Raw genomic sequence first — 67,354 nt, 5'->3', positions numbered from 1 at the left:
TTTTGTTTTGTTTATGGATATTCCCCCATTTTACATCTCAAATTCGAAAGAGTTTCAAACTTTATGGCTATTTAATTCATTCTAAAATTGAAATGGTGTTTCAATTCTCGTCTCCATTCAAACTAAAAAGAATTTGTTTTTATTTATTAATTCTTTTATTTATCTATAATAGGGTACTGTTAAAATTACTGCAGAAACGTTACCTGTTATACAGTGTTGATAATTTAATTTCATTGGGTTGTACGTAGGTATGCATACGAGCCGAGCCGAGCCGAGTAGTAGCCGGCTCGAGCTCGGCTCGGTGAGATAAGGTGGGAGCTCGAGCTCGAGCTCGAGCTCGTCGAGCTCCAGCTTGTGAGCTCGAGCTCGGCTCGTCAATTAAACTACATGGCTCGAGCTCGACTCGGCTCGACTCGTATAGTTTCGAGCCGAGCCGAGCCGAGCCGAGTTCGAGCTCGAGCCAAGCTCGTTTGCAGCTTTTTCCCAGCAAATCAAAGCACAGCGTCTTCTTCTTCGCTTTCATTTCCCCAAAACGCCCTTCTCATCAATGTGAATTACCACTCCAATTTACACCTTCTTCTCCACAACTCTTTTTCATTCTCTCTCTCTCAAACCCACTTCAACTATTGCAATTATTTTCATTTTTGTGTAAAATGAACACATTTGCCTCTCATAACTCACAACTCATCTGGGTTTTTCTCAAAAGACATTTTACACAGCAAATCAAAATGAACAGCAAATCAATGAACAAAATCATATATTGACGGTAAGGGAATCAAAGTTTATTTGTTAGTGGAACTCGCTTATCTCATGGCAACGACGTGGTGCATACCTTGCCTGAAACTTTTTATGTGGTGGATTTTTGAACCTTTTAATTCTGGACTGATCAAATTCTTTAGTTTTCTTCATCGCATATGATTGATCTTATGAAAAAGAACACCTTGTGGAGCGTGTGGTGCATAATGCTTTATTCAAGCAAAAGCAAATGGCATTTGTTAATGCTCGTTTAGGCACCAACCAATTCTCACGTGGATAATGCATTTGATGATTAACACACGTGATAATGATGCCTCAAATGAATAATGCAAAGAAGCTTTAAAGTGGTCGGATGCTAAGGTACAAATCCTACGTCCACTGATTTGTATTGATATTAGTGTGGTCAGGTCGCGAACGGACTGACGTACAAAAAGTTATGAAAGTAAGTGTTTTTCTTTTACAAGAAAAGTTGTTTTTTGTCAATGGCCGAATCCCCCTAATGAGGGGTCTTCCTCATTTTATTCAAACTGAAGCGTGTAATCATCATTAAATCCATGGGTTGGTGTGATTGTCGGATGTAATCCGGCTTACGTCCCATTTTCCTTTTTCCAAGCGATTTCGCACGACTTGCGCAGAGGAATGGACGCGTGTGAGCTCCAGTTACTTGAAGGTCTGACGTGTGCATGTTGCCCTGACGGGAGCAGGTCCCCGTAACGTGACTTTCCCACGTCAGCCCTTATTTCCAGGGTTAACACCATTTGTATATAAACGTGTAATGAACTGCATAAACCAAAGCACCCACAAAAGTTTCAAGTGTTTCAAGTTCATAGAAATAGAGCTCTGAAACTGCTCATTTCACTAACATTTGTCATCTTTTGTAGTAGGTAAAGCTAATCAATGGCTTTCTTCTCTGTTTTCCACTTTTGGCAGATGGCTTGTGTTCATGTAATGTCTTTGATATATAAGGTCATCTACTTATATTTTATGATTATAACGATGCTGGTTTGCATCCGAAAAAGTTTCAACTGTAACATGTTCGTATTTTACACATTGCCGCAGGTTGCAGAGATTTTTTCTGTCGAAAGTAGAACAGAACTTTCAGTGCATCGTTCTTCTTTTTTTATTTTTTTTATTTTCGCATGTTAATATTTTGATGGCAAACCCGGTTTTAGATTTCTGGTTTTACATTCTCTATCTATTTTCCTTATGTCCGAGATTCAATTGTTACTGGAGAGAGAGAACCAAACAATAAACAAACACTCTGTTTTTGAGATCTCTGTTTTTATTACCTTTTTTGAAATACTTGCAGAATCAGTTTTCTTATATTTTGGATTTGATCAATAGTGTGATTTTACTTTTTAAACTAATTAACATACTAAAATTGTTAACTTTGTAAATTTCGTCTAGGACTCAAAGTCCTTCTCTAAGTATTATTCAGATTCTTTAATTTTTCTGAACGTGTTACACAATTCGATTCCAATTTCCAAGTATTATTCAGATTTTTCTGTAGTAGATGCCCTCCGAAAGCTATGATTCAAGTGGGTTCCGTAATATAATTTCTAGATATACAAAAACATATAATATATTGTATTCCAACGACTTCAGAACACTTTAAGGCTGCTATACGCCTATACCATAAACCAAATTGTCTAAAATTCTTAAAATAATAGTCATTTAAACGAGTTTAATATATTATGTATAAGTGGTAATTATAATCAAAACTCACATTATTGGGACGCATAGGGTCCCAATATATTATAAAAATTGGGAATATATATATTGTTATTGGAAAGTTACAAGAAGAAAGGAATGACTAATGTAATTATCAAGCCACTGCATTTTGAGGGCCAATGGACAAATACTAGAAAACAAAAACTGATTGCATGTGGAGAAATTGTCAGCGGCATTAATGAAGACAAATCACGAGCAGAGTGTAGAGCACCTCAAGAATGCATGCTTTACTGATATAATGAATAAAAACAGTCCAGTTGATTATAATCTTTTGCTAATACTTCCCCTTAGCAAAAAACTGGTTTACTTTTCAACTATCTCAATATGCCTCCTCAAATCAACTTCTCAAACCTGCATTAATCTGCAGCTTAAACCGTTTTCTCAAGTCAACTCATTAAACTTCAAAATTTCATTTAAAATGCAACATAACATTGCAGCAATATCAGCTCCAACAAATTTGCAGCTTTGCAACAATCAACTCATCAAACCAACCTACAATCAACTCCTTAAACCAACCTGCATTAACTGCAGTGCAAATCAACTGCAATTCAACCATTAAACCTGCAGTTCACACTAATACTTGCAGCAAATCTGCAGTTCTGCAACAATCAACTCCTCACACCAAGCTGCATTAATCTGCATGCAAATTAACTGCAACTCAGCCATTAAACCTGCAGTTCTACACTATACTTGCAGCAAATCTACAGCTCTGCAACAATCAATTCCTCAAATCAACCTGCATCAGTTAAAACTAATCAAGCAGAAACTTAGAACTGCTATGAAGAAATTGCAGCTATTGGGATGAACTCATATAATGAACAATGATTGGATCCTGTCATCACCTAGGTGGTGAATTTTAGAAAGGGGAGAGGCTACCACGACAAGAGCTCCATATATTTTATCAACACTAACCTCATGCACATACATTACTCATTTCCCAAATCTATTATGAAAGTAATAATACTGAAAACATATTAGGTGATTTGTTCTGTAACTTGACAGCAAAAACAATTTATTTTAGGCAGCAGTTGAACAAACATGTGATATTAGCAATAACTCTTCTCTTAGAGGCATTCACAAACAAATAACAACTTCTCTACAGACTTCCAAAATTAATGCAACTCATTCACCCATCTTCCAATTTCCAAATACGCAGCAAAGTCACATAACCCAGAAGAATTCGTAACTAAAGAGAGAGAAAACAAAGAAATTTGTAATCAACTTAAACAAGTAGAATAACTCACGGCAAGAGACAACTTTGGGTGTCAAAAAGTAGCAAAATGTACCTTGTGGCAGTAGGGAATGGAAGGGAAGACGAGGTGGAGTATGCTGAAGCTGGTCGCTGGTCTTAGTAGTTGAATGAAGGCTGGATGAAGGCTGGACAATGGTGGTTCAAATCTTGCGCTGTGTTTTGGAGGTGAATAGCTGAACTCTGTTTTTGGCCGAAAAATGCCTTGATTTCAGATTTTAGGGAAATATTACCAGCTCATCTCCTCTCGAATGACGTCTCCATTTCGCCGAACAGCTCGCAATAGTTCGAGTCGAGCCTGAAAAGCTCGACATTTTCACGAGCTTGACGTTGAGCTCGAACTCGAGAACTACTCGTTCTCTGCCGAGTCGGCCCGAGCTCGACACTAGTCGAATCCGAGTAGCTCACGAGCTACTCGGTTCGACGGCAGTCCTGTTGCGGTATATTTGTAATGGCCCAATTACATTGGACCCCTATTTTTTGCAAAAAGTCATTTGCCACCCTAGGTTGTCATATTGTTAAAATGAAATATGTCATATGTGTGCAATGACTTAACTAACCCTAAAGCATTTACTCTTGAAATTTTAAGAATTTCCTAGTTAACAATGACAAATTAATCAAAATCTTTATACTATCAAAATTTATCTAGATCTAACTCTTTTCCAATTTTCTAAAATAAACCAAAACTTTCAATATAATCAAACTCCAAATTCTTTTTAACATTAATCTTTCTCAGAACATAAATTCATAACAGAATTTTATTTCACCTACCCCAATTTGGGAACTTAACAAATCACTCCAGGGAATTAATTATCTTTTTAAGGGCATGTTCAATTACTCCAGCCAAAATGTTCCCCATCTTGTTATTTTTGTCATCGATACAGAATCTATGATATTCTACACGATGAATAAACAATCAGTTATAGTAATAATATGTTTAATATGTTAAACTACCCTAATCCATTGAGTGTAATATCTAGTATGGTATCTACTTATACCTTCCTTTCGGTACTATTTTGCCAATAAAAAAATACTTTCAAACTTTAAAATCACATTGTCATTTCCAGGGTATCAAGATTTTTGGGACATGTTTGACGCACGACACCTTGTGTCATTCTCAAAACACAAAGCTTGTCATCAATGTCCAAAAACTGTAGATTTAATTGGATTACTATAATTGAGATGATAATTCATGAATTCATGACACATTTGTGAATAGATTTAACCAACTCTACCTGTCAAAAAGTATGATGGGATAGACCAAGTTGCAGTGAGTTTTCTATGTCTAAGAGAAAAATTCTCATGAATGTTATTACCTTATCCGGCGGTTTGTTGCTATAACCAGTGATATTGGATGACAAAGAATTAGGCATAGGATTTTGATATTTTGCTCCAGTAAAAACATCTTCAAAGATATTTTCCGCATATAATCTGACAGAAATTTGAGATAAATATAAAATTTCAAATCTCATAGCACTTTAACTTCCAAATCTCTCACACGCACCATGAAAAAATGACCTAATGGTGTGAATGCACTATTAAACAGAAACAACAATTAATTAATTAAAGAAATGATCTAAAAACTGACAAATAAAATGACACAGGTTCACTATGGTTAGAGACTCTTCCTTGGAAAGCTCCATGTATGATAAGAGACAAAAGTAAAAAGAATATCTGCATGTTTGCTAACTATTTTTATCTATATTTTAACCGGATTTTTGAAATGTTGTTTGTTTTATTATTTACAGAATCCTACCCTGATAATGGAATCCTAAGAACTATCCTGACATGTTTTCTGACCGTTATTTTTTCACTGCATCCTCACTGTTCACACCTTTCACTTTCTCAGTATCACTGCATCCATCACAACCAGCTTCGTGCTTCAGTTCTCAATTGACATAACTTTTTTCAGTGCTTCACTTTCTCAATATCCATCACCACCATTTCAGTTTCTGATAACCATTACCAGGTTCAGTGCTTCACTTCCCAGTTTGCATTACCACCATCTCCCTTTCTAGTTTCCAGTACCAGCACCGTGAACCCCCAATGCACCTCTGTCACAACCCACATTCTAACCCAACGTGAACCCACCGTCAACCCGGAAATCCCTCACACACAATCCCACCGTGAACCCCCTCAGATCCGCAATTGTGAACCCACTGTGACCCGTTTGTCACACACAACCCCACCGTGACCTCTCTACCCCAAACCAACCCACGACCGGATCTACCCTAACCACCACCCACCCTGAGCCCCCACGCCCACCCCACGACCTGAGCTCTACCCCAAACCAGCCCACCCCGACCCCCACGCACCCCCCACGCGAATCTACCCCAAACCAGCCCACCCCGAGCCCCCACGCACCACCACGACCCGAGCTCACCCCAAACCAGCCCACCCCGAGCCCCCACGCATCACCACGACCGGATCTACCCAAACCAACCAGCCTACCCCAGCCCCCACGCACCACCACGACCCGAGCTCTACCCCAAACCAGCCCACCCGACCCCCACGCACCCACCACGACCGATCTACCCCAACCAGCCCACCCCGAGCCCCCACGCACCACCACGACCCAGCTCTACCCCAAACCAGCCCACCCCAACCCCCACCACCCACCACGACCGGATCTACCCAAACCAGCCCACCCCGAGCCCCCACCCCACCACGACCGAGCTCTACCCCAAACCACCCCCCCGAGCCCCCACGCACCCACCACGACCCGATCTACCCCAAACCAGCCCACCCCGAGCCCCCACGACCCATCTACGCCACAAGCCCCCACCCGAGCCCCCACGCCACGCTACTGTGACCCGATCTGCCGCAAACCCACACCGTGATCTGGATCAAACCCCACCCCCAATCTCCATCAAACCCACCTCATATCTGCGTAAAACCGACACCCACCGTCACCGTAGTTGCATTTCTCTTAGTGGACACCTGATTTTTTTTTCTGAAAAACAATTAGCTGTTTTTTGGGAAAATCGGTGTCCACTAATAAAACAAACCCATCTCATATCTGCGTAAAAGTGATTGGGTTTTTTCGCAATTAATTGTTTTAATTGGTTTTTTTTGTTTTAATTGATTTTTTTATTTTATTAGGCAATTGGCATAATTGTTTTAATTGGGTTTTTATTTTATCTGCAATTGGCACAGAATTGTTTTAATTGGTTTTTTTGTTTTGTTTGACAACTTTAATCTCGTGTACACACGGATCCTTTAATTGTATTTGATGTTTATCTGACTCAGAGAAGGGAAAGAGACCCACGACGTATCCAACAAGTTTGTAAGTTTCCGTTACCTTTTGTTTTCAACACCGAGCCGCATTTTTTTTCATTTTTTTTTTTTTTTGGAAAAAATTTGTATTAGTACTGTTTTTTTTCTTTTCATTATCCTTTAATTTGGACTTTATAATGCGTTTTGATTTGGTTAACTCAAATATTTTATTCCGGTTTCACTAATTGATTTATTTGTTCTGTAGATTCGACATCGTTCTTTATCGTACCCAGAAATTACGCTCATATGCATAGATGTCAGCATAATTTGTCTCGACGTCGCAGATTGATTATTACTTGCAACAGAGGCGAAAGTTTTGACGTTTTTCCAGAGTTGGAGTTCGTCATACACCCAGTTGGTCGACATTGTCTGTATCTTCCCCTGCATTGACATCTTCAAGCAGTGTCGGATCGAACGAGGTATAATTTATATGTGTTTAGTTGATTACGTTAACATGTGAGTATTATTTTGTGTTATGTGCTTGGTGATTCGTATGGTGCCCCAATGTTGGTTGTCCCTCACCGTACTGTCCTTAGATGGGTGATTCTGTGCTTGGTCTGCTGAGATGACCCACAGATTTCTGGTCTTGTATCTGAGCGGGCCAAAACTTCACATGGTATGTCAATAAACAGCTGATTACCAAGAAAGTTGGACGCATATCATCACTGCTGGCAGGAGACTCAACGTGACACAATTAGCCTCTAAGTTCTTTCGCCTGCGAAAACTTTATCAAGCATGGCGGAATGCTGCACACACAGGATTCGGGTGGATCAGGAGTCACAAAGTCCAACGTGTCCCGTTCAGTTTGCAAAAATATGTCAAGGTAAATTTTCATATTTTTTAACTATTATATTCAACGTCATTGTAAATATACGCATTTTTTTCGGACTGCTAAATATTAATTATTATTCTTTTAACTTACAGCAAAACCCACTGGCGCAACAATTTTACCACAGGGACTTCCCCACAAGGACTTTATGAAATAATATTTGAGAAGCAAACTGCCACTGGAAGATATGCGTCATCTACATCCCAACAGGTGGAGCCCTCCAGTTATTCCAATCCCGGCTCGGTTCCTATGGATGATAGCGACTTTGAACCTGATCCTGATCGTTTGAGCAGGGAAAACGGCCAAGCACATCTGGTCATGGAGGAGCGAGAAATCGGAGGCATAGAAGGGGGCCCGGACATTCAATTCGGATGCCATTTTTAGCTTACGGATGAGCTTGCGGAAAAGCGGACATGGGATCCGGCTTCCAATGCGACTGAAGATGAGAGGGAAGAAGCGAACACCAGTGCTCCATCTGATCCTTTCTCCATGCAATTGTATTGACATCATGACGCCCATGCAAGTACCGACACAGTTTTATCTGCCGGCTGTCATGTACTTATATGAAAATCCAGGTGGCGGAGATATTTGTGAAACTCTCACTGGAGGAAAGGCTAACTGGATTCACAAAACTTTTTCCAATAATTCGTAATGACACTATTTTCATAATTGTTTGGCAACAATTTTGTATCGTCAGTGGCACATTGTCATTAATTACAATTTATAACACTACTGTATGAACTTATTTATGTGATATTGTATGTGTAAACACTGTTTTAGATTACCATTACAATTAAATATTGACTGTTATATTTTTCTAAGTAGTACAACAACTGCTAATTGTTGATAATGTTTTGCAAATGTTAGGTTTAAATGGCGTCGTCTAGCCGTACAGGAAGAAGACACGTGCTACAGAAAGAGGGCCAAGAAAAATACTGACAGATATAGCCATTGCACTATGCGGTGTTGCCGCGTTAGAAGCAAGTCGACCTCAACCACGACATACTCTGTATTAACTGGTTCAAGTACATGTTGAAGTACTACACAGTCATCTGACAGGATCTATGACAAGTGCGCATGGACAGACTGTTTTACATTGTTATGTGAATTTTTGTCCAATCAAGGCAAATTGCAACCAACCAGGGGACAGTTTAGAAGAACAGTTATGATATTTCTAACAATCGTTGGAAAAAATGAGACAATCAGAACGATGATGGAGGATTTCCAACATTCGGGTGAGACATATCTAGACATGTTACCGCGTTTGCGACCCTATATGTGAGTTGAAGACAGAGTTTATCAGACCACCTGACTTCAATATTTTCCATGGGAAATATCAGCCAACAGAAAATATTACCCTTTCTTTAAGGTACTGGTTCATTATGTTTGCTATTAGTAGATAGTTTAAGTTCATTGTGTTATTAATTTGTTTTATTAGGTTAATATTAGTGAAATGACTCATTTTCATGATAGGACTGTATTGGCCATGGATGGCACACATGTTACGCTTCGGTTCCACTGAATTTGCCAATAGGTACCGAACGCAAAGGATCGATGTCACAGAATATAATGGCTGTATGCGACTTTAACATGATGTTCACTTATTGCGTTACTGGATGGGAAGGATCAGCGCATGATTCAAGAGTTTTAAATTCATTATTGATTTCCTAATTCTGGATTCCCATATCCTCCACCAGGTATAAGTATTTTCTTGACGTATTACAGCGTATTACATCCACTGTTGAGGCCCTGTATTCAAATAAAATGTCTGATATATACAGGAAATACTATTTGGTTGATGCGGGTTATGCAAATAGGGATAGTTCCTCGCCCCTCTAGGCAGTGGCTTACTATATTTCTGATCACCGCCGTAACCGAAGGGGGCCACAGATTTGTTAATTACCCATGCTTCACTCCGCAATGTTACGAGAGACCCTTTGGTGTTGAAAAAACGGTTCTGTATTCTAAATGGAATGAACAATTATCCGTTGGACAAACAAGGGAAGATTGTCATGGCATGTTGTGTACTTCTAATTTTATAAGAATGTACAATATGGACGACCGTATCTTCGAACAAACCATAAATGTACGGGTATGAGCAAGCATATTGTGATCATCAAAACGGGGCAGAATATGGCCGAAATGGAGAAGGATCGATCAACCGCAACAAGGTATATATGACAACATGATGACTGTACGATAAACATAACGAATGCACTGTGGGTAGCACAGTAGACCATGTCATAGTTGTTAATGGGTAACTGTGTAATAATGATTTAAGGTTGATAATTAGTATTTTTATCATATATGTATTAATGTGATGTTTTTAAACAGTTGGATTACTACTTGAAATTAATAGGGTTTTTGTTTTGTAATATATCGGGTAAAAAAATTCCCAAAAAATTTAGTATTATTAAAATGTGAGGTGATAAGTTATATATATAATAATACATTATTTTAACAAAATACAATAAAATTATATTAATAAATCATTTTAAACAAATATATTAATCAAATATTTAACACAAATATCAGGTCAAAATACTCTACCAAACACATATTCTGAAAATCCTATTCTCGTAATCTAACCCTATCCAACTATCCAATACTATCCTCAAAATCCTATCCAAATACTAAACCAAACGCACTCTATGATATTTGAAAAGAAGGACTAGCTGGCTACCACAAAATGAGTCCAATAACGGAAATAGTGTATAGATCAATGAACATTATAGAACTCAGATCAAATTTTACCTCACTTGTTGCAGCGGTATATATCTTCTCCTCAAACCTTCCAGCAATTTTCTGTAGTTCATCAATCCAAAAGGAAGACACCTCTTCAGTGTATCCGTACTACGTAGATAAAACAAAGTGAGTGCTGATCGTGCAAGTATTGTTCTTACCAAGAAAAACCTTATTCGGTAATCCATAATTGATTAACAATCGAACCATGAAAGAAATTTTTGAGAAAGCACCAACTTGAACTAATCTAATTTTCCATAACTTATTTAAATAAAAAACCGTATATTTCATGACATCTTAGCCTTTCATACCAAAAAGAACCAAGGAATGTTTGTACAATCATTGTTAGAGTATGAGATTTTGGATGTATGCTCACAAATATTAGTAAGAAATAGGAATATTCTTTCAGAGCAACTTGTAAGCTAATAGTCATATTGTAACTCAATGACTCAATATTTTCAGCTTCCTACTGATAATAAATTTCAGTTTCAAACTCATATGTTGCTGCCAAAAAAGAAAGTAGATATTAGCCAAGTGGAGTGATCATGATCCTCCATGAAAAGAATTTGGAGTAAACAAATATCTCTTGATGTTCAAAAGAATGGACTTAATAATGACATAAGCCATGTTTATCATCACATGAGACCACATAATTCTAGATAAATAACTCCATCACAAGCAAGATGGTGACACATCAATATCTGGTTTACGACATGCCATTTTAAAATAACTTAAATCCTTTTATTTGTAGTGAAGCATCTTCCACACTCCCTTGTTTCCATGTTAACTCAATATAAGTACACATTAATGATAAAGAACTACTAAGCAGGAAACCTCTTTTGCTATCAGTGACCTGTTATTTCTCCATAGCACAGTTACAATGGTACTCCAAACAATAATTTTTGAGACAAGGATGTATTCTCATATAGGTAGTCCAGAATGACAGAGTGCATTAAACCCTATCAGATGAATTTGGCACTCAAGCTTTATATTTGTAATCCACAGACTGGCCCCCTATCTGCTAGCTGATCCATGCTTCAATTCTCAGTGTTCACACGCCAACTTAACAAACAACTTGTCAACAGCGGATAAAGAGTCGTTCATGGTGGTCTCACTAACTAGTGACTACAAACTTCAGTAACCATACAAATCACTACAACTGCCTATAGGATCCAAGCCAAATTGCAAAACTAAAAGTGTTAATTTTTAAGCAACAGATTTATAGCAGGGAGAAAAAGAAAAGGGAACTTACATCTTTTTGACAATTCTTTGTCGTGAATCAGGCTGCAAGTGATTTCTCCAATCACCAGTGTCCATGATGGGTTCTCCGCCTTGAGAAGTAGGCCTCCAATTATTGGTATCCATCAAATTCTAACCTAAAAACAAAGTAACAAATACTACATAAAAATTAAAATCCATTACAAAATAAAACTGCAAAGAAGAAAAGGAACAAAAAAAGAAAAAAAAGAAAAGAACGTTCATTTAGGGTGACAAAAGTGAACATCAAAAGTGGTTCTTAGGATTAGAAATACATTTTAAGTTTCTCCAGTTAACAGCAAACCACTTTAAAAAGGATCCACTATTTCCTAATACATTATTTATGCATACAAAAACAAAATACACAAACAATATTACACAGCCCTTCAGTTCAAAACAGTGAGTTATGGACAACCAAACCAAGCACAGCCCAAAATCTAATTTGTGGTCCATGTCAACCCAAGTCTAACTAAAATAATAACAATAGAGACCTAACCTCTCCAATAATCATTGTTGGCAAGTTGGGTTGTGGATCAGTTTGGTTGAATATGCATCCATATTATTAAACAAGAAAAAAAATACCAAAAGAAAGGTATAGTACTATAGTACTAATATTTTGCTAATTCTTCCTAGTTAATAATTTCTTGAAGTTTTCTAATGTGCAGAAAGATAAGGTCATGGTTAAGTTTAAATCTTTCTTCTCTCTTCTTTTGTCTTCATTATGCATGATTGCATACACCAAAGTCTAGAACAATACACCCGAAACCTCATTTCATAACCGCTACATATACAACATGAAATCTAACCAATTTAGCCAAAAGAGCCACAATACCTAATCCTTACCGGAGCCAATGATATGATCATACCATAATTATGCACAATCAGCATGCTACAACCCAAGCAATAATCACAACATGTCACAGCATACACACATTTTATTCTCATTAAATGTTAGAGTTAGCTAGCCTTTATGGTAACATAGCTTCCTTGTATAGAAAAGTTTCTGAACTAGCTTTCTCATTTCGCCCAATCATCATTCAAAAGCAGTCAGTCAAAAACCCTCTGCTTCATCGAGTCTCCCAATCTAAATCCAGTGCAACACAATCCCTTTTAGTCAAACAACAACCTTCATAGTATCTAAACCTAAAAACACTAATTAATGACTAAAGACCCTATCGAAACCCTGTGTAATTGTTTCTCTAAAATCCAGTTTCTGTTTGTTTCTTAGGAAAATTAAAGTTTTTCCAAGAAAATTAGGAACTTCAAGCTTGTGAATTCCCACGAACAAAAAATATAAAATAAAGAAATCAAACATCCGCATAGAAAAGTAAACACCCAGATAAAAAATAATCTAAAGTAAACAATTTTCACCATAGAATTTGGTAAAAAAATGAAAACATAATTCGTCCGATTCTCAACACGGATATATTCATCAATTAATCAAATTTGATATAAAATTTTCACTTCAAAGTGACTAAAAAGTCATACCGAAAAATCCAAATTGCAGGTCAGGTCAAGCGTTGGACCCAAGCGAACAATATTGATTTGTGTACGGATAATTGGATATTCCCATTTATATCGAGTTATTAACATTTTCATCCTGAGGTTTATTCCAAACACATTTGGTCCACTAAAATCTGGAACGGTTGTTATAGTCCGTGTCAGACTCCGGCAAATTACGTAAAAAAAAAGGGTATAGTTGTCGTTTCGCATTTTAAGCTCTTTTTAAGTATAGATAAAATGTTGAAATTTTAAAAAATCTTTGTTATATTTTATAGATTTGACTTGATTTATTTTTGTATGCTAATGTCTTTTTCGGTAAATTAATATTAAATAGCTTTTCTACTTTTTTCTAACCAAACAACTAACAATTTTTTCATATAAGTTATATTTTCATAAACTCCAGAGTCCACTCTAATAAACTTTCTTCTATAAGCTTTATTAGAATAAGTCATACCAAACATACCATAAAATTAATTAGGGGTGAGTATGGGTAAGGGTAGAACTAGAACCGGTAGATACCCACCTATCAATTCGACTAGGAATCGGAACCGACCCTATTAGGGTCTGTTTCTAGTTCTAGAAAATTGGAATCGGGAGTTCTTGGGTTCGGTTTCTGTTCCTATAGTGATGGAACTAGGAATTGAAATCGAAATCGAGATTCGGATACCCAGATAGAAACCATGACTAAATTGTAATTTTTTTAAACTATTGGTGTGTACATAGTTTTTTAGATGTGTTTGTCATTTTTTTTTAAAATATGGAGTAATTAAAATTAACTCAGGTACCTACAACCTGAGCTAGAGCCTATATTTCAAGTTCTGGTTTTGATTCTAAATTTTTGAAACTAATCGATTCCATTTCCTTAAAAAAGTACCCCGAACCGATCACTAAGATTCTTTGTTTGCTATTGTGAGATGAATATTTTTGGATGGTGGTTGCTATTGATATGAAGAATTTTGACTTTTTAGAGATTCTATTTGTTGTTTTATGGTGATTGGGATGGTGGTTACGTGGTGGCTAGATAACCAAACACCATGGCCAAAATTTGGCACACGATGTAGCCAGACTTGGGTGGCCATCAAAGTCGCGGCGACATTGTGACCATTTGTCACATGCAACTTGGTTAAAAGAAAAAATTGTAATAAAAAATATTAATGTTATCTTTACAAAGACTCATACAAAGAGGGTTATAAAGTAACATTAACAAAAATAAAAAAATAAAGAAAAAACGGAAAAAGAGAGAGAGAGGAATCATGAAAATCAAGGGTGAGAATTGTCTTTGTATACCCCCTTTGTATGTATCTTTGTAAAACTAGTATTACTTTTTTTTTTTTTTTGGTAATTTAAAAATAACAAGGTTAATTACATGGACCTCCCTGAGGTTTCAATGATTAACACGCATATAAAAGATAACACATAACCCCACATCAGTAGCTCCCGTTATAACACTATCGATGGAAAAAGGTTATTTAAGCAAATTCAGTATTTGAAATAGTAGATTATCTTTTATCTTTAAAATTTTGAAACTAAATTTTTTTTTTTATATTCTTAAACTTTTAATATTATCATTTGAACTATTAAAAAAGCTTAGCACCACCGTTATATGGGGTTGGGTGAGGTGAGGTTGAGGAGAAGAAAGCGTGATAATAGTATGACGGTTGGTCTTGCGACGGGGAGAGAAATAAGGGGTGGGTTGTGGTGTCGTCGTGATCGCAAAGAGGTGAGAAAGTGCCACGACGGGGAGGAGAAAATAAAGCGATGGGGTTGTGTTTTATTAATTATTTTTTTAATGTTTATTTAATTTTCAATTTTAAGGGTAAAATAGTCTTTATATAGACAAAAACTCTACTCTGTTGAATTTGTCCTAACTGTTGTTAATTGTTAGGACTTCTCTGTTACCTTAATTATCTTTTCAAGCCACTTGTAAAAAGATAAACCTTAGGGGATCTATGGGAATTAACTCAAAATGCCATTCAAGCCTACCTTCTATTTATACATATATTTTTTAATAATTTTAATTTGTTAATGTATCAATCTTGAATAAATTATTATTAAGATATAGATAAAGTTTTAAAAATTTTAAATGTTGAATTGAGAAAATATAGCATCCAAGATTTGGATTAAACATTAAAATTTAATTAATACAGAATTTAAATAAATTGTTTTTAATATTAATAATTAATTATTTCAAATCAAATAAATAATAAAATCTTCAAAGCTAATTTCCCCAAGTAATCAACCTGAAATTTGAGATAAATATAAAATTTCAAATCTTATAGTACTTTAAGCTCCAAAATCTCTAACCGTGGCTTATTTAAATAGACACCATAAATCTCATGACCGCTTACCAAAACAGAACAAAAGAATTGTCCGTACAATCACAATCAAGTAACAGTTTTATTGTAACTCCAACGATTGGAAAGAAGTTTCACTTTCTATTTGTAATTACGTAGAACTTATCTGTAAAGAAGTTTCACTTTCTGTTTGTAATTACGTAAAAGTTATTTATGAATAAATTCTACATAATTATAAAAAAAATTATTTTCAACTTGAAATAGTTATAAATAAGAATAAACTCTACGTTATAATAAGTTATAAATTTTTTAATTTCTGTCTTAAGAAAAGTTATCTCCACATAGTAATAATTATGTGTATGTTACAAAAAAATATATTGTTTGTTACATTAAAAATTTAAGATGAAATAAAATATTTATTTAAAATTGTTTGGGAGAATGATTTATGCTTTAAAATTATTACCATATCTTTTTACTTGTGAGTACATTACTCGCTAGCATAGACATGTTCTTGTTGAAGACAAAATATTTATAGCTTCTCAAGCATGTTTGGAGCTTTTTGACACAAAACTTTTTATAGTTCTGTACTATCATCCTCATGATTATTTTCTTTTTTTTTTCTTGTGTAATTGTAGCAATGATTTTTTCTTCAGTTAAAATATACATGACTTGTTGCTCATTTAAATTATTGAGGAAGATATTAATATCCATTTGATTAGTACAGTGAAGTTGTCAAATCTGATCACTCAATTCTACAATGATTCTTTCATTCTTCTCATCCAATTAATTTATAACTTGCAATTCATTGACATCAGGGTCCTAATTTTGTAATGCTTAAAATAATTAACAATTGTCCATAGCTTCACATCAGTTTAACCATTTAGTAACTGTATTTATAATTCCATTAAGGACAGTTATCTTTGTTGATTCTAAAATACGATCTTCTATTCATTTAAAAAGTAGACAATTGAAACGCTGAATTGAAAACACGAATTGAAATCCTAATACTTTACTACTAAAACATGAATTATAAAATAAGAAATTTTTGTAAATATAACTCTATTAAATTATATAACCTCTTTATTATAATAAAATTAATTAGCCTTACCATTATGACTATTGAAAGGTTTTACTTTACAATTTTAGTTTCAAACTCATAAATGTTGCTACTAGAGACTAGAAAGGAGAGCAGATGGAGTGATCATGATCCTCCATTGAAAAAGAAATTGAAGTAAATAGATCTCTTGATGTTCAAAAGAATGCACTTAATGATGAGACCACATAATTCTAGAACAGTAACTCCGGTCACGATCAAGATGGTGATAAATCAACATCTGGTTTACAACATTAGTTTCCAAGAAAGTTTATTCTTGTTCTTGAGATTGTCTAGTTAATTGCTTTCTAAAAGATTCGGGGAAAACATATTGATTTCGCTGTTCAGAATTTGATTTTAGTTTGCATTTATATTGTTGTTCTCTCAACATCTCCACCTTGAGATGAGTAGGCTTTAGCAAGTTTTGCTGCTGTTGGAGGTCAGTAATTTGTGATTGCGACTCCTCCATGGAATGCTGAGGAATTTGCCCTTGCTGCAGTGAAAAAACAGGCTTCTCATCCGAACCCAGCTTTTCTTTATAATTAGGTGAGATATCGTCTTTGGTGACCTTTACATTTTCACCTTCTCAATCTGCTCCGACGTTGAATTTTGCAGAAGAGAATCATGCTGACAAGCAAAGAGAACAGTTTACATAATAAGTACCTGAATTCCTTCAAGGATAGGAACAATGTTGGTAGAAACAGGGGCGGACCCAGGCCCCTTGACGGTAGGCCTGTCCTCAACTTTAAAAAACAAATTGACAAGTTTTTTTAAAAGCTCAAAAAAAAAAAAAAAAAAAACAAAAACGTTTAAAAGTTAATAAATTAAAAAGTTAGGTTTGTCTTTTTTATATTCTAAGTTTTTCTTCCCCAATTCCCAACTTCCCATTTACATGCACATCCGGATTTTGAGTGATTGTAATCCATATTTTTGTAAATCTTTTATGTATTTTACTTTTGTTAGAGTTGTGATTGAACTCTAAATTTGTATAGAATATTTTTGGTGGATTTGTGGTTGTTGTAAATGATAATCCGATTTTTTTCCTATGATTTTGCATTGAATTACGATAGGATTTAGGATACTTCTTATACAATTTAGGCCATAATTGTTACCTAATTCTATTAATTTGTCTTTGTAGACTTAAACGATGATTTTTGAGCATAAATGACAGTTTTGAGCGTAAATTTCGTAACTTGATCTTGGAAACTCAGAATGACCTGATTTTAGAAGCTTTGGAAAGCTAAGAAGCAGAGCTACAATCTAATTCTGACTGGACAAGGGTGAAAACTTGGCTTGAAGTCATAAACAGTATGTTGGAAACTGAAGAAAAATGTCTTTAGACGTGCTTCAGTATTTCTGTCATAACTTGAGCTGTAGACCTTTGATTGTGCTGATTTTTAAACGAGTATAAAGATAATTTAAAGGGCTACAATTCATATGTTTAAGACTTTTCCATATTCAGGCTCTTTTATGCTCAAATTTGGCCCGAAAGATTCTCACTACGGCAAGGAAAGAGCTCCACTGCGGCAAAACTGTGTCAGATGTGAAAAATAAAACGATGCGTTTTGGCTTACTAGGGGTGAAAGAGGAAATTAGCACAAAAATGAAAGAAAAAGGGTCTTGGTTCGTCATTTGGAAGGCAGTTCTTGGAAGGAGAAGATTATTGAAGATTTGGACTTCAAATTAGAGAAGATTTCTCCATCTTTTGCTTGTTTTTCAATGATAAATCTTGATTAGGTTTGTTTTTGTTATTTTATTTTGTTTTTGAGTATGAACTGAGTTGTTTAGCTAGGGTTTGATGTAACCTTGATACAATGATTCAAATTTATATGAATTGATTTACTTTGAGTTTTAATTTAATGATTGAGTGTTTATCTCTTTGCTTAATGACTTTTGGATACTTGATCACTATTCAAATGTGTGTTGTTCACAATGAGACTGAGAAGTGATTTGTAATTGTGCCTCTTAGGATAAATATCGTAGATTAAGCAAACGCTAGAGATAGGTTCAACGATTTATGAAATCTAAATAGAATTTCATAAAGCTTAAAAGACTTTGAACTATTAATCTTCATTTTGTTGGGTGCAAAAGCTTAGTAGGGATAAGTAAGAAAATATAGCTGGAGAAGGTATTTTCTAAAACTTAGGGAATTCCATTTTCAATCAAGGAATTAGAACTTTGGTAATAGATTCTATGATTTGTGTTAGCGTATCTAGGTGAAATCAACACCCTAGTATTTTTTTTAGCATTTTGTTTAATTAGTTAAATTGTTGGGTTTTGCTTTAATTTCATTATCATTCATTTATATTTTCTTAAATTGTATTTAGTTCTTTAATTTTCCACCAATCCAATTTATTGTTACTTTAATTAGGACTTAAACTAGAGAAATCGGTACTGAGTAACACTATCCGAGTGGAAACGATACTCTACTTATCACTTTATTACTTTTTGAGGCTAGTACAATTTCTACATTTGTATGTTTGTCAAAAATACACATCAGTAAACTCATTTGATTATATTGAATTTAAGTCGATCGTTAGATTCTCGTGATTTTTTTTATCTCTTCACATTGAAGAGGTTTTTTCACGTAACAATTTGCTTGTGTTTCCTTGTGAATTTGATATTATTTTCTTATGTTTTCACCAGTTGATCGGCAAACAATGGCAGAGCGAGGGGCCCCCCAGAACAAATATCCTGGGTCCGCCACTGGGTAGAAAGAATATACTTTTTTTTCCTTAAGCCAGGTGAGGTGGAGGGGACTCGGTAGATATGTGCTGATAAAAAAGGGCCAGATAAATTTGATTAGAACATGACAGGTTCAGATCTATGTCATGTCCCGGAAGATGATCAGACAAAGTTTTCTACAACAAACACGATCGAAAACTAAAAGCAACCGAATACCTTTCTTCTGTCCTTCAAAAACATTTTTATCTACCATAATCCACCTTTAGATGATAGATTTAAATAGGACTTTTTGATTACCTAAAACTTCATAGTGCCGAAAGCACTTCCAAAAACCTACTTGACCGAATAAAAGTTCTGAAATCCATGCATCATATGATAATTAAAGCAAAACTTCTGCAATCCATAAAAAATTTAACAATTCAAAGCACTCTCAAATACACTTTATGATAAGTTGCAGTCTATAATCATACAACAATTCAGTTGACAATCTTAAGATTTTAAAAGTCTTAGGATCATATCCATCCACATTATTTAGTTTCAGCTTTGAAACTCAGAATCATGATATCAAAACTATTTGGGGCTACAAGTCTATATATGTAGTAAATTTATAATGCTTCTCAAGGCCTTCAACATAGTCATAATAATTCCCAGCTAAACAAAGTGTTTCCAACTCTTAATGTTGCCGAAGACCACACACTTAGGCTGGCAAAAACCAATAGAAAACTTAATGAGAGAATGTATTAGCAGATAAAAGTGAAAACATAGTGGCAGCAAAATGTTAAGTGAAAACAAATCACAGCAAGTACGTAATTCATTCGATATAAATGAAAAAAACAGTATAATGAAATAAAGTTCACCAGAAAACAACTAATACAGAAAAGATTTGAGCATCCACTTCTCCCGTAACAAATAAATGAACTAAAAGAGAGCATTTATGATCTCTTCCAACAAGAAAGAGGTCATAAAACAATTCATTGATTTTCATAATCAACTATGTATATAAAAATCCAAGACACTTAACCAGATAAATTACATGACAATTCAGTTAAGAATCTCCGGATTTTCAGAAGGCTCAGGATTTTTTAGTTTAATCTTTGAAACATAAATCATGATATTGAAACAACGTATAGCTACAAATATATAGATGTAATAAATCTATAATGCTTCTCCAGGCCCTTAAAAGAGTCTTAATAATTTTCAGATTATCAAATTGTTCTGACTATTAATGTGGTTGAAGAGCACATTCAGGCTGGAAAAAGAACCAGTAGAACACATAACAAGAGAATGTATTAATGGATACAGGTGAAAATATAATTGCAGCAAAATGTGAAGCGAAAATATCATATAATGATTACAAGTGCAGAATCAATTATGACAATTTTTGGACTATTAGCTCGATCCACTAATCCAATGCCTAGGTTCTAGAATGTTAATAGTATTTCATACCTCATGTCCATGTCAAAAACACAAAAACCTATATCAATGTCATAAATCAAACATCATATTCTTCTTCAGAATAATATAATTGAGAATTATTCATCTAAAAAAGGTGGTTTGAATGGTGTTTTAACTAGAGAAAATTTCATTCCCATTTGTTTTTCCCTTCATCAAATTCATAAGTCCTTGTCTTGGTGAATTTTTGACTTCTTAGGTGGTAATTAATATCACCGAATTGGAAGAAAAAATTGTGCTTCATGTCTCACAAATAGAAGTCAATATTGGAAGAAAAAATATGGGTGTCATTTGAAAGGGAAAAAGACAAGACATTCACCAAAGGTCTCAAGTCAATTTAGAAACCGTTTTCAGAGAGCTACATTAAGGGAGTGAGTTTTTGAGTGTGAGAGATATTGGATGTATTTGGGATCTGGGTTTGAGAGTTCTTCCACCAAAATTTGTGTACTCCACTTTGCTAGTGAAATTCTTCCTTTATCTTTGCCTTTGGATGTAGGCTAAAAAGTCGAACCACATGAATTATTGTGTTTTGTATGTTATTAATTATCCTTACTTGTTTTGCCCTTAGTGTTGGGTCTATCACAACAATTCATTCATTCGGGTAAGTGTATGAATAAAGATAAGATAGTACTTGCCAAAAAGCATAATGGGATGGGTTAAATTGCAACTGAAGATACAATAAATGCATCACATGATGTAAAATGTTCTTTCATGAATTACCTTGTGAGTTCATTGATTGTATCTGTGGGTTCATTTGATTGTCATGGGGCTGAACTTGAGTAAGTTGTGACTGTGGCTGCTGCATGGAATGCCTATGAGGTGGGGGAAGTTGCCCTGGTTGCAGTGAAGAAACAGGCTTCCTGGGCCTATTTGCATTTATAAAATTGATAATTTGCTTCTCGTAGGAACCCAGCTTTTCCCTATAATCAGGTGAGATATTACTTTTGGACACCTGTAAGAATGTTATAATACGCTCCAATATGGTCTTAAAAATTTCCAGCTTCTCAACCTGTTCCCACTTTAGTTGTTGAGGATGAGAATCATGCTGGCAGGTAGATAGTACAGTTTATATAGTAAGAACCCCAACTCTATCAACGGATAAAATAACAAGTTAACTAAATATTTAAGCAAAAATGTTGGTAAAAAGATTCTTTTTTTTTTAATGTGTGTTTCTCAAAAGAGCAAGGTGGAGGCAAGAGGTTTGGTTGACATGAGCAAAAGATCTTCTGATGAAAACAGGCCAGAAAAATTTGATTAGCGTATAACAGTTAAAATGTAAGTTAGTGCCTCCAGAGCTAAGATGAAATCCTAGTTAATAAATAAGGCGAGGCATTAAGTTTCAAGGAAATATACAAAATCAGTGACTTACTTGTTGCAGTTTAGCAGATATTTTCTGATACGTTTCGTTTAATTCCAGTAAATACATCTCTTTCATGGCTTTAATCTGCAAATAAATTTTTTTGCAAGATGTCAATCTTAAATTCTTCAACTTGTCACTATGGTATGTTCATAGTCTCGAATTGGTTATTCACTGTTGTTCCAGCAACTACAATCATTCTTAAGGGACTGTAGTTTTTTCCAAATCAAAATTTACCCCATCAAACCCATGACCGCACCTTCAAAATATATGTATTGTTTTACCAAGATTATAAGTAAATTTCATCTAAGGGGCATAACGAAATACCTTTTGATAGACCTCCTCTTTCCAATCACCCCTCTTTGAATGTCCTGTATGGGCTGTGCAATCTAGAGATGCTAACATTATTAAACTTTTGTGCATGTAATTTCACCAGGAAACTGTTAAAAAGAAAAATAACTGAGACAAACATGAGTTGGACTCAGGACACCATTGCTCTAGCAAAAAGAAATTATACATGTGTGATTCAGTTAAAATGATCAGGAAGTAATCCAAATGAAAAGAACATTTCATGCAAGAAATCTAAGTTCAAATAGCATAAGCTAAATGGGATCATATCATGCAACTTTTGACAGAGGAATTGACAGCAACACAAAAAAGAAAATCACAGGCAAACAAATAATTGATATGATATAAATGAACCAAGGAGCATAATGAAATAGGGCTACCAGAAATCAATCAGTATAATATAACAATAATAATAATAATAATAAAAAGACAACATTTGTGCACTCTTCCAACAAGATAAAGATGAAAGAAAAATTTCATTGCTTTTCACAATCAACCATGCATGTCAAAATTCCTCAGCACTTCGTAACATAAATTACATGACAATTTAGTTAATAATCTTAAGATTTTCTTAAGTCTCTGGATCATATTTGTTTACTTATCTACTTTGAGGTTTGAAATGCAAATCATGATGGTGAAACTGTTATAGATACAAGTATATATATGTGTGAAGCTATAATGCTTTGCAAGGCCCTCTAGAAATTCTAAATAGTTTCCAGCTTATCAAACTATTCTGAATCTTAATGTTAGGGAAGAGCACATTCAAGTTGGCAGGAAAAAAAAAAAAAAAAAAATAGAAATCATAACAAGAGACGGTGTTATTGGATAAAAGTGAAGCTAAAATTGCAGCTAAATGTAAAGAGAAAATATCACATAATACTTTCAAGTAAAGCTACCATAAATCAAATACAAAACGTAAAATGTTCTTTCATGTCATTACCTGGACCACGGAGTCTGTTGCTATTGCCAGTATTGCTGGATTGTAAAAAAATAGCTGCTGCATTTTGAGACCTCAACTCCATTGTAAGCCCGTTTAGAGATCTTTTCTGTAGATAATCCAAATGAAATTAGAGATCAATCTAAATTTTTATATCTCAGAGTACTCTGTGTTACCAAACTAAAAATATAAGTAAAAAAAAGAAAAAAAAAATGATTTGTTGTTCCTGCTGTTGTTTGATATGTTGACATTGCAGCAATATTCGTCTGGAGGGACCATGAGGAATGGATTCATTTGGCCTTATCTGCCTTTACCTCAAACTTTTGTTGCCAGTTGTATCTAGCCTCACCAATTAAAGAAGTAAATCATCAAATATTGACAGAATAAGTTCTTGAACTTTTGTTATCTGCCTTGACAACTTTCACCCTATGACCCTTGTTATTAAATACTTGTGAGAAACATGGTTGTTTCTCCACTTGTTATGTGCCACAAAAGGTAGGGCAGTACCTGACTTTTATACCATTTGAAAAGGCAAAAGCACTAAAGGATTAACGAAACTAACAGGCCATTTCTTGAAGAATAAACTAGACGTTTATGGATAAAATAATTAAGATACAAGACTAATGATGTCTCTTGTGCTAAAAAAGACTCCTTTTTGTACTAGACAGTAAAGCTTAAGACATAGAGGAAACAAATCTAATGAGAAAGAATGTCCAGTTATAACAGTAATCTTACTAGCATAAAGTAAATTATGAAAGAATAGTAATTAATCCTCTAACATAAAGTAAACTAGATAAAATAGGATTCTGGATCTCCCATGGAAACCCCCCTACATCAAATAGCATTACACAAAGTACATGTAATCTAAAGATTTTGGAAGCCTTTCAGCTGTGATGCTATATGATCCAAGTAGTTATCATATCACAGCTATACTCACTACCTGTCTTTCCTACAAAAATTTACAGTTAAAAGGGCATATTGATCTTTCTCAATACAAAAAATTCTCATCTAAGAGCCTGGAAGTCATTTGCATCATTTATTTATTTTCTTTTTATCAAAACTTCAATTCAATGAAATCCATCTTGATCATAACAACATTCATAGTATCTAATCTCAGAGCACTCGCAGCTAGAGGCCCTTACATAAATTATAAATCCTATATGTTGTTTCCTGCATAACTTCATCCGGTTACGGTTCTTCAGGTAATCATAGTAAAAAAGAATAACAAAAGTGAATCTGTTTGTTTCATTGGAAATGTTCTGGAGAAAAATAAGAACTTCAATCCTGTATACACAACAATATCTGAAACACCCACAAACAAAAATATCTGAAGCACCAACAAACAAGAATATCTGAAGCACCCACAAACAAGAATATCTGAAGCACCCACATAAAACAAGGAATACCCAGATAAAAAAATTCACAGGGAAAAGTTTGTAAAGGCAAATTTGCCTTTAAAAAAGAAACGAAAAGAAACGAAAAGAAGAGAAAAAATCAATCTAGACTACCTGGTCATGGTGTGCGGTAGGGGGCGTTCGTTTGATAATTTTCTTTGAATTCTCATTGAGAGAGAAAGGCTTTACAGATTTTCCCGTCATTGATTGCTTGTTTTCTCTCATGAGAAAGAGAAGCAGCGAAGAAACAAAGTTTTCAGGTTGCGTTGACTCCGATCCAATATTAATTTATTGTACGAAGGAATGATATATTAATGAAAAGGGAAATAATACAGTACCGTTAATGCACGCCAAATTTATGTATGAATGATGTACTGTAATCCTGATTATTGACTAATCAGGATTGTATTACGTAATTTGGTGCATAAATTCGATACACATTCTTCGATAACTGTAACATTGCTCTAATGAAAAATAGATTAAAGATTGGTAGATGTAAATATTATCATAGAGGCTTTTTGTAACGCCCTACTTGAAGTACGTATTTAAGATTTGCTGTATTACTTAAATGTTCATTCAGTCAGCTTCAATTGAGTTGTATGTTGAGTTGGTTGAGTGTTTGCCTTGAAATTGATTGAAATTTGAGGAATTTTGGAATGGCAGTCTTCGCCGGGGCGAAGAATAGTCTTTGCTGCGGCGACGTTGACTTTATAATTACGGTGTCGATTCTGTCAGTTTTCGTCGGGGCGACGGAATTTCTTCGCCACGGCGACGGGACGGCAGAAAAGTTTTCTTGAGGTTTCTAAATATTTCTCCATAGGGGAAAAATGACTATTCTACCCCTAATTAGCAGGAAAAGTGGGGAGTAAAATGTAAAGAAATTTAATGGAAAATAGGTTAGTGTGGGGGTGTGAATGTAATGAATCAAAGGATATAGATGAAATTTCTAAGAAAAAACAAGGGCAAAATGGGAAAGGAAGGTTATAATATGAGCTAAAAAGCGTTAAGTGACATAAACCCTTCATTTTCATTCAGTTCCACCGCCATACCAATTCTCTCAATTTTCCTTTCAATTTTCCTAAGATTTCTAAGGGGTTTAAGAGAGCTTTTGGGTAATTTTAGTAGAAATTTCATCTCAAGCATCCTAAGGTAAGGATGAGTTTTGCTTATGGTTATATTGAAGTCTTATATTGTTATTATTGTTCTTGTTGTTGTTTTAAGTTGATGAGAGAAGACAAGACAACAAGGGGAAGGAAAAGTGGTAGAGAAGTCATTTTTTCACAAGGTAAGTAAATCAAACCAAGTTGAGATTTGAATAAGCTTTTGAGTAGAGATTGAGTAGAGATGTATGCATGTATAAGTATGTAGTATGCTTGATGAGAAATTTAGTTGAGATAAGTAGCTATTTTGTGGTTGTTGGATACACTTCATGTATGAGAAGTGTTTTAGTGTGTATGGAGAAGTGGAGATTTAGATGAAGTTTTGGGAGATGTTGTGTAAACCTATTTGGAAGTGTTTTCTTTGATAGGGATTATGGTTATATGAGGGAGTTTTCTCCCATTTTGGATGGCTAGAGAATGAAGTAGAGTAGTAATTAGAGTAGAGTTTTTATATACACATGAGTTGTTTGATGAAATGCCTAAGAGAAATATGAGTATGATTAGTCAACCTTAATTCTTGTAACATGGCATCTTGGCATCTCCTAATTGCATTAATGAGCATAGACCACCCATGTGCATTTACTTGTGTTTTGGGTAATAGCTTGAGAGAGAGTAGAGATTTTTGAGTATAAGTTACACTATGAATACTAATTGGAGAAAGAGTACAGAATGTTGAGAATTAGCAACTCTAATAGTAAAGAGAACGAGAGAATCAACACTAGAGAATAAAAGAGAGAAAAGAGAATAGAATAGGTTGTGCGATGGGGAACCCGTGAGTAATGGGTAGAGTATTCCCGCATGTACGCCGCATTGAGAGAGCGACATGAGTATGAGAGAGAGAAGTGGTGTAGCCCGCGAGAGTACATGTGGATGAGGGCTATACCTGAGAGTACCTGAGAGAGAGAGAGTTTATACACTCACATGGCCAAGGGTTCCGAATCCATGTATAACCGAGTCCGATCGGCTAGAATGAGGAGAAGTCACGTAGAGCAGGAGTGAGTCTCAGCCGTGCCTCCGGTAAGATGAGGTCGTGACTACTAAAGAGAGTCAGTAGAAAAGAGTTATGTGAAAGAGAAAATAGAGAGAAGTATAAGAAAGAGAAAGTAAATGAGAATTATAAGGAAAGAATTAGAGAGAGAGAGTTACGGGGATAGATGAGTAGAGGATTTGCTTACTGAGCATTAGTTGTGCTCACCCCGTTGTTTTCCATGTTTTTGCAGGATCTAGGTGAGGACACAGTCAGATGGGCATCGGCAAGCGAAGGGAAATGGCTACACTGTCCACCTTATTTTGATCATTTGTACATGATACAACTTTTTTGTAAAAGAATATATACGTTTAATAAAAGAAAATTTTGGGCCCAACCTTTTTATGCTATTTTATATGTATTTTATTATGTACATGTTTTATGAATATTTGAGTAGAAAGCGGCTATTACATTTTTGGTATCAGAGCCGAGATTTTGGGATTTGACAGTGTACCATTCTCGTCGCTACAATGTCCGAGAGCCGACTGTGTAAGTTAATTTTTTCCTTACGTTAAGTTTTCTTTAAATTGATCAAGTATGGTTGTTTTGTAGATGAGACGTAGTAACAGGAGGAAGGGTAAGAGTGTGATGAACGAGAGAGAATCCTCTAACCCATCAGAACCAACTCCCCCTACCCTTGATGAGACGATGATTCGAACTGTTGTCCAGCAGGTATTAGCGGAGAGTCAGGGGAAAATTGTTCAGGAGAGAACCGAGACCCCCAGTAGAGTACCACCCACCAGACAAGAGCGAGAAAGGCCGGTACCTCAGACAGTATAGACTCGGGTTGATTCAATTCAAGGCCTTGCAAACCGGCACTAGCCGCCAACGTTTAGGGGTACTAGGGACCCGTTAGAGGCAGAGGAGTGGTTTAAGTCCGTAGAGCGGACGACGACACTGTTTCCTATGAATGATAAAGAGAGGATTAGATATGCTAGTTTCTTATTTAAGGGAGATGCTCGGATTTGGTGGGAATTAATAGAAGAGACTCATGATATGGCCTCGATGACCTGGAAAGAATTCAGAAGATTGTTTGAGGCTGAGTATCGAATAGAAGATTGAGTACATGAGAAAGTCCAAGAGTTTATTCATCTGAAGTAGGGGACTAGTACTGTGAAAAAATATTTAGTAAGATTCAACTCCCTTGCTCGTTTTGCACCCGGGATAGTGTATACACTGGAGTTAAGGAGAGATAAGTTTGTGCAAAGGTTGAGATCAGATATTGCCCGAGATCTTATGATAGGAGCCGAGCCCCCTTATACTTACAGTGAAGCTCTAGCAAGGGCTTTAAGGGCAGAGATCTATGTAAACAAATATCTTGCAGAAGGGTTACCTCCAGCGGTACCCAGTGAACCATCCACTACTTTATAGAGGGAGAGAATAGATGTCTCAAGGAACAAAGATGTAAGGGTCAAGAAGAAGTTTCAACCTAAGAGAAACAGGAGAGACTGGCAGAACAAGCAGCCCAGGACCGAAGGGTTTCCCCCTTGCACTAAATGCAGGAGGAACCATACAAAAGAGTGTTTGAGGGATAGAAATGTATGTTACAGGTGCCGATACCAGGGCATCTGATGAGGGATTGTAAAGTTCCCCTTCCACCGATTCCTCTTCCACCTATAGCTCAGACTTCTAGAGGTACCAATGCCAGAGTGTTTACAGTGGCATAGGGTGAAGCCGAGGCCAGTCCATCAGTTGTAACTGGTCAGTTGTTATTCCACGCTGTTTCCTTATATGCTTTAATTGATTCTGGGGCTATCCATTCTTTTATTTCTCATAGGATGATAGAGAGATTAGGTTTGAAACATATTAGAGTGAGTTAACCTATTAAGATAGAGTTACCTGATGGGGTGAGTGTTTTGATTCAAGAGATGTTATTGGGAGAATCCGTAGTGATCCATGGACGAGAGTTAGCAGTTGATTTAATAGTTTTTGATATGCCTGGACTTCCTAGGGAGATATGAAGTAGAAATTGATTGTCGGAAGAAAAAAGCGAGATTTAATCTCGATAGCGGAGATAAGTTTAGTTTTGGAGAGGGCCATCAGTTGAGTATGTTGATTAGTAGTGTAAAGGCTAAAAAGATGTTGAGAAAGGGGTGTTTCGGATATATTGCCCATGTAGTGCAGGGTGGTGATGTTCCACAGCCAGAAATTCAGAGGGTGCCGATAGTTCGAGAATTTTTAGATGTGTTTCCGGAAGACTTAACAGGTTTGCCACTGGAAAGAGAGGTTGAGTTTAGTATTGAACTAGCACCAAGAGCAACACCAATATCTAATCTGATCACTCAATTCTACAATGACTCTTTCATTCTTCTCATCCACTTAATTTATAACTTGCAATTCATCGACATCATGGTCCTAATTTTGTAATGCTTAAACAATTAACAATTGTCTATAGCTTCACATCAGTTTAACCATTTAGTAACTGTATTTACAATTTCATCAATGACACTTATCTTTGTTGATTTTAAGATACGATCTTCTATTCGTTTAAAAAGTAGACAATTGAAACGCTGAATTGAAAACATGAATTGAAATCCTAATACTTTACTACTAAAACATGAATTATAAAATAAGAAATTTTTGTAAATACAGTTCTATTAAATTATAATCTCCTCATCGTAATAAAATTAATTAGTCTTACCATTATAATCATAGAAAGGTTGTACTTTACAATTTTAGTTTCAAACTCATAAATGTTGCTGGTAGAAAGGAGCGCAGATGGAGTGATCATGATCCTCCATTGAAAAAGAATTTGAAGTAAATAGATCTCTTGATGTTCAAAAGAATGCACTTCATGATGAGACCACATAATTCCAGAACAGTAACTCCGTCACGACCAAGATGGTGATAAATCAACATCTGGTTTACAACATTAGTTTCCAAGAAAGTTTATTCTTGTTCTTGAGATTGTTATTAATTGTTTGCTTTCTAAAAGATTCGGGGAAAACATATTGATTTCACTGTTTAGAATTTGATTTAAAAGTGTTTTTGCTTACTTTAAATCGACTTTTTGATTACTTCTCATAGTGCCAAAAGCACTTCCAAAAACCTAGTTGACCGAATAAAAGTTCTGAATTCCATGCATCATATGATAATTGAAGTAAAACTTCTGCAATCCATAAAACATTTAACAATTCAAAGCACTCTCAAACACACTTTATGATAAGTTAAAACTTTTTGCAGTCTATAATCATACAACAATTCAGTTGACAATCTTAAGATTTTAAAAGTCTTAGGATCATATCCATCCACATTATTTAGTTTCAGCTTTGAAACTCAGAATCATGATATCAAAACTATTTGGGGCTACAAGTCTATATATGTAGTAAATTTATAATGCTTCTCAAGGCCTTCAACATAGTCATAATAATTCCCAGCTAAACAAAGTGTTTCCAACTCTTAATGTTGCCGAAGACCACACACTTAGGCTGGCAAAAACCAATAGAAAACTTAATGAGAGAATGTATTAGCAGATAAAAGTGAAAACATAGTGGCAGCAAAATGTTAAGTGAAAATATCACATAATACTTACAAATACAGAAAACAAATCACGGGCAAGTACATAATTCATTCAATATAAATGAAAAAAAGAGTATAATGAAATAAGGTTCACCAGAAAACAACTAATACAGAAAAGATTAGAGCATCCACTTCTCCTGTAACAAATAAATGAACAAAAAGAGAGCATTTATGATCTCTTCCAACAAGACAGAGGTGAAAAAACAATTCATTGATTTTCATAATCAACTATGTATATAAAAATCCAAGACACTTAACCAGATAAATTACATGACAATTCAGTTAAGAATCTCCGGATTTTCAGAAGGCTCAGGATTTTTTAGTTTAATCTTTGAAACATAAATCATGATATTGAAACAACGTATAGCTACAAATATATAGATGTAGTAAATCTATAATGCTTCTCCAGGCCCTTAAAAGAGTCTTAATAATTTTCAGATTATCAAATTGTTCTGACTATTAATGTGGTTGAAGAGCACATTAAGGCTGGAAAAAGAACCAATAGAACACATAACAAGAGAATGTATTAATGGATACAGGTGAAAATATAATTGCAGCAAAATGTGAAGTGAAAATATCATATAATGATTACAAGTGCAGGATCAATTATGACAATTTTTGGACTATTAGATCGATCCAATAATCCAATGCCTAGGTTTTAGAAAGTTAATAGTATTTCATACCTCATGTCCATGTCAAAAACACAAAAACCTATATCAATGTCATAAATCAAACATCATATTCTTCTTCAGAATAATATAATTGAGAATTATTCATCTAAAAAAGGTGGTTTGAATATTGTTTTAACTAGAGAAAATTTCATTCCCATTTGTTTTTCCCTTCATCAAATTCAAGAGTCCTTGTCTTGGTGAATTTTTGACTTCTTTGGTGGTAATTAATATCACCGAATTGGAAGAAAAAATTGTGCTTCATGTCTCACAAATAGAAGTCAATATTGGAAGAAAAAATATGGGTGTAATTTGCAAGGGAAAAAGACAAGCCATTCACCAAAGCTCTCAAGTCATTTTAGAAACCGTTTTCAGAGAGCTACATTAAGGGAGTGAGTTTTTGAGTGTGAGAGATATTGGGTGTATTTGGGATTTGAGTTTGAGAGTTTTTCCACCAAAATTTGTGTACTCCATTTTCTTAGTGAAATTCTTCCTTTATCTTCGCCCTTGGATGTAGGCTAAAAAGCCGAACCACGAGAATTATTGTGTTTTGTATGTTATTAATTATCCTTATTTGTTTTGCCCTAAATTATTATCCTTAGTGTTGGGTCTATCACAACAATTCATTCATTCGGGTAAGTGTATGAATAAAGATAAAATAGTACTTGCCAAAAAGCATAATGGGATGGGTTAAATTGCAACTGAAGATAAAATAAATGCATCACATGACGTAAAATGTTCTTTCATGAATTACCTTGTAAGTTCATTGATTGTATCTGTGGGTTCATTTGATTGTCATGGGGCTGAACTTGAGTAAGTTGTGACTGTGGCTGCTGCATGGAATGCATATGAGGTGGGGGAAGTTGCCCTGGCTGCAGTGAAGAAACAGACTTCCTGGGCCTATTTACATTTATAAAATTGATAATCTGCTTCTCGTAGGAACCCAGCTTTTCCCTTAAATTAGGTGAGATATTACTTTTGGACACCTGTAAGAATGTTATAATACGCTCCAACACGGTCTTAAAAATTTTCAGCTTCTCAGCCTGTTCCCACTTTAGTTGTTGAGGATGAGAATCATGCTGGCAGGTAGATAGTACAGTTTACACAGTAAGAACCCCAACTCTATTAACGGATAAAATAACAAGTTAACAAAATATTTAAGCAAAAATGTCGGTAAAAAGATTCCTTTTTTTTTCTTTTTTTTTTTAAATGTGTGTTTCTCAAGAGAGCGAGGTGGAGGTGAGAGGTTTGGTTGATATGAGCAAAAGATCTTCTGATGAAAACAGGCCAGAAAAATTTAATTAGCATATAACAGCTAAAATGTAAGCTACTGCCTCCAGAGCTAAGATGAAATCCTAGTTAATAAATAAGGCGAGGCATCAAGGAAATATACAAAACCAGTGACTTACCTGTTGCAGTTTAGCAGATATTTTCTGATACATTTCGTTTAATTCCAGTAAATACATCTCTTTCATGGCTTTAATCTGCAAATAAATTTTTTTGCAAGATGTCAATCTTAAATTCTTCAACTTGTCACTATGGTATGTTCATAGTTTCTAATTGGTTATTCCCTGTTGTTCCAGCAACTACAATCATTCTTAAGGGACTGTAGTTTTTTCCAAATCAAAATTTACCCCATCAAACCCATGACCGCACCTTCAAAATATATATATTGTTTTACCAAGATTATAAGTAAACTTCATCTAAGGGGCATAACGAAATACCTTTTGATAGACCTCCTCTTTCCAATCACCCCTCTTTGATTGTCCTATATGGGCTGTGCAATCTAGAGATGCTAACATTATTAAACTTGTGTGCATGTAATTTCGCCAGGAAATTGTTAAAAAGAAAAATAACTGAGACAAACATGAGTCAGACTCAGGACACCATTGCTCTAGCAAAAAGAAATTATACATGTGTGATTCAGTTAAAAGATCAGAAAGTAATCCAAATGAAAAGAACATTTCATGCAATAAATCTAAGTTCAAATAGCATAAGGTAAACGGGATCATACCATGCAAGTTTTGACAGAGGAATTGACAGCAACACAAAAAGAAAAATCACAGGCAAACAAGTAATTCATATGATATAAATGAACCAAGGAGCATAATGAAATAGGGCTACCAGAAAACAATCAGTAAAATATATATATATATATATAAAATAATAATAATAATAATAAAAAGACAACATTTGTGCACTCTTCCAACAGGATAAAGATGACAGAAAAATTTCATTGCTTTTCACAATCAACCATGCATGTCAAAATTCCTCAGCACTTCATAAGATAAATTACATGACAATTTAGTTAATAATCTTAAGATTTTCAAAAGTCTCTGGATCATATTTGTTTACTTATCTACTTTGAGGTTTGAAATGCAAATCATGATGGTGAAACTGTTATAGATACAAGTATACATATGTGTGAAGCTATAATGCTTTGCAAGGCCCTCTAGAAATTCTAAATAGTTTCCAGTTTATCAAACTATTCTGAATCTTAATGTTAGGGAAGAGCACATTCAAGTTGGCAGAAAAAAAAAAAAAAAAAAAAAAAAAAAATAGAAATCATAACAATAGATGGTATTATTGGATAAAAGTGAAGATACAATTGCAGCTAAACGTAAAGAGAAAATATCACATAATACTTTCAAGTAAAGCTACCATAAATCAAATACAAAACGTAAAATGTTCTCTCATGTCATTACCTGGACCAGGGAGTCTGTTGCTATTGCCAGTATTGCTGGATTGTAAAAAAATAGCTGCTGCATTTTGAGACCTCAACTCCATTGTAAGCCCGTTTAGAGATCTTTTCTGTAGATAATCCAAATGAAATTTGAGATCAATCTAAATTTTTATATCTCAGAGTACTCTGTGTTACCAAACTAAAAGTGTAAGTAAAAAAAAAAAAAAAATGATTTGTTGTTCCTGCTGTTGTTTGATATGCTGGCATTGCAGCAATATATTTGAGTTCGTCTGGAGGGACAATGAGGAATGTACTCATTTGGCCTTATCTGCCTTTACCTCAAACTTTTGTTGCCAGTTGTATCTAGCCTCACCAGCTTAAGAAGTAAATCATCAAATATTGACAGAATAAGTTCTTGAACTGTTGTTATCTGCCTTGACAACTTTCACCCTATGATCCTTGTTATTAAATACTTGTGAGAAACATTGTTGTTTCACCAATTGTTACGTGCCACAAAAGGTAGGGCAGTACCTGACTTGTATACCATTTGAAAAGGCAAAAACACTAAAGGATTAACGAAACTAACAGGCCATTTCTTGAAGAATAAACTAGACGTTTATGGATAAAATAATTAAGATACAAGACTAATGATGTCTCTGGTGCTCAGAAAGACTCCTTTTTGTACTAGACAGTAAAGCTTAAGACATAGAGGAAACAAATCTAATGAGAAAGAATGTCCAGTTATAACAGTAATCTTACTAGCATAAAGTAAATTATGAAATAATAGTAATTAATCCTCTAACATAAAGTAAACTAGATAAAATAGGATTCTGAATCTCCCATGGAAACCCCCTACATCAAATAGCATACACAAAGTACATGTAATCTAATGATTTTGGAAGCCTTTCAGCTGTGATGCTATATGATCCAAGTAGTTATCATATCACAGCTATACTTACCACCTGTCTTTCCTGCAAAAATTTACAGTTAACAGGGCATATTGATCTTTCTCAATACAAAAAAATTCTCATCGAAGAGCCTGGACGTCATTTGCATCATTTATTTATTTTCTTTTTCTCAAAACTTCAATTCAATGAAATCCATCTTGATCATAACAACATTCATAGTATCTAATCTCATAGCACTCGCAGCTAGAGGCCCTTACATAAATTATAAATCCTATATGTTGTTTCCTGCATAACTTCATCCGGTTACGGTTCTTCAGGTAATCATAGTAAAAAAGAATAACAAAAGTGCATCCGGTTGTTTCATTGGAAATGTTCTGGAGAAAAATAAGACCTTCAATCCTGTATACACCCATAAACAAGAATATCTGAAACACCCACAAACAAGAATATCTGAAGCACCCACATAAAACAACGAATACCCAGATAAAAAAATTCACAGGGACAAGTTTGCAAAGGCAAATTTGCCTTTAAAAAAGAAACGAAAAGAAGAGAAAAAATCAATCTAGACCACCTGGTCATGGTGTGCGGTAGGGGGCGTTCGTTTGGTAATTTTCTTTGAATTCTCATTGAGAGAGAAATGCTTTCCAGATTTTCCCGTCATTGATTGCTTGTTTTCTCTCATGAGAAAGTGAAGCAGCGAAGAAACAAAGTTTTCAGGTAGCGTTTATTCCAAGCCAATATTAATTTATTGTATGATGGAATGATATATTAATGAAAAATGGATTAAAGATTGGCGGACGTATTAAAATATTATCGGAGAGACTTCAATCGAAGAAAAATGTTATCCTTATAAAGATATTACAAAAAAAAGCTACAAAATAACATTAGAAAAAAAAAAAAAAAAAAAAAAAAAAAAAAAAAAAAAAAAAAAAAAAAGAGAAAGAGAGATAAATCATGAAGGTGAAGGTTAGAAATTGTCTTTATATACTTTTTTTGTTTTTGTCTTTATAAGACTAGTATTGCTCTTTATGAAATTATCTTTTTTTTTTTAATATTATTATTATTTAGAGAATTCTTTTATCATCTGCATTTCAGAATTTAGTTAAAGTACCTCAATCATTACAAAAGTATAAAATTTAATAAAATACCTCTAACCTCCCAAGACGATTATCGACCACCAACCACCACTGTCAACCGTTGTCAATAGTCGTTGGAACGACATACGACCGATTAGATGTGGTATGTTGTGTGCCGATTTGGCTGTTTCTTGCTAGATCCATGGCCGGATACGATGGCCAAATTCATGATCGTTTCTAGCTAAATTTATGGATCTGGCCGTTTATTTTTAACCAACCATGGATCTGGGCAAAAACTATCGGATCGGTGTACAGTTGGCCAGATCTAATTGGTCGTGAGCTATTTCGAAGACTATTGACGACAATCCACAGTGGTGGTCGATAGCTGACAATCGTCTTAGGTGGTTGAGGGTATTTTGGGTATTGTTCATGTAAATAGTGAGAGATATTTCTTTCCAAAAAATTAATTTATGAAGTTATAAAAGTCATTTTTGCACATTTGAGCTAATTATTATTTGATAGATATATGAGGATATTTATTAATTAAAGGCAAAATTAATATGAATAATGAATTATGCCAGTAATAAAAAAATCACTCCCTTTCGTTCGGATAAGGATTATATGTCTGCTTTTGAGACAATTACATTTATTTCATATACAAACATTTTGATCCTTTGACTAAACACGCTGTTAGTAGACTGTTAATTGAATTAAAAAGTATACTAAAATGACAAAAATATCATTCTAAAAATAATGAATAATGATTGGTGCGTAATGTATTGTGTTTGTGTAATGCATTTTTCCTTATTCTATTCAGAGTTATTTTCATCATTTTAGTATAATTCTCAAGTCAATTAACACTAATCTACGGTCAACAAAGTTCTATCAAGTCAAAGGACTAAAATGGTAGTAATTGAAATAAATAACCTAATGAATAGATCAAAACTATAAGGACGAAAATGTAGTTCTCTCCTCCCGCTTTTGGGTAAAAGAATTGGACTACATGTTAATGACCAAGATGCTTTTCATTTGCAAATTCATTATTAAATTACTAAAAATAATATATATAAAATTGTACAAATTATTAAATTTAACAATTTTATTATAACGTTCATTGTGCTTACTTCAACAAGAAGAAATTTACCAGTCTCCTTTCTCTTAATGAAAATTGAAAACGTATTTGTGTCTAAACTATTACCTTTAATTCATGCCCTCATATCACTCCTCAAAACTGCCATCGACAATTTTTATAAGACAAAACCGTGTATAATGAAGAAAGGAGTAGACTTTGAGATCGTTTTTTAGGGATTCAAATGGTTCAACATGCAAGAACCAAAATTATGATTTTTAAACTTAGCTTTGAAATTTTGAAACTTTGGTTTATGATGTTCAAAATACAATAGAGACTTAATTTTTTGCTTAAACTCTAGCAATATTCAAGCATTCATGCACTGGAACAATTGCTCGAACACATAACAAAACAAGTTATAGGTTTCAATTTTACGTTTAAGTTTTAGCACGACATACAGATGCATACCATATATTTTCTGTACTCATTAGAAAAGAATTTTAGAAAGCATAAAACAAGTTTAAAAAAATATTTACTAGTGATTATCTTGAAAGCAAATTAGCAATCCGAATACTTTCTATGGCCTAATCCCTTCTTAATCGTTGATCATGAAGAACTCCTATCAAGTCCTACATTTCCCTTTCACACAACACCTCACTCATAATAAAGAGTCCTATAAAGCATTGTCAATGTATCAGGGGAAAACACATCTAACGTCTCAATTGTCACACCCCACATGAATGCCTTGCAAAACCCCTCAAATCTCATACGCTCTCCACACCTATTGCTCTTATCACATTGTTGCCGAAATAAGGTTGTGACATTCTCTCACACACCTGTGTATGCACACCCTCATATATATCGTTATTGCAAACGCCCGATAGATAGTCATTAAAGTTTTCAACTCGTAACACAACCCAATAGCTTACGACTTACGAGACACCAGTTCCCTTTAGGCACAACTCTGTTGTCATGTCAATCCGTTATGATATCTCAGAAGATGACCAAACAAAGTTTTCTTCAATTCACATTAGTGAAAACTAAAAGCAACCAAATACCTTTGTTCTATCCTTAAAAACATACCATAATCTACCTTTAAAAGACACAAACAAAATAGTTTTGACTGTTTAAAAGTGTTTTTGGTTATTTTAAATCGACTTTTTGATCACCTAAAAGTACTTTTCATAGTGCCAAAAACCTACTTGACCGAATAAAAGTTCTGAAATCCATGCATCATATGATATTTGAAGTATAACTTCTACATGATATGATAATTAAAGTAAAACTTCTGCAATCCATACAATTCAAAGCACTCTCACATACACTTTATGATAAGTTAAAGCTTTTTGCAGTCTATAATCATACAACAATTCGGTTAACAATCTTAAGATTTTAAAAGTCTTAGGATCATACGTATTTACATTATTTAGTTTGAGCTTTGAAACTCATAATCATGATATCGAAACTATTTAGGGCTACAAGTCTATATATGTAGTAAATCTGTGATGCTGGTCGAGGCCTTCAACATAGTCTTAATAATTCCCAGCTAAACAAAGTGTTTCCAACTCCTAATGTTGCTGAAGACCACACACTCAGGCTGGCAAAGACCAATAAAAAACGTAATGAGAGAATTTTTTAGCAGATAAAAGTGAAAACATAGAGTGGCAGCAAAATGTTAAGTGAAAATATCACATAATACTTACAAATACAGGATCAATGACGCCTCTTTTTTCAAAAAGAGATCATGACGCGATTTGTGGACTATTAGATTGGTTCAATTTGAATATTTGAACACTAGTCTTCCAAAGTGCAATATTTATGTGTCAGATGTGAATTTTAACCATCAAAGTGTATTAATCCCACCTCTACTAAAGATGTACACAATATACACATATATAGGAACCAACCCTATCCTTAGTTTTAAAGTTACATTGTTTAACACCTTGTGTTGATGTCAAAAACATGAAAACTTAAATAATGTCACAAATCATGGATTATATCTCTAAAGGTAACATATTGTATTTCCAAAAAGCAGAATGGGATGGGTTAAAAATCGCAAGTGAATCTATAAATTAAACATACACATTGCCATATCCAGGCTCCCAAGATTTTTGGGACATGCTTGACGCACGACACCCAGTGTTAGGGGTGGGAAAAACCAGTTAACCGAACTGGTTTGGACATTTTCCAAACAGAACCGGAAAAACGGTTCAAGTAGAAATCCAAACCAAAAGCGAACCGAATTACTGCTTGAACCGGTTCTAAACTGAACCAAATAACTGGTTCAGTTTTCGGATTTGTTTTCCCACCCTAGCCTGTGTCCTTCTCAAAACACAAAGCTTGTAATCAATATCCAAAAGTTGTAGATTATTAATTGGATTACTATAATTGAGATGATAATTCATGACATGTTTGAATAGATTTAACCAACACTATCAGCCAAAAAGCATGATGGGATAGACCAAGTTGCAAGTGAAGTTTTCTGTGTCTGAAGAGAAGAATTCTCATGAATGTTGTTACCTTGATCCAGCGGTTTGTCGCTATTAGCAGCGGTATTGGATGGCAAAGAATTAGGCATAGGATTTTGATATTTTGACTCCATCGAAAGAATCTTCAAACATATTTTCGGCAAATAATCTGACTGAAATTTGAAATAAATATAAAATTTCAAATCTCATAGTACTTTAAATTCAAAAATCACCAAAAAAGAAAGACCCAATGTGCGAATATGCTATTAAACATAAACAAACAAATAAATAAATCAAAGAAAAGATCTAAAAAGCTAACAAATATAAGGACAGAGGCTCAATATGGTTAGAAAATCTTCCTTGGAAAGCTCCATGCTATGATGCGAGGCAAAAGATACAAAAATAACTTAATGAAATTTGAAAAGAGGGAGGATTAACATTGGCTACCATGAAAATGAAGCACAAATATATGGAAATAGGTTTTATGTACAGATTAATGAACATTATAGAACTCAGATCAAATTGTATCTGACTTGTTGCAGCAGTATACATCTTCTCCTCAAACCTTCCAGCAAAGTTCTTGAGTTCATTCAATCCCTCTTGACAAGAAAAAGGAGGATGCCTCTTCAGTTTATCCATACTATGCAGAATAAACCATAAGTGAGTTGCTGACCGTGCAAGTATTGTTCTTACCAAGAAAAACCTTATTTGGTGATCCATAATGCAATGTAACAATCGAACCATGAAAGAAATTTTTGCAAAAGCACCAACTTGAAACTAACCTTAATTTTCCATAATTTATTCAAAATAAAAACCATAAATCTCATGACTGTTGGGGCCAAAAATTGTCCTGGGCCCAAGTAGGATAACACTTCCGACAAAGAGGAAAACCTAGGCCCAGTCCCGATGCGGCTTGAGCCAGAATACCCCAGAGGAGGCCCACTCGATATGAAGTATAGCTAGTCCATACCATCCGGACCCAGGTCTTCCGACCCCAGCACACCATATGGGCCTATGACACTTCAAAGCCCACAGCCAACTACGGATCACACTCCTACCTAAACTCTGGTAAGGTAGTCCACTACTACCGCAATTCCTCCAAACATCCGTATCTGGATCTTACTCGGGCTCTCTTTCACGCCAGGATAAGGGGGCCAAAGGATACATCCTTCGAGGAAACGGATCACTATGAGAACTCCCAATCCCACAAGGATTGGGAGACCATACAGTCTCTATTTAAATAGAGACCAACCCTCTCACAAGGCAGATTACACTACACCTTCACATCCCCAGAGTTCCCGCTTGAGAACTTCACATTACAGCCATAGTCACAGTCCCCAACTAGACTTCTTGTAACCTCTCTACTCCCTAGCCCTCACTAAATCAACCTCTTTTAGCCTTGCTGACTTGAGCGTCAGAGTGCCTACGGCAAACACCACCCCAGTGTTTTTCGTCGCTTCACGTTTGTTTCTCTACGTGTGCAGGTACAACGGATTGCTAGTGGCCTCAACCTCACGAGATCAGTCCCTCCTTCCATACAAGTAGGTTTTTACGTCTACAATTTGGCACCCACCGTGGGGCCTCTAGCAATCATTCGGCTCAACGAACCCTACTACGTAAAGGAACTTTCCATGGCTGACAACTCTGACAACGCTAACCCTGGTCTCGAGGCCAAACTGGAGGCTCTGACCACCCTCATGCAACATAATTCAAATAAGGTAGTCGCATTGGAAGCTAAGAACACCACCATCCGGATCGAAAACGCCTCTATCAGGGCCGAAAACCAGTCTCTGAAAGAGAAGGTAAGTCAGTTTTATGACCTTGAGCTTCTGCCTTGCCAGGTACCACCTAATCGGTTTCGCACCTCAGTTCCATCTATGCAACCTCTCCAAACCCCAGAACACAGACCCGTGCCCTCAGACAAAAGGTCACGTCAACAATGTTCGTCGGTACTCGACGATTCAGTCTTGACTCATGAAGAAAGAGATCTGCCAACAAAACCCCACTCTGTCGAACCGCCTTAACCACAAGGTCAAGGCGTCCAAGTGACCGAAAGCCTACTCCAACAAGAACCGCCCATCCTCGCCATCCCACCTCACCTTCAGTCAACCATCCCTACACAAACTCCACTCGACACGGCTCACCCCTGCGGGTCAAACGGACAACCAAGCTAAACCATCCCGCTCAAGTCCATCCCTCTCAACGAACCAAGCGAGTACCAAACAACCCCCTTGACCATTCATGTGGGGCGAAACACCCAGTTAGTCACAATGGGAGTCACCCAACCGAAAGGAATGAACGGTGATCTAAGCTACTAAACGATACACGAAAGAATGATCCACCAGGCTACACCACGAGGAGTGATCCAACAAAATGTGCTGAGTACAAATGCAGTGGCTAACCAAGTCAGACGGGATGACCTAGTGGTACCCCCCTATCCCATGGAATAGATATTGGCCGGTAGGGCTGTGCAAAAAAATCTGATATCCGATATCCGATCCTAATCTGCTCCGAAAAAATTGGATATCCGAAAATTTGGATCGGATACGAATCGTAATTTAAAAAAATCTGAATATTCAGATCGGATACCGAATCGGGATTGTTAAAAAATCAGATATCCGTATCTAATCCGGATTTTGCTAAACTACGTCGTTTTGAGTTTTAAGAATTAAAATAACCTTAACACTAACAGTCTAACACAATTAAGTCAACTCTCTCACTCTCTGTCTCTCTCGCTCGAACACGTAGTCACGCATAGCCTCTCACAGTCTCACTCTCTCAGACCAGATCTCGTCTCAGTCTCTCACTGTCTCTCTCGCTCAAACACGCACAGCCTCTCACTCTTTCAGACCAGATCTCATCTCAATATCTCACTTTGTCTCTCTCGCTCAACTCTCTGACTCTCTTGGTCTCTCTCGCTCGAACATGCACAGACACAGACACACAGTCAGTCAGCCACTCAAACTCTCTCAGACTCAGATCTCAGTCTCTCTCACTCAACTCTGTCAGTCTCTCTCACTCAACTCTATCAGTCTCTCTCACTCGAACACGCACAGTGGCACAGACACAGACACACAGTCACTCAAAACTCTCTCAGACTCAGATCTCAGTCTCTCTCGCTCAACTCTCTTAGTGTCTCACTCTCTCTCTCGCTCGAACACTATCAGATCTCAGTCTCTCTGACAATTGAAGCCCCAAATTGATGATATGTCCAAACATGATGATTGGTCTTACTTGCACTCATCCAAGCGTTTACTTACTGTGATGGCGAATGGAGTGTAGAGGCTTGGCCTGATTACTCTTAACGTGTTTCCCTAATTTGATGTAAATGCCACAAGAGCATTTCTGCTCTTTGGGTTTCCTCTGTGCTGCTTATGTTTGAAGTTCATTGAAATTGCTTGCATCTTAGATTATTATTATTGTTCACTTTGATGTTGTTCCTATGAAATGTGACACATTCTAACTGATGACGGATTGCATATGTCCTTGCAATATGGCTTTGGAGCATTATTAGCCTTAAGGATTGAATTATTTGATTTTAATAAGAAAATCTTAAAATTCGGATCAATTTCGGATATTCGATTATCCGATCCGAATAATCGAATATCCGGATAACCGGATATCCACATAATTCGGATCGGATTCGGATCAATATATAGCCTAATCCGAAAATTCGGATCAGGAAAAGCCTTATTCGGATCGGATATCCGGATTTGAACAGCCGTACTGGCCGATGTAGAGGCGGTGATAAGGTGTATACCCGGAATGCCGATCCCCACTAAGAAGAGCAGGCCTCACTACTACACCGATTCACCCTTTGTGGATGCAATTATGCTAGCCGACATGCCCCACAAATTTACTATCCCTGGCATGAAACCCTTTGATGGCACAACCGACCTAGACGACCACATTGCCTCATACAAGCAGCGAATGTTCACTGTCTCGATACCTTGAGCGCTGAAGGAAGTCTGCATGTGTAAAAGTTTTGGTTCAAGCTTATCTAGTCTAGCTCTGCAGTGGTACACCAATCTCCCGAACGGTTCTATTGGCTCATTCGCATAGCTCACCGACACCTTCGTGGAGCAGTTTGCCATAGCAAAAAACTCGAGAAACTGTTAGCCGACCTGTACATAGTATATCAGAAGAGGGGAGAGCCACTGAGAGAATACGTCAGCAGATTCAACAAAGAGAAAATTTCCATCTCTTCCTGTAACCCCGAGACAGCTATTGACGCCTTCAGGAAGGGTCTCCTCCCAGATGGTGAATTATATAAAGAACTGACGAAGCTCGGTTGCACCACAATGGAAGATGCTTTGGCCAGAGCAGTGATTCAAATAAGAGATGAATCGGGCAAGTCATGCAAGTACGACCCAAGGCGGAATGAAAGGAGGCCAGAGTTCAGGCCGATTGAACCTCGTCACCAAGCCCCTCAACATAACCAGAACAGAGTCAGAAAATCGTATGACCGCCAACCACTCAGAACCGATAACAGACCAACAGGACCGATCTGATATAAAATCCCTGAATACAGCCTCAACGTCGAACCAGCCTAGGTGGTGGCAATCATGAAAGGAGTGGGATCCAGTGTTAAATGGCTAGGAAAGCTTAATGCCGAAGCAAGTAGAGACATAACCAAGTGGTATGAGTTCCATGGCGATCATGGACATAACACCCCAAACTGCATTTCTCTGCGATTGGAGGTCGCCGTGCTATTGAAGATGGGACATCTCCAAGATCTATTGACAGATAAAGGGAAGAGTACCATCAGCCAGAAAAGCATGAAAGAAACATCTCCACCTTTGCCGGAACCTATGCTAAAAGGATTCTGCAATATCATCTCAGGAGGGTTAGAAATCAGTGGGGTAAGTTACTCTTCAGCCAAGCGCTACATCAGAGCCAACAGCAACCATGAAATCTAGTTTGTACACCTGCCTCCACAGCTACACTCACACCAAGTAATTCAGTTTGAAGACGATGAGCCGGTGACCCTGGTCGCCCCTCATCACGATGCCCTAGTTGTCTCTCTCTAGATCGCCAACATCTTGGTCAATAGGGTATTCATAGATGGGGGATCATCAACAAACATCATTTTTCTTGAAGCGGTGAAGTCTATGGGTCTGGAAGAAGCCAACATCAACAGGTAGTCGACCTTACTGGTTGGGTTCAATTCTGAGCAGAATTACACAATTAAAGAGATTGTCCTTCCTATCTACGCCAGCAGAGTAAACAAACAGGCTGTTTTTCTAGTGATCGACTGTCAATCACCATACAACATTATCTTGGGCCGACCCTGGATCCACGACATACGAGCGATCCCATCCACTTTCCATTAAACGATCAGGTTTCCCACCAAATGAGGAGTACGAGAAATCGAGGGCGACCCTAAGGCTTCCAGAGATTGTTACAAGAATGCCTTCAAGAGCAAGGGTAACGCTTCATAGCAATTACAGTCCCATCCAACCCCTAAAGACTCCTGCCCACTCCCACATATCGACATGATGGTCGATGCGACTGCAAGCCACGAGCTTCTTAGTTTCATGGATGCCTTCTTAGGGTACAACCAGATCTTGATGCACCCGGACGACCAAGAGAAGATAACCTTCATCACAGAGAGGGGAACCTACTACTACAAAGTGATGCCATTCAGTTTTAAGAACGCCAAGGTTACCTACCAACGGCTAGTCAACAGAATGTTTGCTGAGCACCTCAAAGACACCATGGAAGTTTACATCGACGACATGCTCGTCAAGTCCCTGATGGCCGAACAACACCTTGATCATCTCAGCTAGGCGTTTACGGTCCTCAGAAAGTATAACATGAATTTGAATCCAGCCAAATGCTCATTTGGCGTCTCATCAGGTAAATTCTTGGGCTATATGGTAACTCAACGAGGGATAGAAGCCAACCCCAACCAGATCAGAGCAATCCTCGATATACCATCCCCAGCTTGAATCAAAGACGTCCAGCGCCTGACAGGACGAGTTGCCGCCTTGAACCGCTTCATCTCCAGATTCGTTGACAAGTGCCACCTCTTCTTCTATGCCCTTAAGAAGTTCAAGAAGTTCGAGTGGACCCCCTCCTGCGAGAAAGCCCTATAGCAACTAAAAAAGTACCTGACCTCCCCTCCGTTCCTTTCCAAGCTTGTGGATGGGGAGAAGCTTTACACCTATCTGGTTGTGTTAGAGATGACAATTTCAGTGGTGTTGGTCTGGGAAGAGGATGCGAAGCAGTTATCGGTCTAGTATGTAAGCAAGTCACTCCTTGACGCAGAAACACGGTATAGTCAGCTATAGAAACTAGCCCTTGCCCTCATCCATGCATCTAGGAAGCTCAAGCCGTATTTTAAGTGCCACTCCATAGTCGTACTCACCTCATTCCCACTCAAGAAGATATTGCACAAACCAGAGCTATCAGGCTGACTCACGTAATGGACAGTAGAGCTTAGTGAGTTCGACATATCATACTAGCCTCGTACTGTCGTCAAGTCCTAAGCATTGGCAGACTTCATTGCTGATTTCACCCTAAGCACAACTGTCCAAGCAGAACGAGAGTTATTATGCATGAACAGTGGGCCACCCTCCAAGTGAACTCTCTCAGTGGATAGCTCAAGCAATGGGAATGAAAGCGGGCTCGGGCTTGTACTGACTACACCAGAGGGAGACGTCATCCAGCAAGCAATACGATATGGGTTCAAGTGCACGAACAATGAAGCCAAGTATGAGGCTCTCATCGCTGGACACTCCCTAGCCAAAGAAATCTGAGTAAGGAAGTTAGAGGTGAAGTCCGACTCCCAGCTCGTGGTCAACCAGCTACAAGGCACATACCAAACATGTGACTCGAAGATGATAGCCTACTTGAACCTGGGAAAGAGCTGCGGACTCAATTCAAAGAATTCTCCATCGCCCAAGTCCCAAGAGCGGAGAACTGTCATGCTGACGCCCTTGCTAACCCCGGCTTGGCCCTTCAATGCTCTTCCCAGTCATCTAACCCCTTGTTATTTTTGCAATGGCCAACCAACTGGAAGGAGCAGCCAGCAAACAAGTCGCCTGAAGAAGCAATGAACATCGAACTGGTTGACTGCTGGATGACCCCCATAGTGAAGTACTTGGAACACAACGAGCTCCTAGCTGACAAAAACAAAGCACGCCGCCTATGAGCGAGAGTCACCATGTTCACCATATATGAAGGCCAACTCCTCAGGAAGTCATTCTCCGATCCCTACCTCAAGCACATAGACCCGGAGGAGGCCAAATGTGTTTTGGCCGAGCTCCATGAAGGCGAGTGTGGCAAACATGCAAGAGGGCGCAGCCTAGCACACCAGGTGATCACTGCTGGATACTATTGGCGAACCATATGCACTGGCTTATGTAAAGAAGTGTGACAGTTGTCAGCGGTTTGCCCATGTCTCACACCTCCCACTCGAGCGACTCCACTCCATACTAACACTTTCGCCTTTCATGAAGTGGAGAATGGATATAGTGGGAAAGCTACCAACCGTACCCAAGCAACGAGTCTTCTTATTAGCTGTGATAGATTACTTCACTAAGTGGATCGAAGCTGAAGCTTTCGCACAAGTCAGAGACTGAGAGGTTAAAGCTTTTATCTGGAAACATATCATATGCAGGTTCGAGATACCGAAGGAGATCATCACTGATAACGGATCCCAATTCATCAGTTCAAGATTCAAGGATTTCTGCGACTTGTGGGGGATCAAGCTAAGCTTTTCTACCCCTTGCAACCCCCAGTCTAACGGCCAGGCTGAGTCATCAAATAAAACCATCATGTAGACATTGAAGAAACGACTGTAGAAAGCAAATGGTGCATTAGCAGATGAGTTACCCGAAGTCCTCTGGTCCTACCGAACTACAACTCGCTCATCCACGGGCAAGACTCCCTTCTCCCTGAGATACGGATCCGAAGCAGTTATCCTGAACGAAGTATCAGTTCCTTCCACCAGACTACAGTGGGCAGACGAGGAAACAAACAACTAGAACCTGTTCCAAAACTTAGACACCACCAATGAACTACACGAACAGGTGAGTATCCGTAACGCTGTCTACCAACAGCAGGCCACCCAGCACTACAACCGCAATGTCAGGATCAAAACTTTCAAAACTAGCGACTGGGTCCTCCGCAAGGTCTTCCAATACACTAAGGAGATCAACTCTGGCAAACTCGGCCCCACCTGGGAAGGCCCCTATAAGATCACCAAAGAAGCAAGGAAGGGCGTCTATCGACTCCAGACTCCTGAAGGCAAAGACATCAGTAATAGTTGGAATACAGCCCACCTTAAGCGTTACTACTTTTAGGTGAATTCATCTATATGTTCGTTTTTTCTTTTTCTTTTTATTTAAAAGGGATGAGTGGGCCTATCCACCTCCCCATAGACAGTCGGCCTTATGGCCCGAATTAATGAAGTATTATTCAGAAATTTACATCTTCGAATCGACCTCGCTTGATCAAAAGATATTTTACACCTTCGGATCGACCCAACTCGATCCATGGATATTTTACACCTTCGGATCGACCTTGCTCGATCCATGGATATTTTACACCTTCGGATCGACCTTGCTCGATCCACGGATATTTTACACCTTCGAACTGACCTTGCTCGGTTCACAGATATTTTACACCTTCGGATTGACCCTGCTCGATCCATGGATATTTTACACCTTTGGATCAACCCTACTCCATCCACGGATATTTTACACCTTCGGACTGACCCTGCTCGGTTCACAGATATTTTACACCTTCGAATCGACCTTGCTCGATCCACAAATATTTTACACCTTCGGATTGACCCTACTCGGTTCACAGATATTTTACACGTTCGAATTGACCCTGCTCGATCCACGGATATTTTGCACCTTCGGATCGACCCTGCTCGATCCACAGATATTTTACACCTTCGGACCGGCCCTACTTGGTTCATGGATATTTTACACCTTTGGATCGACCCTACTCGATCCACGAATATTTTATACCTTTGGACCGACCCTGCTCGGTTCACGGATATTTTACACCTTCGGATTAACCCTGCTCGATCCACAGATATTTTACACCTTTGGATCAACCGTGCTCGATCCACGAATATTTTACACCTTTGGACCAACCCTGCTCGGTTCATGGATATTTACACCTTCAGATCGGCCCTGCCCGATTCATGAAGCTACATAATCAGTCAGCCAGACCGAGTGAAGGGTTCTCACACCCTAAAATCGACAAGTCATCAACCCAACCCAACAAATAGTCTACATGACTCAGCAACTGGGTCGCACCATGATCACAACACAGGCATGAGAGTTCAACCCCTAAGGCATCTACGAGCAAAGAAACAATCAACAACTCACTCACCCATCAAGAAAGCATCAAAAACAGAACAACAAACATAACATATAAACAGCCTCAAACGGCTCAATTTAGAGTACAATGAAGGCACACACGCCAAGAAAGGGAATTGCAGGCCCTAAAATACATCAGCAGAATAGAAACAAAGCTAGGTTTCATCAGTACTAGTCGTCTCCCCCATATCCGACTCAGTCGCCCTAACTCCAGTGCCAGCATCCATCCCTGCAGCCTGGTCGCTCACATCCTCAATGGTCGATGGCCTCGGCTAGCTACCAAGGTCAAGCACCTGCTCATCAACCCACTCCTCCATATGCCCAGCTCCCTCATCTAGCATCTCCTGCATGAGCTGGATGTCCTCATCCGGATTCTAGTTAGAGGTGTTCCCAGCTTTGTACTCAAGCATGAGCTCTCCCCTAGCCCTAATAATAGCATCATCGGCAATGCTAAGGCACTAATCCTTGAGCGACTCGATCTCTGCATTCTTCTCGGTTAGCTCTGCCCTCAGCTGCTCCAACTCATCCTCGGCCTGCTTCAGATGCTGCCGACTCTCTTGCTCAACCTTCTGGGCTGTCGCCTCCCTTTGGCGCAAACTGGTGTTTGCCTTGGATACATCTTGTATCCTTTTCTCCTGCACCACGACGGACTTCCTTAGATGGAGACTGCTCGTGAATGCCTACATAATAGAACGATTCATCAGTATATAACCACGATGAACACAATAAAACAAACACTCCTGCCCTACTTGGAAAGCACGGGATACCCCCTAGTCAGCGGCCATGACTGCGCCCAGACGGGTCTCGTCCGTCGGGAACAGGAAGGAGTATGCCAATTTGCTCATCGAAGCAGTGTCAGAATAGGTTGACGTGGAAGCTAAAATCCTGAAGGTGATCATCTCAGTCTCTTCATCTAGGGACACTGTCTGAGATGACCCAGCTCCAATTGTCGGCTGACAGCTAGGTGGTGTCGCCACCACATCTTCCACTCTCCTATCCTCTCTGGTCGAGGATTCCCTCTTTCTCTTTTCTCGACACTGGGCAATAGACTCGCTCGCATTGGGGACGGCCAGCTTCTTTATCAATCCCTCTACAAGCGCAAACTCTCCAACGGTTACTGGGTTCAACCTGGACTTACCATAAATGGTATGATTACAGTAACGAGTAAGAAGCGCATCCCAAGTCTGCTTCAATGAAGGGAAGGGAAGGGAATACCTCGCTGAACTGCTTCGACTCCTGCCCACAGATGGCTGGTCCTGAGGTTGGACTCACTCAATACTACTCATCAATCCCTCTGCACCTTGGGAAGGGCCAACACCTTCTAAATTTGCACGTCCAAGCCGTCTCCGCTCTGCCTAGCCCAATTGAACTCAAGATCTGCAAAAAAGAAACACAATGAGGTTTAGTAATCTAAGTACAAAAGAAGACAAGGTTTCTCACCAATGGCCCGCCAAGTGCTCAGAATATCGCCTTGGCCTCTCTCCCCAAAGACCGTCTCGCCCTTCACAAAGAAGTATCGATCCTTCCAGTTCTTGTCACTTGACCGGAGGTCGTCACTAGGTGAGACCAATCATGCCTGAGGTTAATCAGATATCGACCATTCTCCTTGTCATTCTCCTTCAGAAAATACGAGTACAGTAGTTCATGCAACCCAAACATCACTTGGTTCCGCACACAGAGGTCCTCTAGTGCCATAAGCAGCCTCCAACTGTTCGGCATGATCTGTGACAGGGCAATCATGAAGTAGTTCAGCACCTCCCAGACAACAAGGTGAGGAATGAGAAACCTCAGCCCGTCGTGAAACCACTTCTCGTAAACACTTACCCAGCCTTTTGCCTCCCAATCAACCCATTCATACGACCATGGCATCCTGATGTCGATCGAATTCGGAATGTGATATATTGTCCGGAGCTGCCACACGTCGTTATCTTTAAGAACGGGCAGATAATCTCTACTCAAAATCCCGCTACCCTATTGGCTCGGTTCGTCCTCAAAGTCGCTACTGGACGAGGATGGACTACCAACTCCTTCGAAGTCTTCCCCACTCCCCCCTTGCCTGCCTGAGCCACTCGGATTAGCAGTGCTCATACCTGGGGCAGTGACATTCACGCTGGTCGATATACCCGTCAGAATGCCCCTTCAGGCATCATCACCATGGTCAGGGAGCGTTCGTACTCATTCCCAACACTTGCCCGAGTCTCACTTGAACCACCCGACTCCGAATCTAACATGCCTACCAAGTCGCCTTACCCGACCGATTGATTTGATCACACAATCCAAATCCCCCAAATCCTAAGTAACCAACAGCCACTTGCTTTGCACTACGAACTGAGCAACACTGTAAGAGCCCTTTTTAACCTACCACACATCCTTTGGCACTGACCGACCTATCCCGTTAAAGCACCTCGCCTCAACTTTCACAACCCAAGCTAGAGTCCTGATCGATCCTCACAACCGATTGACCTGGTCCCAGATTTAACTCTAACTGGCACACACTCGCGCTAACCGACCGACTTCAATTCGAAGCCCTATCTTTCAGTTTTACTCGCCTTGAACTACTGGCTGCTCTGGGACAATTTGACAGCCGTGTATTCACTCACTCGTCCTGGTCGACCGAGCACCTATTGAGTCTTGCTGTCCCTACAACTGCCTAACCACTCAGTCGGTACGACCGGGTGACCTGTCTCTTCTAACTTCCAACTATTTGAAGTCTAAGCCTAACTTACCCATTCGACTCAGTCGGGCAAACTGAGACGAGCCGAGCCGGGACCCCCCAATACTTGTTTTCGTCTTCCTTTGTTTTCCAAAACCCCAAAAACTCCAAAGTTGCAGAAATCAATTACACTTGCCCAAATCACTCCCCAATCTTTTATAAAAATCTAATCAAACCACAACCTTGCCCTATTGGAAACTCAAAATCTGGCCAAAACCTAGTCGAACCATTTCAAAACAAAGAAAAAACCTTTCTATTTGTCCATTTCAATTCCTCTCCACACACCAAAAGACTCCCAAAATCAACACCGACAAGGCAAAACAATAATGATTCGAAAAATCGAAAAAAAAAAGATCCAGAAGAGACGTTTATCGTGAAAAAGCAACCGGAAAAATCCTGCAAATGCGAAAAACCCTTCCCTGCGAAAACGCTATGAAAATGAGAGAAAAAGAAAAGAAAAATGGCTAATGAAACAAATAGTCACTAGCCAGACATTTTATCAGCAAAAGCTATCAGGTGACATGTGTCACCACACGATAGACATAGAAAGTCGCGAGTTTTTGATTTTCTTGCCCAAGTTTAGAGGGCATCCTAGTCGTACACGTGTCAAAAGATATTCAAGCCAGCTGCACTCAATCCCTGAGATGTAACTATTCGTTCGGGTTACCCTACCGAGTGGGATCGACATCAGCGTACCTAGCCACCTAGCCTTGATTACCCAAGATCACACCAAACACCTCAGCTAAACATAAGCTTCACCACTCGGTCACCTCAACCGAATGAGTGACTACGTTGAACGGCTGGCTCGTACTCAACCAATCCCAAAAGTGTCGTAATTGAGTAGGGACCAATGTAACCCACTCGGCTGGCAGCATTGGCTGATCATACCTTTAGAGAAACTCATTCAATCACCCATTCGGCTAGGCGGACCAAGCGAATGGACCTTCAGCAGACTATTCGTCATTTCTGTACGTGGTCAGACACCCCGAGCTAGTACGTGTGTGCTGGGCTATTTGTCTATTCAGCCCCAAGCACTGATATACAGAATCCCATTGGATCGATCAAATGCTTCGACTCGGATAAGGGCACCGAGCATGATCACGAGTTGCCCCCATTCGACCGAAGGATCGTACCGAAGAACTGACCCAATTGCGGGCACTGCCACGTGGCTAATTGGTCGACTACGAAGGCCGACCGAATACTCCTCAAGCAACGCCTACTCTCTAAGTTAAGCGCTCCTTAACTTAGAGAGTGGGGGCAAACTGTTGGGGCCAAAAATTATCCTGGACCCAAGTAGGATAACACTTTCGACAAAGAGGAAAACTTAGGCCCAATCCCGATGTGGCCTGAGCCAGAATACCCCAGAGGAGGCCCACTCGGTATGAAGTATAGCCAGTCCATACCATCCGGAGCCAAGCCTTCCAATCGCAGCACACCATATGGGCCTATGACACTTCGAAGCCCATAGCCAATTACGGATCACACTCCTACCTGAACTCTGGTAGGGCATTCCACTACTACCACAATTCCTCCAAACATCCGTATCTGGATCATACTCGGACTCCCTTTCACGCTAGGATATGGGGGCCAAAGGATACATCCTCCTAGGAAATGGATTACTATGAGAACTCCTAATCCCACCAGGATTGGGAGACCAGACAATCTCTATTTAAACAGAGGCCAACCCTCTCACAAGGCAGATTACACTACACCTTCATAGCCCAAAGTTCCCGCCTAAGAACTTCACATTACAGCCGTAGTCATAGTCCCCGATTAGACTTCTGGTAACCTCTCTACTCCCTAGCCCTCACTAAATCAACCTCTTTCAGCCTTGCTAACTTAAGCGTCGAAGTGCCTATGACAAACACCACCCCGGTGTTTTCCGTCGCTTCACATTTGTTTCTCTACGTGTGCAGGTATAGCGGATAGCTAGTGGCCTTAACCTCACGGGATCAGTCCCTCCTTCCGTATAGGTAGATTTTTATGTCTACAATGACTTTGTCACTTTGAATTTCACACTGAAGTTTGCATTTTAATCCATTGATTGGCCCTATCAGCTAGTGGGTCCATTTTTCATTCTCACACCACAAATGTCCAAAAGAGTAAAAGAGGTAGCACAATAACTTGTGAATAGAAGATAACTAGCTTTGTTGATAGTCCAGCTCACATATACACCTAAATAATAATAGTTTCTGATCTTTCTTTTGTTAGTTTGTTGGAAAAAGTTAGTTAGCCATATACATCCCTGCCACTAATAGTAATAAGAGCTATAACTTTCAAAGACAAACTGTAAAACTATAGTGGTTTTAAAGCAATGCATTATAGTGGAAGGTAAAAGAAACAGATACATGCATCTTGTTGACAATTCTGTGACGCGAACCAGGTAGCAGATGAGTTCCCCATTCACCTGCATCCATAATGGTTCTCCTGGCAGGGCGAGCAGCCATCAAAAACTAACTCCCCCAAGGACAAATTGGTAAATAAATTAAGAAGAAAACAGATATCTTTTTAATGGTTTTGAATTTAACAGAAAACCGCTTTCCAACAAAAAAATTATTGATATTTTTTTGATAGGACAATGACACAATTATTAACTTATAAATACAAAATATACTCCTTTCAGCACAAAACATTACATTGTGGGAAATTAAACCAAACATAGCCCAAGATGTACTTTGTTCAATTTCAAGGCAATGCCGAACCAAAATAGTTAACTAATAAATCCAAACTTCCCAACAATCAATATGGCTAAACTAGGCCACTGATAAGCTTGGTCAAATTTGCATCCATCATATCATACTTAACCATAATATGGCAACTTGCAGCGGTAGGGTACATTGATATCGAGGAGGGAAAACTGAGAGAGAAGAAAGGAAAGAACAAAAGTTTTGTAGCAACTTTTGGTTGATTCTTACCTATTAATCTATCTTGAAATTGTGGCCATAATTTTGGTGAGCAATCAATGTTATGGTTAAGTTCATTATTTCAATGCTGGAATAAAGCTTTCCAAGTAAACGCCAGGCCCGGCTTAACCCCTAGGCAGGTAAGGCACCTGCTTAGGGCCTCCAAAAAAGGGTGTTAAAAAGGGGCCCCAAAATTATATTTTAAAGTATCTTTTAATATATTTAAAATTTTTTCAATTTTTTCAATTGTCATCAATCCCAACATTTACTCGCCTATGCCTACCTCTACCAAAAATGATTTTTTTAAGAGTTTTTTAATATCATTATAATTTCTCAATTCCCATTAATTCTCCCATCCGTCCAATCAGCCATGCCTGATGCCTATCTCTTAAACTTAAAACACAATTGGCGGCTCACTTTTCCGTTACAAATTGAAACATTTTCACGCAACTTTTCAACTCTCAAATGTCAAATCACATCTCCTCTCTTCTCCAAATCAGAATCACCATCTCTTATATAAACCTTATTTCATTTAAGGTTTTCTCATCTTTTACTCTTATTATTCTACCTCAATTTCTCTCGTCTCTTCTTTCTCATCTATTTTACTCTCTTGTCTCTCCTTTCTCATCTATTGTCTCTCATTTCTCATCTTTATTAGGTGAATTTATGAAGTCAATGTGATTTATATTATTATTTTTATACAAAGTAATATTAAGAGCTTTAAATTATTTTACTCTTAGCATTGTTAACTGATTTTACTTTATATTTGATCAAGTGATTTACATTAATATTTTTATGTAGGATAATAATATAAGGTTTTTGAGTATTAGCACTGCAAAAAGCAAAATCAGAGCATAAATCAGGTGCTAAAATTCCTTCTTAATTTTTATAATTATTTTTATTTTAGCAAAATAATATTAAGAGCTCTAAATTATTTATTCTTTGAATATAGATGTCTACTAGGAAGTAGGGGTGTTCGGTTCCGAGTACCCTACACTTTTTGAAGGAACCGGAACCGAAACCGGAACCAGAACCGGAACCGACGGTTCCTTGAAATTTGGAACCAGAACCGGAACCGACGGTTCCGGTTCCTAGATACCCAGAACCAGAACCTGTAACAACAGTTCCGGTTCCGGTTCTGTGTACCCTGTAAAATTCATGACCCCCCAAAAGTTTTTAAAATGGCAAAAAAACCCTTAAAAACTTACAAATACCCCCCCATCTGGCACTTATTAACAAAAATAAAATTACAAATTATAAATTCAAAATTAAAAACTCCATTATTTTGTAAAGGTAGATTCTTAAAAGTCAAACCAACTTACTTTAAATGTTATGAAATATAAATATAAATGTATTCACATTACTTTTTCTACAAAAGTTTTTATTAACCCCCCTAATCTTTAATTTTATTTTATATTAGTCTCGGTTCCTGGTTCCTGGTTCCGGTTCTTGTTCCTAACTATATGAATCTGAACCGGAACCGCACAGTAACGGTTCCAAAAATTTGGAACCAGAACCTACCCATTGATGACTGGTTCTGGGTAGGAACCGGAACCAAACCCAGGGTACCCGCCGGTTCTGGTTCCAACCGGTTCTTTTGAACACCCCTACTAGGAAGTGTGAATCTGGATTTGAAAAACGTAAGAAAAAAAAAAGAATAGAAGAACTAATTCAATCCCAAAAAGGTGCACTTGATAAATTTGTTTTTAATACAAAACAACAAATGCTAGAAAAACCAAATGAAGATTTAAATGAAAAATCAATTGAAAATTGTGAAGAAATTTTTAAAGATAACAATTCAAATTCATCAAATACTAGTGAATAGTCTCATGAAAATTTAGAAGAAGAAATTCCATTCGACAAAAATGAAAATATTAATGATGAAGATGAAACAACTATTAAAAATATTTATGACCCAGTACATTGGAATAATTTAGACACAAATTTATGTGATTTATTAGTTGAAAAAGGTCCAATTAGACAAGTTTTAGATTTTCCAAGAGATGAAAATTCCAGACGCTTTTCTACAATTCATTACATTCGAAAATTACCAAATGGAGAAAAACATGATAGAAAATGGCTAGTATATTCAAAAGAATTAAATAAAGTATTTTGTTTTTGTTGTAAATTATTTAGTTTAAAAGCAAATACAATTCAATTAGCAAATGAAGGGTGTGGAGATTGAAAAAATCTTAGTGCCAAGCTTAAAAGTCACGAAATAAGCAATGAACACACTATAAATATGAACATTTGGGTTGATGTTGAGATGAGATTGCTTAAAAACAAAACAATTGATAAATATATACAAGAGAAAATAAATAAAGAGAAAGAGCATTGGAAGAATGCACTATTAAGAATTATAGCGGTCGTAAAAAATCTTTCAAAAAATAATTTGGCATTTCGTGGTACAAATGACAAGATTTATCAAGAAAATAATGGAATTTTTTTGAGTTTAATTGAAATGATTGCTGAGTTTGATCCAATAATGCAAGAACACCTTAGACGTATTCAAAATGGAGAAATTCATACTCATTATCTTGGTCATAATATACAAATTGAGTTGATAAATATATTAGTATTAGAAATAAGAAATACTATTATTAAAAAAATCAAAATATTTTCCAGTTATACTTGATTGTACCCCAGATACAAGTCATCAAGAACAAATGTCACTTATATTAAGATGTGTAGATATTTCAATAAGTCCAATAAAAATAGAAGAGTACTTTATAGATTTTATGAAAGTGGATGATACTTCTAGTCAAGGCCTTTTTAATGTTCTTACAAGTATATTAAAAAATCTTAAACTTAATGTAAATAATGTGAGAGGACAAGGATATGATAATGGGTCTAATATGAAAGGTAAACATCAAGGTATGCAAAAAAGATTATTAGATATAAATTCTAGAGCATTTTATATACCATGTGGTTGTCATAGTCTTAATTTAGTTCTTTGTGATATGGCTAATTCATGTACTAATGCTATTATATTTTTTGGAGTGACACAACATATATACTCATTATTTTCTTCTTCTACAAAACGATGGAAAATTTTGCAAGATCATGTTTCTAATTTGACACTTAAGCCATTATCACAAACACGTTGGGAAAGTTGTGTTGAAAGTGTTAAAACAATAAAATTTCAAGCTCCACAAATAAGAGATGCTTTATATCAATTAGCAAAAATTAGTGAAGATCCTAAAACAAAAAGTGAAGATATTTCTTTAGTAACGTATGAGATTAAAAATTTTGAATTTCTATTAGGCATGAATATTTGGTATGAAATGTTATTTGCTGTTAATGTGGTTAGTAAATATTTACAATCTAAAAATATGGACATTGTTGGTGCAACACATCAGTTGAAAGGTCTTGTTTCATTTTTTAAAAAATATAGAGAAAATGGGTTTACATCTTCTATGATTTCTACTAAAGAGATTGCAGAGCAAATGAATATAGAACCAAAATTTCATGAAAAACGTATAATAAAGAGAAAAAAACAATTTGATGAGAATGAAAACGAAGAGATGAAATTGTCTGCTGAAGAATCTTTTAGAATAAATTATTTCACATATTTAGTTGATCATGCCATTTCCTCACTTCAAAGTAGGTTTGAACAATTTGAAATATATAGTAATAATTTTGGTTTAATTTATAATATAGAAAAGTTAAAATTGCTTGATGATGATAGTTTGCAGAAACATTGTTTAAATCTTGAAAACTTTTTAAAACATGACATTCTCTCTGATATTGATGGTTTAGATTTATATTCAAAATTAAAAGTTTTAAAAGAAATTATAAATGTGGAAATTAAAACACCACTTGAAATACTAGATTTTATAAAAAAGGTAAATTCTTTTCCAAATGCATGGATAGCTTATAGAATACTGTTAACTATTCATGTTACTATAGCTTTAACAGAAAGAAGTTTTTCAAAATTAAAATTAATAAAATCTTATTTGCGTTCAACTATGTCACAAGAAAGATTAGGTAATTTAGCTATATTATCAATTAAAAAAGATTTTGTTTCTAAACTTGAATATAAAAATTTAATTAGTGATTTTGCATCCCAAAAGGCAAGAAAAATAAATTTGAAATAATTTTTTAATATATACTTATATTATTAGAAGGCCCCTAAAACAACTATTGCCTAGGGTCACAAATGTTCTTGAGATGGCCTTGCGCTAATGCTTGATAATGCAGCTGCTAACACTGCGGCAATCTCTTTATTTGAAAAGACATTGGATCTGCGTGGTGAAGGCAAATTTTTTCACCAGAGATGTGCTTGCCACATCATCAATTTGATAGTTAAAGCAGGTTTAGATACTATATATTTAAAGATGGAGAGAGTGCGTAGAGCTATCAGATTTATTGTCAGCGGTAGCAATAAAAGATGGCAGGAGTACATCAAATATTGTAAGCAAGAGGAGCCACTGGTTTGACCTTTGAAGTTATGTACAGACATGCCTATCCGTTGGAACTCTACCTACTTGATGTTGGAAAAAGCTTTGCCAACCGCGAAACAAATTACAGATTTCGTCAACCAGAAGAACCATCCAGAGGAAGTTGTCAGCTATGATGATTGCGCGGTTTGTGAACTTTTTTATTCATTTCTTAAAATTTTTTATGATGCTACTAATACATTAAGTGACATTTATTATCTAACTACTAATTTAGTGCTAGATATTTTAGTTCAAATTGCTAAAACTTTTGCTCAATATAGATATAATAACATTTTACGTGAAATTGTTTTAAATATGGAAGAAAAATATAAGAGATATTGGTTAGATATTCCATTCTTATATGGATTAGGCATTTTTCTAGATCCTAGGTTTAAATTATCCGTAGTTAACGGTGTAATTATTGAGTTAGGCCAGCATTTAGGATATGATTATACGTCTTATTTGATTGACTTTAAACACAATTGGATAAGCTTTTTTCTTTATATGAGAACAAGTACAATGGAAGTGGAAGTGGAAGTGGAACGTCTAGGAGAGGCGATCAGGACCTTGATGCAGCCCTCCCTAAAGGATCGAGCAAGTGGGCGTATATGGAACGTGGCGGAAGCTCCAACTCGTACATACATGGACCAAATGAGTTGACTCGCTACCTATAGGTGGACCTGACCTTTATGACGATGAAGGAGCAACTTGACATGGATATTCTTCAATGGTGGAACCAACATGAAAGTCGATTCCCCATTGTATCCCAAATGGCACGTGACATTTTATCTGTGCCGGTTTCTACAATTGCATCCGAGTCAACATTTTCAACGAGTGGTTGGATTGTTGAAGACAAAGACAGAAGATGTTCTTTAACCGATGAAATGATTGAAGTGATAACGTGTGTTTACAGGATTGGACTCATGCAGAAAGAAGACTACAATAGCACCCTGAAGATCCCGAACTACTCGAACTCTTTAGGAATATAGATTTGAATAATATAACTAGTGTTGACGATGAAATTGAAGATGAATAATTTAATAAAAAAAAATTATTTAATTGTTTATTTGTGAAGCGTGAATGTGTGAAATGTGAATATTATATTTATGTTAAAAATTAAACTTAACTATTAATTTATTATTTTTTCAAATTAATTAAAATTTTAGAAACTTACTAATCAACCCCTGAAAAATACTAAAAACCCCCCTATAAAACTTCATTTCGCCCCTAAAATATAAAAAAAATATCAAGAGGGAAAAAAAATTATCCAAGCCTATAGGACCGATCCTAGGACTGGTCCTGGGCCTATAAAATCAGTCTCTACCAATCTTAGGGTCTGATCTGGATCCTGATTTTTCTCATAGGCTTGGGATCGGTCTCAAGCCCATGAGTGACTGATCCCATTCTAGTCTCAAACGGGCCCAGGCCAATCCCTGCCCACCTCTAGGTGGTGCTACACACACTAATCATTAGTTGAAAACTGTCAAATCTCATTAAAATTCTCAGTTCATCCAGAATCAACTAATTTCTCTCTATTCATTAACATATTAGAATGAGAACTTCCAGTGAGATTAAAAGTTGTCAGCTCATAATCAGTGTATGACACCTCCTCAGCATTTAGACTAGACTTTCTCTCAGGAAACTCTTCCACATCAAATGCCATTCCATAACTAATGATCTTGTGGGCCTTTTAGCCATCATGCTCGAATCCAAGCAATTATCAGAATACAGGCTTTTATCGCAGTCTTTGGAAACAAATATTTACAGTTGGTTGGATCTAACTTTCTCAGTTCAAAAATTTCTCATCTAAGACCCTGGAAGGAGTTTCCATTAAAACTCAATGCATAAGATCTAAACCTCAGAGCACTCAGTAATAAAATAAAGACCCTTATATAAATTTATAAATCCATCATTTCCCCGATAAGCTCATCCTCGCTACTTACCTTTTGGGTAAACAAACATTCCAGAGCCATGGGGAAAAAAAAAAAAAAAAAACTGCTTGTTTCGTAGGAAAACTTTGGTTTTTCCGGGGAAAAATTGGAACTTTAGCCTTGCAAATACCCCTAAACAATAATATCTGAAACTTAAACATAAATAAACGAATACCCAGATAGAAACCTATAAGGACGAAAATGTAATTCTCTCCTCCTGTTTTTGGGTAAGAGAATTGGACTACATGATTAATGACTAAGATGCTTTTCATTTGCAAAATCATTATTAAATTATTTTTCTCTTTAAACCACCATTAAAAATAATATATATAAAATTGTACAAATTATTAAATTTAACAATTTTATTATAACGTTCATTGTGCTTACTTCAACAAGAACAAATTTATCAGTCTCCTTTCTCTTAATGAAAATTGAAAACGTATTTGTGTCTAAACTATTACCTTTAATTCATGCCTACATATCACTCTTCAAAACTGCCATTGGCAACTCTTATAAGACAAAACCGTGTATAATGAAGAAAGGAGTAGACTTTGAGATCGTTTTTTAGGGATTCAAACGGTTCAGCATGCAAGAACCAAAATTATGATTTTTAAACTTGGTTTTGAAATTTTGAAACTTTGGTTTATGATGCTCAAAATACAATAGAGACTTAATTTTTTGCTTAAACTCTAGCAATATTCAAGCATTCATGCACTGGAACAATTGAAAACAAGTTATAGGTTTCAATTCTATGTTTTACACAACATACAGATACCATATCTTTTCTGTACTCACCAGAAAATAATTTTAGAAAGCATAAAACAAGTTTAAAAAAAATATTTACTAGTGATTATCTTGAAAGCATCAGCAATCCGAATACTTTCTATGGCCTAATCCCTTCTTAATCGTTGACTATGAAGAACTCTTATCAAGTCCTACACTTCCCTTTCACATAACATCTCACTAATAAAGAGTCTTATAAGCATTGCCAATGTATCAGGGGAAAATACACCTAACATCTCAACTGTCACACACCCCACATGAATGCTTCGCAAAACCCCTCAATCTCATACGCTCTCCACACCTACTGTTCTTATCACAATGTTGCCGAAATAAGGTTGTGACATTCTCTCACACCCATGTGTACGCATATTAGGATCCCACATTGAAAGGGAAAATGGTGGGCATGTGGGTTATAAAGGCTTGGGCACCCTCTTTTGGCAAACCGATTTTCTAAGGAGAGTTCTATCTAAGCCCATAAAATACTTATTACCCAGTCCAAATTGTTGAGTTATTGGAGTGGGTTCCCATAGATAAGGAGCAGAATAGTGTGAAGGAGAGGTCGTTGGCCCTCGAAGTTTAGCAGGCTACGTTATTCAATTGTTATCTTGTTTTTGGTTATTTCTTTATTTGTTCATATTGATTAGGTTGAGGTTATCTTGAATTAGTGTAATGTTCTTCATCTCAATACATATATATAATTTCTAATATTTCCTTGAGTTGTTTGTGGGTTGATTCATTGTGATTGCTATGAGTGGTGTGTTGAGTGAATGAATCTGGGTAGGTATTCATCAAATTGGTATCAGAGCAGGTTATTTGGCTAATGGCTGCAACGAGAATTGAGTCAAGATTAGAAAACGTGGAAAGAGAGGTGGCGAAATTGGGAGCTGACATGGGAACTATTTGTGAGCGCATGGTTGAAATACAAACATGGATGAGGAGAAGAGACGAAGAGAACAGAATTCGTCAAGGAATGTGAGAAATCACAAAGGGGAGAACCAAAACGGAGCCGATGGGTTAGGTAATCACGAAGGGGAAAACCAAAACAGAGCTAGCGGATCGGGTAAACTTGGGCAGTATTAGAGTGAGGTGGGAAGACGTAGAAGGGAGTTACATTTTCTCTAACGAAGATCCTTACGGTTGGATTTTCAGAGTTGAACAATATCTCAATCTTAATGGGATTTCTGACGAAGGGAAGATGACGGCGGCAACAATTTGTATGGAGGGGGAAGCTATCAATTGGTATCAGAGCATGATCCTATGCACGCGTGGCAGGCTGACCTTAGGCTCAGGCTGCTACCCCAAGGAAAGGGGATCCGCGAAGTCACCCAAGGGGTAAAGAGGCCAGCGTGGAGCCCACGTAGCAGGGCCTAGGGGGCCCCCGAGGGGTCGAGAAGGAGAGTTGCTGACAAGCTTCTAGGCGAAGTAAGACCCAAAGGAAGGGCAGTAAAGGCCGATGAGGGTGGGGTAGCTGATGAGGGCGGGTGCTCTCTGGAAAGAAGACCAACGAGGGCATTGGGTCTCGAAGCGTGGGGAAATGTTAGGATCCCACATTGAAAGGGAAAAGGGTGGACATGTGGGTTATAAAGGCTTGGACACCTTCCCTTGGCAAGCCAGTTTTCCAAGTAGAGTTTTACCCAAGCCCATGAAAGACCCATGTCTCAGCCCAAATTGTTGAGTTATTAGAGTGGGTTCCTATAGCCGATGAGGCCGGGCGCTCTCTAAAAAGAAGACCAATGAGGGCGTTGGGTCTCGAAGCGTGGGCAAATGTTAGGATCCCACATTGAAAGGGAAAAAAGTGGGCATGTGGGTTATAAAAGCTTGGGCACCCTCTTTTGGCAAGCTAGTTTTCCAAGGAGAGTTCTATCCAAGCCCATGAAAGACCCATGACCCAGCCCAAATTATTGAGTTATTGGAATGGGTCCCTATTAATTGATATCAAAGCATGATATTGTGCACGCGTGGCAGGCTGACCTTAGGCCCGGGCTGCTACTCTAAGGAAAGGGGATTCGCGAAGTCACCCAAGGGGTAAAGAAGCCGACGTGGAGCCCACACAGTAAGGCCTAGTAGGCTTCCCGAGGGGTCGAGAAGGAGAGTTGCTGACAGGCTTCTAGGGCCTAACAAGCTTCTAGGCAAAGAAAGACCTAAAGGGAGGGCAGTAAAGGCTGATGAGGGCGGACGCTCTTTGGAAAGAAGACCAACGAGGGTGTTGGGTCCTGAAACGTGAGGGAATGTTAGGCTCCCACATTGAAAGGGAAAATGGTGGACATGTGGGTTATAAAGGCTTGGGCACCCTCTCTTAACAAACCGGTTTTCCAAGGAGAGTTCTACCCAAGCTCATGAAAGACTCATGACCCAACCCAAATTATTGAGTTATTGAAGTGGGTTCCTATCAATGCACACCCTCATGTATATCATTATTGCAAACGCCCGATAGATAGTCATCAAAGTTTTCAACTCAACTCAACACAACCCAATAGCTTAAGAGACACCAATTACCTTTAGACACAACTCTGTTGTCATGTCAATCCGTTATGACACCTCAGAAGATGACCAAACAAAGTTTTCTTCAATTCACATTATCGAAAACTAAAAGCAACCAAATACCTTTCTTCTATCCTTAAAGACATTTTTATCTACCATAATCTGCCTTTAAAAGACAGATAAACAAAAGTTCTGTCTGTTTAAAGTGTTTTTGGTTATTTTAAATCAACTTTTTGATTACCTAAAAGTACTTTTCATAGTGCCAAAAGCTCTGCCAAAAACCTACTTGACCGAATAAAAGTTCTGAAATCCACGCATCGTATGATAATTAAAGTATAACCTCTACATGATATGATAATTAAAGTAAAACTTCTGCAATCCATACAATTCAGAGCACTCTCACATACACTTTATGATAAGTTAAAGCTTTTTGCTGTCCATAATCATACAACAATTCAGTTAACAATCTTAAGATTTTAAAAGTCTTAGGATCATATGTATTTACATTATTTAGTTTGAGCTTTGAAACTCATAATCATGATATCGAACTATTTAGGGCTACAAGTCTATATATGTAGTAAATCTGTAATGCTTGTCGAGGCCTTCAACATAGTCTTAATAATTCCCAGCTAAACAAAGTGTTTCCAACTCTTAATGTTGCTGAAGACCACACACTCAGGCTGGCAAAAACCAATAAAAAACGTAATGAGAGAATTTTTTAGCAGATAAAAGTGAAAACATATAGTGGCAGCAAAATGTTAAGTGAAAATATCACATAATACTTACAAATACAGGATCAATGACGCCTCTTTTTGCAAAAAGAGATTATGACACGATTTGTGGACTATTAGATTGGTTCAATTTGAATATTTGAACACTAGTCTTCCAAAGTGCAATATTTATGTGTCAGATGTGAATTTTAACCATCAAAGTGTATTAATCCCACCTCTACTAAAGATGTACACAATACACACATATATAGGAACCAATCCTATCCTTAGTTTTAAAGTTACATTGTTTAACACCTTGTGTTGATGTCAAAAACATGAAAACTTAAATAATGTCACAAATCATGGATTATATCTCTAAAGGTAACATATGGTATTGCCAAGAGCAGAATGGGATGGGTTAAAAATCCCAAGTGAATCTAGAACATAAACATACACATTGCCATATCCAGGCTACCAAGATTTTTGGGACATGCTTGACGCACGGCATCCAGTGGTAGGGGTGAGAAAAACCGGTTAACCGAACCGGTTTGGGCATTTTCCGAATAGAACCGAAAAACCGGGTCAAGTAGAAATCCAAACCAAAAGCGAACCAAATTACTGCTTGAACCGGTTCTAAACCGAACTGAATAACCGGTTCGGTTTTCAGATTTGTTTTCCCACCATTGTTTTAAAACCCGAACCAGAGCACAACCCGTTTTGCTGCCCGAGTCACAGGTCAATCGGCCGGTTGGACTGATGACGTCAACGACAATTTTATTTTTTAAAAATTACATATTAATCCCTCAATTTTTAATGTATTACCAAATTACCCTAAAAAGTTCAAATTAGTCCCTAAATTTTTATTTATTTCAAAAATACTCCAAAAAAATTACCAATTAATCCCTAAACTTTTGACATATTTCCAAAACACCCCTATAAAATTACCAATTAACCCTTATAATTTTGAAATATTACAAAAACCCCCCTAAGACCTGAACCGGACCGGAGAAGCTGCCGGGTCCCAGTCCAACCCTCCGGTCCGGTTTTTAAAACAGAGTTTCCCACCCTACCCTGTCTCCTTCTCAAAACACAAAGTTTGTCATCAATATCCAAAAGTTGTAAATTATTAATTGGATTACTATAATTGAGATGATAATTCATGCATTCATGACATGTTTGAATAGATTTAACCAACACTACCAGCCAAAAATCATGATGGGATAGACCAAGTTGCAAGTGAAGTTTTCTGTGTCTTAAGAGAAGAATTCTGATGAATGTTATTACCTTGATCCAGCGGTTTGTCGCTATTAACAGCGGTATTGGATGGCAAAGAATTAGGCATAGGATTTTGATATTTTGACTCCATCGAAAGCATCTTCAAAGATATTTTCCGCAAATAATCTAACTGCAATTTGAAATAAATATAAAATTTCAAATCTCATAGTACTTTAAGTTCAAAAGTCTTTCACACGCACCAAAAAAGAAAGACCCAATGTGCGAATACGCTATTAAACATAAACAAACAAATAAATAAATCAAAGAAATGATCTAAAAAGCTAACAAATATAAGGACAGAGGCTCAATATGGTTAGAAAATCTTCCTTGGAAAGCTCCATGCTATGATGCGAGGCAAAAGATACAAAAAAAACTTAAATGAAATTTGAAAAGAGGGAGGATTAACATTGGCTAGCACGAAAATAAAGCACAAATATATGGAAATAGGTTTCATGTACAGATTAATGAACATTATAGAACTCAGATCAAATTGTACCTGACTTGTTGCAGCAATGTACATCTTCTCCTCAAACCTTCCAGCAATTTTCTTGAGTTCATTCAATCCCTCTTGACCAGAAAAAGGAAGATGCCTCTTCAGTGTATCCATACTATGCAGAATAAACCATAAGTGAGTTGCTGACTGTGCATGCATTGTTCTTACCAAGAAAAACCTTATTTGGTAATCCATAATGAAATGTAACAATCGAACCATGAAAGAAATTTTTTGCAAAAGCACCAACTTGAAACTAACCTTAATTTTCCAATTTATTCAAAATAAAAACCATAAATCTCATGACTTTGTCACTTTGAATTTCGCACTGAAGTTTGCATTTTAATCCATTGATTGGCCCTATCAGCTAGTGGGTCCATTTTTCGTTCTCACGCCACAAATGTCCAAAAGAGTAAAAGAGGTAGCACAATAACTTGTGAATAGAAGATAACTAGCTTTGTTGATAGTCCCACTCACATATACACCTAAATAGTAATAGTTTCTGATCTTTCTTTTGTTAGTTTGTTGGAAAAAAGTTAGTTAGCCATATACATCCCTGCCACTAATAGTAATAAGAGCTATAACTTTCAAAGAAAAACTGTAAAACTATAGTGGTTTTAAAGAAATGCATTATAGTGGAAGGTAAAAGAAACAGATACATACATCTTGTTGACAATTCTTTGACGCGAACCAGGCGGCAGATGAGTTCTCCATTCACCTGCATTCATAATGGTTCTTCTGGCAGGGCGAGCAGCCCTAAAAAACTAACTCCCCCAAGGAAAAATTGGTAAATAAATTAAAAAGAAA

At 37.1% G+C, this 67,354-nt stretch overlaps 1 protein-coding gene and 2 long non-coding RNA genes across 5 annotated transcripts; all 3 read right to left on the bottom strand.

Annotated features, from left to right (window-relative positions):
* Positions 1–10,990: 10,990 nt before the first annotated feature.
* LOC116118722 lies at positions 10,991–13,453 on the bottom strand. Its single transcript, XR_004126202.1, has 3 exons — positions 13,329–13,453; positions 11,836–11,959; positions 10,991–11,746 (listed from the first exon to the last, which is right to left on the bottom strand). It is a non-coding gene; the product is annotated as an uncharacterized LOC116118722 (long non-coding RNA).
* A 6,380-nt stretch (positions 13,454–19,833) lies between these two features.
* LOC116118720 (mediator of RNA polymerase II transcription subunit 15a-like) lies at positions 19,834–35,612 on the bottom strand. 3 transcript variants are annotated; one of them, XM_031404694.1, is made up of 6 exons: positions 35,440–35,612; positions 33,983–34,088; positions 22,552–22,613; positions 22,237–22,311; positions 21,588–21,912; positions 19,834–20,117 (listed from the first exon to the last, which is right to left on the bottom strand). In XM_031404694.1, the coding sequence occupies exons 1-6, from the start codon at positions 35,548–35,550 to the stop codon at positions 20,113–20,115; spliced, it is 684 nt and encodes a 227-aa protein (XP_031260554.1). In that variant the 5' UTR covers positions 35,551–35,612; the 3' UTR covers positions 19,834–20,112. The 3 variants fall into 3 exon arrangements, with proteins under 3 accessions (XP_031260554.1, XP_031260552.1, XP_031260553.1); XM_031404692.1 differs by lacking the exon at positions 35,440–35,612 and adding an exon at positions 35,126–35,296; XM_031404693.1 differs by lacking the exons at positions 33,983–34,088; positions 35,440–35,612 and adding exons at positions 23,513–23,618; positions 25,018–25,171.
* LOC116118721 lies at positions 30,254–32,171 on the bottom strand. The gene is made up of 2 exons (XR_004126201.1): positions 32,032–32,171; positions 30,254–30,518 (listed from the first exon to the last, which is right to left on the bottom strand). It is a non-coding gene; the product is annotated as an uncharacterized LOC116118721 (long non-coding RNA).
* Positions 35,613–67,354: the final 31,742 nt, after the last annotated feature.

This window comes from Pistacia vera, unplaced genomic scaffold, assembly GCF_008641045.1.
Source record: "Pistacia vera cultivar Batoury unplaced genomic scaffold, PisVer_v2 Contig857, whole genome shotgun sequence".
Classification (NCBI taxonomy): Eukaryota; Viridiplantae; Streptophyta; class Magnoliopsida; order Sapindales; family Anacardiaceae; genus Pistacia; species Pistacia vera.
The sequence above is the reverse complement of the archived record's forward strand: the minus strand, read 5'-3'. Positions and strand labels throughout refer to the sequence as shown.

Coding starts and splice junctions, on each gene's coding strand:
- LOC116118720 (XM_031404692.1), bottom strand. CDS start 35,281: ATGGGTGTATACAGGATTGAAGGTCTTATTTTTCTCCAGAACATTTCC. Junction 22,312..22,551: donor AAGAGGAGGTCTATCAAAAG/GTATTTCGTTAT, acceptor ATTTATTTGCAG/ATTAAAGCCATGAAAGAGAT. Junction 21,913..22,236: donor TATCTGCTAAACTGCAACAA/GTAAGTCACTGA, acceptor TCTACCTGCCAG/CATGATTCTCATCCTCAACA.